We start from the raw sequence: 71,429 nt of genomic DNA on the forward strand, positions 1-71,429 counted from the left end.
TGACATACTCAAGCCCTCCCAACCACCTATATTCATTGATACATCCTATACACAAGATTTAGTCCACTACAACCAACACAAGTGCCACAAAAGAGAGAGCAAGCAATTGAGAGCTACTCAATTGAGTTTAGCCCTAGCGCCTTGTGAGATTCATTGAGAGATAGTGTGTGCTACATCTTTGTGTTCATTTGCGCGTGGAGTTTTTGACTCCCATTCGAACTTCCTCCAAAGTGTTGGAGGCTTGTAAAAGCTAGCAAGAGACACCAAAGATTGTGGTGGTCCTTGTGGGATCGAGAGTGATCCTTGAGAAGAAGAAGAGCTCGCCGATCCTTGTGTGATCGGGAGAGAGAGGGAAAGGGTTGAAAAAGACCCGTCCTTAAGTGGACTTCTCAACGGGGACTAGGCCTTCGAGGGCCGAACCTCGGTAAAACAAATCACTCGTGTTCATTGTGCTTTTGCTTGTGATTTGTTTCCTTTCCCTTACTCTAAGTTCTCTTGCACTATTCTTTGCTCATATCATTTGGTGTTGCTTCAAGTTAAACTCTCATTTAAGTGAAGCAACACTCCGCAAGAAAAGAACTTGAGTTAGTGCTCTTTTTCATCTAAGCTTTCTTGCTTGGTCATCATAGAATTATTAGTTATATTGATTTATCACTTCCGCATTATTTGAAAGTTATACTCTTTACTAGCAAGAACTTAGTTTTTATACTCCGATAATTGTTCATCTTGTTCTAACCACTAATCAAAGGATCTAGTTGGGGGATAAAGTTTTAATTTTCAGGTTTCGCCTATCCACCCCCCCTCTAGGCGACTATCACCCCGCTCGGAGACGATGAACCCCAAGAGCATGCCTCGGGGCACCCCGAAGACGCACTTCTTGGGATTGAGCTTGACGCCCTTCGCCTTGAGACACCGGAATGTCAGTTCGAGGTCGGAGAGAAGGTCGGAGGCTTTCCTCGTCTTGACTACGATGTCGTCGACGTAGGCCTCGACCGTGCGACCAATGTGTTCGCCGAACACATGGTTCATGCACCGCTGGTACGTTGCACCCGCGTTCCTCAAACCGAACGGCATTGTGACATAACAGTACATGCCGAAGGGCGTGATGAAAGAAGTCGCGAGCTGGTCGGACTCTTTCATCTTGATTTGATGATACCCTGAGTAAGCATCAAGGAAAGACAGGGTTTCGCACCCTGCGGTGGAGTCCACGATTTGATCGATGCGAGGTAGAGGGTAGGGGACCTTCGGACACGCTTTGTTGAGACCAGTGTAGTCTACACACATCCGCCACTTCCCCCCTTTTTTCCTCACAAGCACAGGGTTGGCAAGCCATTCGGGATGGAATACCTCTTTAATAAACCCTGCTGCCATCAGCTTGTGGACCTCCTCGCCTATCACTCTGCGCCTTTCCTCGTCGAATCGGCGCAGAGGTTGTCTGACCGGTCGGGCCCCGGCCCGAATATCCAGCGAGTGCCCGGCGACTTCCCTCGGTATGCCGGGCATGTCCGAGGGACTCCACGCGAAAACGTCGGCGTTTGCGCGGAGAAAGTCGACGAGCACTGCTTCCTATTTGGGGTCGAGCCCGGAACCGATCCGGATCTGCTTGGAGGTGTCGCCACTGGGGTCGAGAGGGACGGCCTTAACCGTCTCCGCTGGCTCGAAGTTGCCGGCATGCCGCTTCACGTCTGGCACCTCTCGGGAGAGGCTTTCCAGGTCGGCAATGAGGGCCTCGGACTCGGCGAGGGCCTCGGCGTACTCCACGCATTCCACATCGCATTCGAAGGCGTGCTTGTACGTGGGGCCGACAGTGATGACCCCATTGGGGCCCGGCATCTTGAGCTTTAGGTAGGTGTAGTTGGGGATGGCCATGAACTTCGCGTAGCATGGCCTTCCCAACACTGCGTGGTAGGTTCCTCGGAACCCGACCACCTCGAAGGTCAATGTCTCCCTTCGGAAGTTGGAGGGTGTTCCGAAGCAGACAGGGAGGTCGAGCCGTCCGAGGGGCTGGACGCGCTTCCCGGGGATGATCCCGTGGAAGGGCGCAGCGCCTGCTCGGACAGATGACAGGTCAACGCGCAGGAGCCGGAGGGTCTCGGCGTAGATGATGTTGAGGCAGCTGCCTCCATCCATCAGGACCTTGGTGAGCCTGACGTCGCCGATGACAGGATCGACGACGAGCGGGTACTTCCCCGGGCTCGGCACGTGGTCGGGGTGGTCGTCTCGGTCGAAGGTGATGGGCTTGTCGGACCAGTCTAGATAGACTGGCGCCGCCACCTTCACCGAGCAGACCTCCCGACGCTCTTGCTTACGATGCCGAGCCGAGGCGTTTGCCGCATGCCCTCCGTAGATCATGAAGCAATCGCGGACCTCTGGGAACTCTCCTGCTTGGCGATCCTCCCTTTTGTCGTCGTCGTGAGCCCTGCCACCCTCTGTGGGTGGCCCGGCCCGATGGAAGTGACGCCGAAGCATGACGCACTCTTCGAGAGTATGCTTGACGGCCCCCTGATGGTAGGGGCACGTCTCCTTGAGTGCCTTGTCGAAGAGGTTAGCACCTCCGGGGGGCTTCCGAGGGTTCTTGCGCTCGGCGGCGGCGACAAGGTCTGCATCGGGAACGTCGCGTTTCGCTTGCGACTTCCTCCTGCCTCTCTTCTTGGCGCCGCGCGGAGTAGACGCCTCGGGAGCATCTTCCGACGGGCGGCCCTGGGGCTGCTTGTCCTTTCGGAAGATGGCCTCTACCGCCTCCTGGCCGGAGGCGAACTTGGTGGCGATGTCCATCAGCTCGCTCGCCCTGGTGGGGGTCTTGCGACCCAGCTTGCTCACCAGGTCGCGGCAGGTGGTGCCGGCGAGGAACGCGCCGATGACATCGGAGTCGGTGATGTTGGGCAGCTCGGTGCGCTGCTTCGAGAACCGCCGGATGTAGTCCCGAAGGGACTCTCCCGGCAGTTGCCGACAGCTTCGGAGGTCCCAGGAATTCCCGGGGCGCACGTACGTGCCCTGGAAGTTCCCGGCGAAAGCCTGGACCAGATCCTCCCAGTTGGAAATCTGCCCCGGGGGCAGGTGCTCCAACCAGGCACGAGCGGTGTCGGAGAGAAACAGGGGGAGGTTTCGGATGATGAGGTTGTCATCGTCCGTCCCACCCAGCTGACAGGCCAGGCGGTAGTCCGCAAGCCACAATTCCGGTCTCGTTTCCCCCGAGTACTTCGTGATAGTGGTCGGGGGTCGGAATCGGGGCGGAAACGGCGCCCGCCGAATGGCTCGGCTAAAGACCTGCGGACCGGGTGGTTCGGGCGAGGGACTTCGATCCTCCCCGCTGTCGTAACGCCCCCCACGCCTGGGGTGGTAGCCTCGGCGCACCCTTTTGTCGAGGCGTGCCCGACGGTCGCGATGAGGGTGCTCGACGCCGAGGTGGCCCGGGGCCGCAGGCGCGGTGTTGCGCGTGCGCCCGGTGAAGGCCGAGGCTTCCCGCGTGAGTCGGGAAGTCGCGGCACGAGGTTCCGAGGGGTATCCCTGCCTGCGGGAGGCAGAGCTCTCGGCCCGCCGGGCCGCAGCGCCTTCCAGGAGATGCTTGAGTTCTCCCTGGATTCGCCGACCCTCGGTGGTTGATGACTCCGGCATCGCGCGGAGAAGCATTGCTGCAGCGACCAGGTCCTGGCCAGTCCCGCCGGATGCGGGTGGCGGTTTGTCCCTGGCATCGTTGGCGATGCGGTGCTGGAGACCTTGGGGCAGGTGACGTATTCCTCCGGCCGGGGGTTGGCTCGCCCATACCTGCCCGATGTTCTGGCGGATTGCCTCGAGCGCTCCTGCTCCTTCATCGAACCCGGCCTGCGCCCCGCGGACTTGCTCGAGCTGTGGGTCGTGACCCCCCGCCGGAACGGGGACCACAGCTAGCTCCCGCGGGATGTCGGCGCGAGGCGCTGGCCTAGGGGGATCACCATCCTCCGGCATGCCGAGACAGCCGCCTCCGGAGGGATCCCCTAGCTCGATGTGGAAACATTCGCGACTCGGGCCGCAGTCCTTGTCGCCAAGGCTGCGGCTGCCGTCGGAACAGTCGGAGAGGCAGTAGTCACATGCGGTCATAAAGTCCCGCATGGCACTAGGGTTGCCAGATCCGGAGAAATCCCAACAGATGCTGGGGTCGTCATCTTCCTCGGACCCAGAGGGTCCGTAGGTCGAGACACCCGTCAATCGGTCCCAAGGCGACCGCACACGAAACCCCAGAGAGGTTGCACTCGCCTCAATGTGAGCGCCCGCCAAAGCGAAGTCGCCAGGCGGGCTGAGGCCGAGTCGAAATAACGAAAGATGGGGAGCAGTCGGTACCTTTTTGTCGACGAGGAGCGATGAAGTCGTGTCGGGGGCTGACCGCGCCGTCGTCTTGGGTACGAGGGCGACGTCCTGCAGGCCCTCCGTGAGCGTGCTGGCGTCGTCCACTTGCTCGGGGTCGACGTGTTGCGGGGGGATGGCGCTCGCGTTTGCCTCGAACGCGAGGGCGACGCTTGGCGTGTCCTCCGCTGGGGCGCCGGGGATGTCGATTTGCTCGACAGCCGTCGGAGCGCGGCCTCCCGCTCGGCCCCGGTTGCCCCGCCTCCTTCTCCTCCGATGGCGAGGGAGAGGATGGGGCGAGCTCGAAAGTTGTCCTTCCCCAACGCGGGAAAGACGTCGTCGATTCCGCCGCCGGCGGGCGGGCTGTCCGCCACCAATGTCGTCGTCGCGCGGCGGTGGAAGGAGTATCATGTCGTAGTCGCCATCGAGAGACATGAACTCGAGGTTCCCGAAACGGAGCACCGTCCCGGGTTGAAGAGGTTGTTGGAGACTGCCCATCTGGAGCTTGACGGGAAATCGAACGTCAACACGCAGCGTGCCCCTACCTGGCGCGCCAACTGTCGGCGTTCCGAGACCGGGGGGTCCTCGAGCCGACGAGTGAGAGTGCCGCGTGCCCCAGCCCAGATGGGTCGAGCGCGTGGAGCGAGCGCGAAGGGGGGAACAGAGAGAGAGAGAGAGAGAGTCGGTGGCCGGAGCCGGGTCGTGAGGGAGTCGGAGAAATTCCCGCGGCCTTCGTGTTCGTCCCGCGCCCAGGTCGGGTGCGCTTGCAGTAGGGGGTTACAAGCGTCCGCACGAGGTGAAGGGAGAGAGCGGCCCCGAGAGAGCGCCTGCCCCTGCCTTTCGTCCCCGTGAGGCCAACCTTCTCTAAGAAGGCCCTGGCCCTTCCTTTTATAGTCGTAAGGAGAGGGTCCAGGTGTACAAGATGGGGGTGTAGCAAGGTGCTACGTGTCTAGCGAGGGAGAGCTAGCGCCCTATGTACATGCCCAGGTGGCAGCCGGAGAGATCGTGGCACCCTGTTGGTGTGGCGTCGTGGCTGTTGGAGGAGTAACGGAGCCGGACGGGAGGACAGCTGTCGAGGTGGCTGGGCCCTTGCTGACGTTCTCCTGCTTTCGTAAGGGAGCTGGGAGCCGCCGTCGTCATGATCTAGCGGGGCGCCATCATGGCCTATCTGGCATAGCTGGCCAGATGGGACGCCGGTCTTGTTCTCTGCGACCCAAGTCGGCTCAGGGCAGGGTGATGATGACGCTTCCTGTTGACGTGGCGGTCTCGTATCCTAGGTCGGGCGTCGTGGAGGCTCCTCCGAGGCCGAGGCCGAGTCCGTCCTGCAAGACAGAGACAGAGTCCGAGCCCTGGGTCGGGCGAGGCGGAGATTATTCGGCAGAGGCCGAGGCGGAGTCCGAGCCCTGGGTCAGGCGAGGCGGAGGTCGCCGTCTTCCGGGGCCTTAGCCCGAGTCCGAGCCCTGGGGTCGGGCGGAGCGGAGTTCGCCGTCTTCCGGGGCCTTAGCCTGAGTCCGAGCCCTGGGTCGGGCGGAGCGGAGTTCGCCGTCTTCCGGGGCCTTAGCCCGTGTCCGAGCCCTGGGTCGGGCGGAGTCTCCTATGGCACCACTGGCGAAGTCTGGTCGCCCGTCGGTCTTACTGAGAGCACCTAGGGGGGGGGGGTGAATAGGTGATCCTGTAAAAAACTTCAAACTAAAGCCACAAAAACTTGTTAAGTGTTAGCACGATTATTGCCAAGTGGCTAAGGTGAAGTCTCAACAATCTCAACAAAACACAGTACCACAAGAGAATCAAGCACAGAGTGACACAGTGGTTTTATCCCGTGGTTCGGCCAAGACCAACGCTTGCCTACTCCACGTTGTGGCGTCCCAACGGACGAGGGTTGCAATCAACCCCTCTCAAGCGGTCCAAAGACCCACTTGAATACCACGGTGTTTTGTTTTCCTTTCACTGTCCCGTTTGCAAGGAATCTCCACAAATTGGAGTCTCTTGCCCTTACAAGTATATGATCACAAATGAAACACAGAGTAAGGGAGGGAAGCAACACACACAAATCCACAGCAAAAGCGCACACACACGGCCAAGAATCGAGCTCACACGACTATCTCAGAGTTCTCACTTAGAACAGAGCTCGAATCACTTAGAAACACAAACGAATGCGCAGAGACTTAGTGTGGATGATCAAGAATGCTCAAAGGTTGCTTGTGTGTCTCCTCCATGCGCCTAGGGGCTCCTTTTATAGCCCCAAGGCAGCTAGGAGCCGTTGAGAGCAAATCCGGAAGGCCATCCTTGCCTTCTGTCGTCGGGGGCACCGGACAGTCCGGTGCACACCGGACACTGTCCGGTGCCCGATTTGTTTCCTTAAACGGCGAAGACGACCGTTGCAGACCGTTGGCAGATCTGGCGCTGTTGGCGCACCGGACATGTCCGGTGCACACCGGACAGTCCGGTGCCGTCTTCCAACCGTTGGCTCGGCCACGTGTCCCGCGCGGATTGCGCGGCCGACCGTTGGCCCTGGCCGACCGTTGGCTCACCGGACAGTCCGGTGCACACCGGACAGTCCGGTGAATTTTAGCCGTACGCCACCGGCCAATTTCCCGAGAGCGGCCAGTTCGAGTCGCGCCAGCCTGGCGCACCGGACACTGTCCGGTGCACACCGGACAGTCCGGTGCTCCTTGGCAGCACACAGCCAAGTCCCTTCTCCTTTTCTCTATTCTTCTTCTTTCTGTTTCTAACACTTAAACAAATATATTAGTACTTAAAACCAATGTACTAAGGCTTAGAAACATACCTTTACTTCATGATTTTCACCTTGTTCATCCATGTACATAAATTCCCAATTAAGCACATGTGTTGGCACTCAATCACCAAAATACATAGAAATGGCCCAAGGGCACATTTCCCTTTCAATCTCCCCCTTTTTGGTGATTTATGCCAACACAACATAAAGCAAGTGGAACAAGTGCAAAATCTCTTCAAATAAAAACTCAAATTGGTTTTGATTCAATTTTGGCATATATGGATCATCCTTTGCCACCACTTGGTTTGTTTTTGCAAATCAAACTCAAATCTCTATCTCTAAGTCAAACACACATATTGAAGCATAAAGAGAGTCATTTCAAAAGAATTTGACCACGGATTTCAAAAACTCCCCCTTTTTCCCATAATCAACACTTCTCCCCACAAGAAGCCAACTTTTGAAAATAGAGACAATAAGAGACAATAAAAGCTTTTGACAAACCAAAAACTCTATTCTACTATTTTCAAAATCTCTCAAGTGGTAGCTGATCCATTTATCACTTTGGCCTTTATTTTCTCCCCCTTTGGCATCAAGCACCAAAACGGGATCAATCGTGGCCCGTTAACCCCATTGCCTCACCAAAGTCTTCAATTAAGAGCAAATGGCAATAAGATTTCATGAGATGAACTTGGAATTAGTTACCCTCTTATCGGAGTGCAGTGGAAGTCTTTCATGGTCCAAGTTCACCTTTTCCCTTTCAATCCTCCTTAGAGACTAAATTATCAAACTCAAGCACAAGGTTAGTCTCAAAGGGTCAAGTTGTAACACATCTCCCCCTAAACATGTGCATCACTTTGCAACGGACTTGTGAGGTCCAGGGAGTGTTGGTACAACTTGAGCACCACAATAAGCAACAAAATGCAGAATGAACCTGATCAAATGCATAAACACATGTATGCTACAATTCAATCCAAGTTCCGCGAATCTAAGACATTTAGCTCACTACGCAGCCTGCAAAAGGTCTTCTCATCTAGAGGCTTGGTAAAGATATCGGCTAGCTGGTTCTCGGTGCTAACATGAAACACTTCGATATCTCCCTTTTGCTGGTGGTCTCTCAAAAAGTGATGCCGGATGTCTATGTGCTTTGTGCGGCTGTGTTCAACAGGATTCTCCGCCATGCGGATAGCACTCTCATTGTCACATAGGAGTGGGACTTTGCTCAGATTGTAGCCAAAGTCCCGGAGGGTTTGCCTCATCCAAAGTAGTTGCGCGCAACACTGTCCTGCGGCAACATACTCGGCCTCAGCGGTGGATAGGGCAACGGATGTTTGTTTCTTAGAGTTCCATGACACCAGGGACCTTCCTAAGAATTGGCACGTCCCCGATGTACTCTTCCTATCGACCTTACATCCAGCATAGTCGGAGTCTGAGTATCCAACTAAGTCAAAGGTAGACCCCTTTGGATACCAGAGCCCGAAGCAAGGCGTAGCAACCAAATATCTAAGAATTCGCTTCACCGCCACTAAGTGACACTCCTTAGGATCGGATTGAAATCTAGCACACATGCATACGCTAAGCATAATATCCGGTCTACTAGCACATAAGTAAAGCAAAGAACCTATCATTGACCGGTATGCTTTTTGATCAACGGACTTACCTCCTTTGTTGAGGTCGGTGTGTCCGTCGGTCCCCATTGGCGTCTTTGCGGGCTTGGCGTCCTTCATCCCAAACCGCTTTAGCAGATCTTGCGTGTACTTCGTTTGGGAGATGAAGGTGCCGTCCTTGAGTTGCTTCACTTGGAACCCAAGGAAGTAGTTCAACTCGCCCATCATCGACATCTCGAATTTCTGCGTCATCACCCTGCTAAACTCTTCACAAGACTTTTGGTTAGTAGAACCAAATATTATGTCATCGACATAAATTTGGCACACAAACAAATCACCATTACAAGTCTTAGTAAAAAGAGTTGGATCGGCTTTCCCAACCTTGAAAGCATTAGCGATTAAGAAATCTCTAAGGCATTCATACCATGCTCTTGGGGCTTGCTTAAGTCCATAGAGCGCCTTAGAGAGCTTACACACATGGTCGGGGTACCGTTCATCCTCGAAGCCAGGGGGTTGCTCCACGTACACCTCCTCCTTGATTGGCCCGTTGAGGAAAGCGCTCTTCACATCCATTTGAAACAACCTGAAAGAATGGTGAGCGGCATATGCTAGCAAGATACGAATTGATTCTAGCCTAGCCACAGGAGCAAAAGTCTCCTCGAAATCCAAACCTGCGACTTGGGCATAACCTTTTGCCACAAGTCGAGCCTTGTTTCTCGTCACCACCCCGTGCTCGTCCTGTTTGTTGCGGAACACCCACTTGGTTCCCACAACATTTTGCTTCGGACGAGGCACCAGTGTCCAAACTTCATTGCGCTTGAAATTGTTTAACTCCTCTTGCATGGCCAACACCCAGTCCGGATCTAGCAAGGCCTCTTCTACCCTGAAGGGCTCAATAGAAGAGACAAAGGAGTAATGCTCACAAAAATTAACTAATCGAGATCGAGTAGTTACTCCCTTGCTAATGTCACCCAGAATTTGGTCGACGGGATGATCCCTTTGAATCATCGCTCGAACTTGGGTTGGAGGTGCCGGTTGCGCTTCTTCCTCCACCACAAGATCATCTTGTGCTCCCCCTTGATCACACGCCTCCTGTTGATGAACCTGTTCATCGTCTTGAGTTGGGGGTTTCACCATAGTTGAGGAAGAAGGTTGATCTTGCTCTTCTTGTTCCTGTGGTCGCACATCACCAATCGCCATGGTTCGTATAGCGGCCGTCGGAACATCTTCTTCATCTACATCATCAAGATCAACAACTTGCTCTCTTGGAGAGCCATTAGTCTCATCAAATACAACGTCGCTAGAGACTTCAACCAAACCCGATGATTTGTTGAAGACTCTATACGCCTTTGTATTTGAGTCATAACCTAACAAAAACCCTTCTACAGCTTTGGGAGCAAACTTAGAATTTCTACCTTTCTTCACTAGAATGTAGCACTTGCTCCCAAATACACGAAAGTAAGATACATTGGGTTTGTTACCGGTTAGAAGCTCATACGACGTCTTCTTGAGGAGGCGATGAAGGTAGACCCTGTTGATGGCGTGGCAAGCCGTGTTCACGGCTTCCGTCCAAAAGCACTCGGGGGTCTTGAACTCTCCTAGCATCGTCCTCGCCATGTCGATGAGCGTCCTGTTCTTCCTCTCTACCACACCATTTTGCTGTGGTGTGTAGGGAGCGGAGAACTCGTGCTTGATTCCTTCCTCTTCAAGGAACTCCTCCACTTGAAGGTTCTTGAACTCGGACCCGTTGTCGCTTCTTATCTTTTTCACTTTGAGTTCAAACTCATTTTGAGCTCTCCTGAGGAAGCGTTTGAGAGTCCCTTGGGTTTCGGATTTTTCCTGCAAAAAGAACACCCAAGTGAAGCGGGAAAAGTCATCAACAATAACTAACCCATACTTACTTCCTCCTATGCTCAGATAGGCGACAGGTCCGAAGAGGTCCATATGCAGCAGCTCCAGGGGTCTTGACGTGGTCATCACATTCTTGCTGTGATGCGCTCCTCCCACCTGTTTACCTGCCTGACAAGCTGCACAAGGTCTATCTTTTTCGAAATGTACATTTGTTAGACCTATCACATGTTCTCCCTTTAGAAGCTTGTGGAGGTTCTTCATCCCCACATGTGCTAAGCGGCGATGCCATAGCCAGCCCATGCAAGTCTTAGCCATTAAGCATGCATCTAGACCGGCCTCTTCTTTTGCAAAATCAACTAAATAAAGTTTGCCGTCTAATACACCCTTAAAAGCTAGTGAACCATCACTTCTTCTAAAGACAGACACATCTACATTTGTAAATAAACAATTATATCCCATTTGACATAATTGACTGACAGATAGCAAATTATATCCAAGACTCTCCACTAAGAATACATTTGATATAGAATGCTCATTAGAAATTGCAATTTTACCTAGCCCTTTTACCTTGCCATGATTCCCATCACCGAATATAATTGAATCTTGGGAATCCTTATTCTTGACGTAGGAGGTGAACATCTTCTTCTCCCCCGTCATATGGTTTGTGCATCCGCTATCAATAATCCAGCTTGAACCCCCGGATGCATAAACCTGCAAGGCAAATTTAGGCTTGGGTCTTAGGTACCCAACTCATGTTGGGTCCTACAAGGTTAGTGCAAATATCCTTAGGGACCCAAATGCAAGTCCTGTCTCCCTTGCATTTTGCCCCTAACTTCCTAGCAACTATTTTCCTATCCTTTCTACAAATAGCAAAGGAAGTGTTTAAAGCACAATAAATTATAGAAGGTTCATTCACTACTTTCCTAGGAGCATGAATAACATTCTTTCTAGGCACATGAGCAATATTTCTCCTAGGCATATCCCTATCATGCTTATAAGAAGAACTAGAGGCAAACATGGCATGAGAATCATAAACATGTGAATCAAAATCATTATAAGCATTTCTAGCATTTCTCCTATCATAATACATAAAAGCATGGTTCTTTTTAGCATTACTAGCCATAGGGGCCTTCCCTTTCTCCTTGACGAAGATGGGAGCCTTATGGCTTGTTAAGTTCTTGGCCTCTCTCTTGAAGCCAAGACCATCCTTAATTGAGGGGTGTCTACCAACCGTATAGGCATCCCTTGCAAATTTTATTTTATCAACTTCATTCTTGCTAGTCTTAAGTTGGGCATTAAGACTAGCCACTTCCTTATTTAATTTGGAAATTAAAACTAGATGTTCACTACAGGCATCAACATCGAAATCCTTACACCTAGTGCAAATCTTAACATGTTCTACACAAGAATTAGATTTATTTGCTACTTCTAACTTAGCATTTAAATCATTGTTAACACCTTGTAAAGTAGAAATGGTTTCATGACAAGTAGATAGTTCATAAGAAAGCATTTCATTTCTTTTTACTTCTAAAGCATATGATTTTTGTGCCTCTACAAATTTATCATGTTCATCATACAATAAATCCTCCTGCTTTTCTAAAAGCCTATCCTTTTCATTCAATGCATCAATCAATTCATTGATTTTATCTATCTTAGATCTATCTAAGCCCTTGAACAAGTATGAATAATCTATGTCATTATCACTAGACTCACTATCACTAGAAGAAGCATAAGTGGAGTCTTGAGTACTTACCTTCTTCTCCCTTGCCATAAGACATGTGAGACGCTCGTTGGGGAAGAGAGCCGATTTGTTGAAGGCAGTGGCGGCGAGTCCTTCGTTGTCGGAGTCGGAGGAGGAGCAATCCGAGTCCCACTCCTTTCCTAGATGCGCCTCGCCCTTTGCCTTCTTGTATTGCTTCTTCTTTTCTCTTTTGTTCCCCTTTTCCTGGTCACTTTCATTATCGGGACAGTTAGCGATAAAATGACCAAGCTTACCGCATTTGAAGCATGAGTGCTTCCCCTTGGTCTTGGTCTTGCTTGGCTGCCCCTTGCGACCATTTAGCGCCGTCTTGAATCTCTTGATGATGAGAGCCATCTCTTCATCGTTGAGTCCGGCCGCCTCAATTTGTGCCACCTTGCTAGGTAGCGCCTCCTTGCTTCGTGTTGCCTTGAGAGCGAGAGGTTGCGGCTCGTTGATCGGACCATTCAAGGCGTCGTCCACATATCTCGCCTCCTTGATCATCATTCGCCCGCTAACAAATTTCCCAAGAACTTCTTCGGGCGACATCTTGGTGTACCTGGGATTTTCACGTATATTGTTCACCAAGTGAGGATCAAGAACGGTAAATGACCTTAGCATTAGGCGAACGACGTCGTGGTCCGTCCATCGCGTGCTCCCGTAGCTTCTTATCTTGTTGATAAGGGTCTTGAGCCGATTGTATGTTTGCGTTGGCTCCTCGCCCCTTATCATTGCGAACCGTCCAAGCTCGCCCTCCACCAACTCCATCTTGGTGAGTAAGGTGACGTCGTTCCCCTCATGAGAAATCTTGAGGGTGTCCCAGATTTGCTTGGCGTTATCCAAGCCGCTCACCTTATGGTATTCATTCCTGCACAAGGAAGCTAGAAGAACAGTAGTAGCTTGTGCATTCTTATGAATTTGTTCATTAATGAACATGGGACTATCCGAACTATCAAAATGCATTCCACTCTCTACAATCTCCCATATACTAGGATGGAGAGAGAATAGGTGACTACGCATTTTGTGGCTCCAAAATCCGTAGTCCTCTCCATCAAAGTGTGGGGGCTTGCCGAGTGGAATGGAGAGCAAATGAGAATGTGAACTTTGCGGAATACGAGAGTAATCAAAAGAAAAGTTCGAATTAACCGTTTTTCTTTGTTTGTCGCAGTCGTCGTCCTTTTGGGAAGAAGAGGACTCATCGCTGTCGTAGTAGACGATCTCCTTGATGCGTCTTGTCTTCTTCTTCTTCCCATCTCTTCGCTTGTGGCCCGAGCCCGAGTCATTAGACTTGTCATCCCTTGGCTCGTTGACGAAGGACTCCTTCTCCTTGTCGTTGATCACAATTCCCTTCCCCTTAGGATCCATCTCTTCGGGCGGTTAGTCCCTTTCTTGAAGAGAACGGCTCTGATACCAATTGAGAGCACCTAGAGGGGGGGTGAATAGGTGATCCTGTAAAAAACTTCAAACTAAAGCCACAAAAACTTGTTAAGTGTTAGCACGATTATTGCCAAGTGGCTAAGGTGAAGTCTCAACAATCTCAACAAAACACAGTACCACAAGAGAATCAAGCACAGAGTGACACAGTGGTTTTATCCCGTGGTTCGGCCAAGACCAACGCTTGCCTACTCCACGTTGTGGCGTCCCAACGGACGAGGGTTGCAATCAACCCCTCTCAAGCGGTCCAAAGACCCACTTGAATACCACGGTGTTTTGTTTTCCTTTCACTGTCCCGTTTGCAAGGAATCTCCACAAATTGGAGTCTCTTGCCCTTACAAGTATATGATCACAAATGAAACACAGAGTAAGGGAGGGAAGCAACACACACAAATCCACAGCAAAAGCGCACACACACGGCCAAGAATCGAGCTCACACGACTATCTCAGAGTTCTCACTTAGAACAGAGCTCGAATCACTTAGAAACACAAACGAATGCGCAGAGACTTAGTGTGGATGATCAAGAATGCTCAAAGGTTGCTTGTGTGTCTCCTCCATGCGCCTAGGGGCTCCTTTTATAGCCCCAAGGCAGCTAGGAGCCGTTGAGAGCAAATCCGGAAGGCCATCCTTGCCTTCTGTCGTCGGGGGCACCGGACAGTCCGGTGCACACCGGACACTGTCCGGTGCCCGATTTGTTTCCTTAAACGGCGAAGACGACCGTTGCAGACCGTTGGCAGATCTGGCGCTGTTGGCGCACCGGACATGTCCGGTGCACACCGGACAGTCCGGTGCCGTCTTCCAACCGTTGGCTCGGCCACGTGTCCCGCGCGGATTGCGCGGCCGACCGTTGGCTCACCGGACAGTCCGGTGCACACCGGACAGTCCGGTGAATTTTAGCCGTACGCCACCGGCCAATTTCCCGAGAGCGGCCAGTTCGAGTCGCGCCAGCCTGGCGCACCGGACACTGTCCGGTGCACACCGGACAGTCCGGTGCTCCTTGGCAGCACACAGCCAAGTCCCTTCTCCTTTTCTCTATTCTTCTTCTTTCTGTTTCTAACACTTAAACAAATATATTAGTACTTAAAACCAATGTACTAAGGCTTAGAAACATACCTTTACTTCATGATTTTCACCTTGTTCATCCATGTACATAAATTCCCAATTAAGCACATGTGTTGGCACTCAATCACCAAAATACATAGAAATGGCCCAAGGGCACATTTCCCTTTCACTTACCTTTTGCGTTAAACGCCCTGGTGACTCGGTCGGTTGGTGCGGTGATTTAGTCAGGGTTTCTCCTTATCGGAGGCGGGGCCTAGGGCGAGCCGGAGATGCGTCTGCCGTGAAAGAGGAGACCTCAGGCGAGACGGAGTCATCTTAGGGTCGGCTGCCCTCGCCCGAGGCTAGGCTCGGGCGTGGCGTGGTCAAGTCACTCGTATGGACTGATCCCTGACTTAATCAAACCCATCAGGCCTTTGCAGCTTTATGCTGATGGGGGTTACCAGCTGAGAATTAGGCGTCTTGAGGGTACCTCTAATTATGGTCCCCGACAAAAACCATGGCTCCGGCAGGTCCTCTTCTGTTCACGTTGTTCTGCGATGGTAGCTTGAGTCGTTTTTTAGCTAGCTACAATGTTCAACAGTCCATTGACATTAGAATTAGATGGTTCTTAATCTTTTCTTCATTTTTTTTAAAAAAAATGTTTGATGATGTTCATTAACAAGAGCATGAATATCTCTTGAGCCTAATCATCATGTATTATTATAATCTAACTTATTTCTACTAAACATATCATAATGATCTTACGCTATCATTAATTACTGAAACCAAACTAATTTCTATATATTAAACGCGGGAGGAAAGGCTGCATCCCGTTCGTCCACGTCACCGCTTGGTGATTGGTCTCCCATTCATGCACGTCGCCATCTAGCCTCGCGTCGTGCCCGCGTGACTTCGCTGTGCGCCTACAGCAGCCACGCCACGACGTAAACAACACAGTCTCGCCCTGCTCCACCTCTAGCTTCCAGTCTCGTATGGCACCCGCCTACCAAGAGAGCATCACCCTCGTGTCCTCGCCCGGGTCGATCGACTTTCTCCTCTGCTCGCGTCGTGCCACGGCCATCGCATCGCCCTTTACATCACATATATTTTCTGCATCTCCAAACGCTTCTTCAGACCTCGCTATACCTCGCCGGAGCTTGGTTCTGATCCGTGGACAAAGGGGAAGGCAGTGAATAAGGGAAAGATAGCGAAGGAGAAGCTCACGGGCGGCGATGCCCACGACGAGAAGCTAGCTTACGTGATGTGCGGGTTAGACGGGTTCAGACTTCAGACCACCGATAGCCACAACCTTGCTGAGCATGTGAGTTCACCGGGTCGCTAATCGTACGCTTGCTGGGCTTAAGCCAAGCTGATGGGAGGCTACTCACTTGAATATTCACTTCCATTGTTCTATTCTATTATGACAGAAAACTTGATTATATTTTCAATATGTTTTGAACTGCTGGTGTGACGATAAAGGTGCCCAGTAATCTCTGGGTATCAGTCTGCCCCATGTCCGTTTTATTTTTGGCTCATCTCATACTATACACACCATGTGTTTGTTCAAATGCCTATGACGAAATCATGTTGCAATACATGGTAATAGAGTAATAGTTATTTTTTCAAATGTTGTTTTGTCACAGCCTTAAACTTACTACGTCATTGATATTCGTGGTGGCTTAGATCTTGAATGTTTTCAAAATCAACGTGCATACCAAGCAATTCGCAAGGGCAAGTAAGCCAAGTTTAATCTCTACTCGAAAGGATAGTAGTAAAATTGTTGGTTCCACAACATTGCTAATGCAGTTTGGTTCTTTGTGTTTTTTTTTTCAATGTACACATTTTTGTTCGGATCTCTTTCTATAAACCACCAGTTGTATAATACCTTTTCCAATTTGATATTTCCTTTGATAAAACACTATTCTATAATCAAGCCACTGTATGTTGTCCAAACTCCAGAGAACATGAACTCTGAATATAGAGACTAAAATTTATTCAAAAACTAAACTTTTATACTTATACATATCCTAATACAAATGATAAACTATGAATCTAGCACCATGGCGGCAGCGCGCGACAGCTACTAGTCTTACACTACCATCGATCTCCAAAACAAAACTAGGACCTAGATGCTTTCTCAAAACATCGGCCCATCTTTCCGTTCCACCAAATTACAGAAGTATTTCATTCTAAAAGAAGAAAAATAAGAACCATCATTTGCAAACGGGGAATCGTCCATTGGCAGTGGGTGTAATGGTGTTGGCTAAGAATCATCCATTGGCGGTGTGTGTAGTAGTGTTGGCTAGAGGAAACACGCCCAGCGGCTTCACTAAGAAGTACAATACTAAGAAGTATAATAAGGTAACGTAGACATACTATAAGAAATGTCATATCAAATTTATGATAGCGTGAAAAAAATAGAGAGAAAGAAAGCAGACTATTCACTAATAACCAGTTAAATTTGAACTACGCACAGACTTCAAAGCACTTTATGAAAGGAAAAAAATGAATCAAATATTAAATGTATAGTTTATATCTAAGAGAGTTATTATATGAATGGGTTTCTAGTCAGTTATGTGACATAGCAACATCATAAAGCCTGCTTAAACTTGCTCGAATGTATCACACCCATCTCAACTTCAGCTAATCACATTGGCACGGTTGAATTGAATTTTACATAGATTTTCATGGCAACCAGAATGTACAAACTTTACAACATGCCGTGGAAAACCCCGCTCGCCTGTCAGGTGACGGTGATGGGCGCCGTTTTACCTCTTTGTCATGAATGAATATCTAGTATATGTACAATTATAGAGCACACTGAGATTTCACTCGCTTCTCTACAAACTATACGAAACACACACCCTTTTATCTGATTCAAACCACTATGGCTACAGGCCTCGGCGTAGCTTTCTCAGTCGTTCGAGGCGCATGTGAGCACGCTCAAGGCTGGGCTCATGGTGCCCCAAGCCGTGCCAGGTCTCTGCCTTCCTTCCACTCAGCATTTGGAGCCTCGCCAGCTCATCGTGGAGGGATGCGATGTTCAAGATGGGGACAGTGGTTGGGCGACCATGAGCACACTGCAAGAGCAAAGACGGTAAAGCTTATCTCCATCTCTGTAACACAGAGTAACAGCAGAGGCAAGGACCAACGATTCAACAATCTTCTTACCTGGAAGCATAGAGATGTTGCTTTCAGTTCTTCAATAATCAGACAGCACTCAGATGGTAGCAAGGGGTCGCCAAACATGATCGCTCCTACAGTAAGCCACCAAGAAGCATCATAAAGCAATGTTTTATCGAAGCGAAAATATACAGAAATGCTTGCACCATGGACAATTAGAGAGAGAGAGAGAGAGAGGGGGGGGGGGGGGTGATAAGTAGTAACCTCTGCATGCTTTGAAGTTCAGAATACGGAGAACTGCTGGGGGCATATCTGACGATCCATCAGTCTCGTCAAGCTGGAAGAAACAGTAACAGGTACCATGACTAGAGGTAAATGAACTCTAACAAAATCTTCAAATACAACCTTTTTAATCGAAGGAGAGCTGTGTATCATTATATTATATAACTAGAAAAGATAAAGAACCCTGAATAAACCACACATATAGGAATGTACAGTACATGCTCGCCCGTGACAATTATAGAAACAAACACCACAAAAACTGCTAACTGCTAACCACTACCCATCGGAGACTAGGGCTGTCAAGAGGTAAAGCCCCGGAGTCCCAGCATATTCAGAGGTACAGCTCAACAGCAGATAGCAGCAAGGCTCCGGTGTCGCTAAGCTAGGTGCCAAGCCATTAAAGACACACTAGTCAGTTGCTCGTTCATTACCATGATTTTTATATATTATATGAGTAGGATCTGTTTTTTTCTCTCGAATCATGATCGAGAACTGTGTGTCATTTCATGAAGAGGAAAAAACCGAGTACAGCTCGAGGAAAGTATCCTCAAATACCATGCAGACTCAGAAATAAAAAATAAAATAACAACAGAACAACCCAATACAGACTCAGAAAATAAATAAAATAAAATAACAACAGAACAACCCAGATACAAGTCTAGCTGAGGGGACACCTAGGGGGCAAGACTACTAAGGAGCTCCTGCAGCCCCGAGGCCCCAGCTAAACACCACATATATCTGACCGAGGTCCAAGCCAAACACGATATAAATCCGGAGTCTAACTGTTGCCCCAAGTCTAGCCGAGTAGCCTTTGTTTTAATAAGGCATAAAAATATGGGTGGGTGTGAATGTGGAGCCAATAACAAAGGTTCAAATCCAGATTTATGCACAATTTTACTCTATTTATGCATTAAATGGGAAGTGTGACGCGGGACAACAGTTAAAACTTGTGCTTTATATTGCAGAGAAATTATTAGTATACACATAATTACAATATCAATCCTTTATACAATACAAATGAGTACAAGGTGCATTTGTTAGCAGATGGTAGCTTTGTGCGTAACAAACTAGATCACTAGGGTCCAAATCTCCATCCCACATATTTTTTTGCACGGGAATTTTTCTTGGTGCGTGAGGCAGAATGGGGACGATTTTTCTGGGCAGACGCCTCGCGCGCGCGAGGTGGGATGGGCCAGAGCACGCAGGGGAGAGTTTCGGAGGCGGGCAAACGCGCACAACGAAACTCACACTTAAATATAGTAGAGATTGGTTCCAATGTTTCCAAAGAGTACATACTCCACATAGCATTTTCATTCCAGAAGTATTGAGATTCTCGTAGAACTTTTTGTGCAAGTGGACGTGAATATTCTAGTAAAAAGTATAAGTTGTATATCATAAGATGGTGGCAGTTACCTGCCAAATAAACTCCATGAGATCTTTCCCAGTCAATTTGACACCGAAAATACATGGAACCTGTGTAGCATAGAAGCACATCACAGTTTTTATCTCTGCAAATATTTGGCATATTACAGATCAGGGTTAACCTTTTCAACTCGTTCTTGCCAGTAGTCTATGCATAATTTATGGATACTAAATAAGTTGCAGTGGGTTTTATAGTCTATTTGTCACTATAAAACATACAAAGATAATAAATAGAAATACAAATCTATAGACCATCATGTTGAGCAGATTAGGGAAAATCATGCACATAAACTGATAATAGACAGAAAAGTCACCATGTCCAGCAGATTAAGCAAAATATATACAATCAGCAATTTCAAACATGTTGAATGGTAGAGACAGAAGGGTGTTCCTTACAGCAACAAGAGTGACAAGACGGACTTGTCTCTTCAGAATGTTCATGTTCCTAAAACATACAAAATAAATGATCAAATGATAGTAGTATATTTGATCTATATAGATGAGGTGAATGACTTCCGCACTTAAAGAATAGTCAGAGAATGATGAAGCAATCCATAATAATGAAAAAAGAGAAACAAGTTAAACAATAAAGGAGGAAATAGTTTTTTTGGATCAATGGGAAGACAGAAACTTAAGTTTAAGGTAGAGACTAGAGAGGACACCAATCAGTGTACAACCACACCTTTCACCAACCGAGCTAAGCTAAATTCCTTCCACTAACAAGACAAACTTAACACTTCATTCAAGAAATTCTTCAGGCAAGTTATATACCATGTGAACAAATCATTCTCAGGTACTGTTAACATTGATGGACTAGCAAAACTTAAAAGAACAGGAAGTCCTAGATTTTTTTTAGAAAAAAGGATTTGGAATGTCTTAATAAAGGACACAGCTTGCCTTCAAAGAGAAAAAAGGACAATCATAACACATGCAAAACCTCATTAATAGAGCCCCCAAAGAAAATAAAAAAAGTCCCCCAAAAACCACTTGTTATGTTAGGCCCCGTTTCAATCTCACGGGATAAACTTTAGCTTCCGGCTAAACTTTAGCTATATAAATTGAAGTGCTAAAGTTTAGTTTCAATTATCACCATTAGCTCTCATGTTTAGATTATAAATGGCTAAAAGTGGCTAAAAAAAAGCTGCTAAAGTTTATCTCACGGGATTGAAACAGGGCCTTAGTCAAGCACGGAAGCACCTACTTTTTGAATGATTCAGATGAATTGCTCCCGCCGCTGATGATCCAGCCCCATTTCTGAATCTGCTCAGCATACTTCTGGAACAGTTGAAACCCAGTCTCAGGGAGAGACTGAAAAAAAATTGGGGTGAATAAAATATTGAGTGCCACATATTAGTATTGAAATAAGTTCATGAATGTTATACCACATACCAATTCCTCCTCAGAGTCCAAGTAACTAACTCCATGTCCTTCTGATAAAACCTGCAGATCACATCAGTGCATGAGTATGAAAAGGGTAAACAATGTTGAATAGCTGTTCTGGTCAATGTACTATCAACAACCTTGCTACGGAGCTCCTCTAAACGTATCCTTTCATCAGCTGCATGCTGTACACAACAGTAAAAAGGACATAACTTGTTAAATCTTTTTTGAAAATAAAACTATTTCATCAGAATTTCATATTTAGAAACTATTGTGCACTTAAAGATATCAAAATGCTAAGTATTTCCCTATAAATAGTTAAAACTGTTGAGAATTGCACTATATTTAATATGAGGGCACTAAGTCCAAATATATACACCAATACAAGATAGTTTAGAGCAAAGACTATATATATGAGACCGAATATAGAAAGGACACATGCCTAGCATAGACGTCTAACAAGGGCTCTATATATGAGATCAAATATAATAAGGACACATGCATTGACATCTAACACCCCCTCAAACTCAAGATTTGTGCATTCGTGAAGAAATCGGCCAACAAAAGCTCTAAAGACACATAGCAAAAATCAATCATATCATCTTGAATATGTGCACGCGTGTAAGATCATACTTGACTAGATCACGAACAATACTAATAGCACATGTACTGTCAGATAAAAGAGGAGTTGGCTTAAACAGAAACACCAAAATACTCAAGCAATCACCATAAGTAACCTACGTAGCCACAAGAGCCATAGCATGCAACTCAGCCTCTACACTCGAATGAGAAAATGTGACCCACTTCTTAGTCTTTCAAGCAATGAGAGAACCACCAAGAAAACGCCATTAGACAGAAAGGGATCGATGATCAGAGGAATCACTAGCCCAGATAGCATTACAATAAACCAGAAGTTGTAAAGAGTGAAAAGAAAAAGTGTCTAGATATAGTCTGTAACACCCCAAAACTCTATTTTGGGATTTAGAAAAAAAAATTCTCCATTTTTTTTTAATTAAAATGTCTGTTGACAAGGATTGTCTTACCTTTAAAACTATTTTCCTAAAATAGTTAACCGGTCATATTAAATTTTGGATAGTTCAAATTTAGGTTTGAATTTTAAACTGAAGATAAAATTTGAAACTCAAAAATGGAAAACAGAAAATAAATAGAAAGATCCTCCAAAATTTATTTGAAATAATTATTCTTTTCTGAATCATATATTTAGAAGCATTTATCTAAATGAATAGAATAATAAATAAATAAAGTGAAAACCTGCATGGCATGCTAGATTTTTGATTGTTGCATTTAGCAGAGTTTGAAATTTAGCAGAGTTTGAAATCTGAATCTGGTTTGAATTGAGTTTGACATTTGAAATTGAAATGGAAAAGAAAACAACAACACAATATCTCTCAGCCCCTTTCTTTTCCTTGCCCAGTCCTACTCCATTCCCTGGTCGTGGCCCATCCCTTCTCTCCTCGCACGGCCCACGCTTCTTGTTTCACTGACTCACGGGGCTGCGCCTCAGCTGCTCGTTCACCACCCGCGAGTTAGCCACACCCGCGCTCACCGTAGAGGCAGGCACTGATGAGTGGGACCGCTGAGACAAATGTGTCTTCCTTCTCGCGACCGACAGAAGCGGGCCCAGACATTTGAGATTGGGTATTCAAAAGTTTAAAAGATTAAAGAAATTAGTGCTTTAACGCTATTTTGTGTAATACATTATTGATAAATTACTACAGATCACCAAAAACTTGGGTATTCAATGAATACCCATGAAATCCCCCTGGGCCCGCCCCTGGCGACCGAGACAGATGCGTTCACCTAGGACTCGGCTGAACCCTCCCCGCACAAGACTCTACCCCGCTCGCGCCTCACACGGCTCTGTCGATCTCGCCTGCGCCTCGCGCGGCTCCATCGACCTCGCTTGCCACGCACGACCCCACGCCGTCCACCGAGGCGACCTCGTCACGCTTCGCAGATCCCGTTCACGTCTACCAACGGCGTGGTCAGGCCAATGCATCGACTGCCTCTAGCATCGATCCACCGGTGTATAACCCTATTGCCCTCCACCGGCACCCCGAACACGTCCACCCGATGGTTACCCAGCGAACCGATGGTGTCCTTTAGCATGTCGACCGCCACGCGCCATGGAGTACGAGGCCTTACAGGCAAACCACACCTAGGACCTAGTGCCACACCCTTCTGGGGCCAATGTGGTCATACGGAAATGTATCTTCAAGCAGAAGCTGAAGGCGGATGGCTCCTCGGACCGATACAAGACTCGTTGGGTCCTGCGGGGCTTCACCCAACGTCCCAGGGTGGACTATAACGAGACCTTTAGCCCCGTGGTGAAGCCTACTACCATCCGGACTGTTCTAACTCTAGCTCTCTCATGAGCCTGGACAGTACATCAACTTGACTTCAAGAACGCTTTCATCCATGGCACTCTAATGAAGACAATGTATTGCACTCAGTCGGTCGATTTTGTGGAGTCGGCTCACCCCGACATGGTCTACAACCTCAACCAGTCCCTCTACGGCCTCAAGTAGACTACCCGAGCTTGGTACTATCGCTTCCGTCATGGCCTAGATACGGCGTACCTCCTCCTCTACCTCGACATCGTCCTCACGACCTCCTCCTTTGAACTCCTGAGGCGCATCATCTCCTCGCTCTAGCAGGAGTTTGTGATGAAGGACCTAGGTGAGCTGTACCACAACCACTTCCTAAGGATCATCGTGGAGCGCCGGTCCCAGGGCTTGTTTCTCCACCAGCACCAGTACATTGTTGACATCCTCGAGCGTGCTGACATGGCCGACTCTAAACCTTGCACGACTCCGGTAGACACTCAGGGCAAGGCCTCCTTCGATGACAGCCCCCCAGTGGTCGATCCCACCGGCTACTGGAGTCTTGTCGGGGCCCTGCAGTACCTCATCTTCACCCGGCCCGACATCGCCTACGTCGTCCAGCACATGTGCCTCCATATACATGCCCCGTGAGAACCACATCTCACCGCTATGAAGCGGATCGTGCGGTATCTCCAGGGCACCATCGACTTCGACCTCCTTTGACGATTTGCGACCACCAACCTCGTCTACACCGACGTCGACTAGGTCGACTGCCCTGACATGCACCGATCCACCTCAGGCTACACTGTGTTCCTCGGCGACAGCCTTGTCTCGTGGTCCTCGAAGCGGCAGCAGGTCGTTTACCACTCCAGCGTCGAGGCCAAGTACCGCGTTGTGGCTAACGGCGTAGCCGAGGCGGCGTGGCTTCGTCAGCTGCTTCAGGAGCTCCACAGTATGCTGACACAACGCACTCTTGTCTATTGCGACAACATCAGCGTCGTGTACCTCTCCACCAACCCCGTCCAGCACCAGCGCACGAAACATGTCGAGCTTGACCTCCACTTCGTCCGCGAGCGTGTCGCCATTGGAGATGTGAGAGTTCTTCATGTCACGACTACTTCTCAGTTCGCAGACGTATTCACCAAGGGCCTCCCTATGATGGTGTTTGAGGAGTTTCGGTCCAGTCTCAACACCTTCGTGGCTAGAGTTTCGACTGGGGGAGGGTAGATGTGCCAAGTACAATATGCGGGTGTTGTCTTTGTAACGGGCCTAGGCCCAACTACCTCTATTAGTAATTCATCTCCCAATCCTGGTTAGGTTTAGGGTTTCTCTCATTCTAACAGTCCAAATACATCCAAGATCTTCTTGATCGTTCTGGAGTTATTGATATACGCACCGCTGTGACACCGATGGATATTCCCTTGCAACTTCGTTCGACTGATGGGGCACCTCTAGAGGATTCATCTCACTATCGACGTATTGTGGGCAGTCTTGTTCACCTAACAATCACCAGACCTGATATTGCTCATGGTGTTCATATTTTGAGTCAGTTGTATCTGCCCCGACCTCAGTTCATTATGGTCATTTACTTAGTGTGATGCGATATTTACGAAGGACAAGATCAAGATGTTTACTTTATGTTGATAGCCCTCTACAGCTTCATGCTTACTCTAATGCCACTTGGGCTAGTGATCCCGCTGAACGACGTTCTATTACTGGTTAGTGTATTCTTCTTGGATCTTCTCCTATTGCATGGAAATCCAAGAAGCAAAGAACCATCTGTCGATCTAGTAATGAAGCAGAAATTATTTGGCTGTGATGGCTATTGGCAGATCTTGGTGTCTCTTGTGACACTCCACCTCTTTTATGTGATAACATGGGTGCTATATAGATTTCCCAGAATCCTGTCAAGCATGAACTTACTAAACATATTGGTGTTGATGCATCATCCACTCGGTCTCATTGTCATCAAAAGACTATTGATCTTCAATATGTGCCTTCAGAATCTCAATTAGCTGATTTCTTCACCAAAGCCCAAAGCAAAGCACAACATCACTTTCACTTGATCAAACTCAACGCTTCAGATCTCCCACTTCCACCTTGAGTTTGAGGGGGTGTTAAGGCCCATTAAGCCCATCCTATTACTAAGGACTGCTGGCCTCTATATATACTATAGTCCCTACGACCAAATGATATTCATCTCTTAGTTTAAGGTTAGTAACACCCTGCAAATATGGAGAGGCTGCAACATGATGACTAAGTGAGACAGCTGTCACCATTGCACTAGACCTGCCTTATTCCAAAAAATAACAGGAATATATAATATGCTAGACAATGTTTTCAAAGCCCTAAAAAATTACGGTATCAATTATGAACCTGGTCCCTTGCTAAATGAGAAAACTTGAACCTGATCGACAAGGAGGATAGTTTCCCCAGATATGACGGGAATAAATTTCTTGTCCAGCTGCAACAAAACCCTTGCCTCCTCAAAGCAGTTCTTGTCAACACATTCAGGAATTAGCGAGCTACAAGAGAGATGTAAGGCCCCAGAAGAAATGCTAAGTATATCATCATAGCATCCAAAAGGACCATGTGGCAAGTTCAAAGCCTACAAAGGGAGGTAAACCACTAAGAAGATAACAAGACGCATAGTAACAAGGACGTATGGAATTTCTCTATGTTAGTATCCCAAACTCAAATGCATGCTTAACTGTATGCTGGACAGGGTCATCTTGCCATTTAGTTATTTGAGCAGTGGAGTCCTCGATCTCATCAGAACATGCAACTTCAGACATTTTCACAGAACTGTTCAAGTATTGAAGGTAACGGGCTTACAAAGATATTTTCCCAAATGAGTGTATAGTAACGAGCTTAGAAAGATATGTTCAAGTATTGAATGTATATCCAGGAAACTAGGCAAGATGAGTATACCTAAAATTTAGGTCTGGAAATTCACTGCTATCAGTCTCAGGAATAGGCTGGGTTGAACTAATACATGGGATATCCACAGGTCCAGGTGCATTGTCTGAATTTGATTAGAAATGTGTAATGTTAGTTCTTATAAAAAAGCAATTCAAAAAGGGCCAAAGTTTGGATATACCTTCCGGGTTATTGACGCAGATATCTTTATCGCTATCTGTGCTTGGTTTGCTCAGTGGCACATTTAATCTAGAGAATTTCAGTTTCCCTCTATAAAATGGTGGAGCAGAATGACTTCTAAATCTACTACACTTCGAAGTCCTGAGTCTCTGATTTAGTCCAGAGTTGTGTTGATTCAACAGATCTTGAGTAAACAGGTTGTCATTTGCAATATTCAAAGAAGGAACATTCAAATGACAACCATTATCACCTGCTGTCTCAGGAGAAATATTGACTGACAACCTCATGTCAAATTTTGATTTCCAAGTTGTCAGGTCTTCTTCAAAACCAAGCTGGTCGGTTGAACCACACTTATCATTGAAGTAATTAAGCGACTGTATTTCATTGTTAAAGTTATCAAAATTTTTAGTTCCTTCAAATATAATAGATGAATCATTGCTAAATCTAACATTGCTGTCAATGTTTTCATAGTTCCAAGAACGAAAGCATTTATCTGATGTCCTGTTAAGGGTGTGCAAGGTCCTTGGATGACTGCAAGGTGTATCAGCCAACAAGGATGGGTGAGAAAAATGATTTAAAGTATCCTTGAAGGACGACCTATCTATCAAGTCACTGTTCCATAGAGCATGAATATCAGGGAAATTCATCTGGTTAATAGCATCAGCCTCTAGCCCTTCAACACATCCAGCTGCAGTCCCCAACTTCTTACTGGTGCTGGACTTTCTCAAAACTCGACAGGTGCCCTTGGAAGTGCTACCACCATCATGATAAAATCCATTATCGAGTAAGCAATCCCCATTTAACTTTTCAAACTTGTCATATAATCCATCCCAGCCTGAGGTTTGTGCCTTCAAGTTGGTTTTATTTTGCACAAAATCGGGCGTCATTCCATTTGGCTTATTGAGAGCCCTGAAGCAAGATTCTGGTATTTCAACTTCTGGACCAATCAGCTCAGTCTCTTGTTCGTGAGCAAAATAACCTTCAGTTGGCACATCTTCCAGCATTACAAGATTACCAGAATATGCATACTCATGGAATATACCTTCAGTCCTTTGCCTTTTCCAACAAGTTGGGTTAACACTTGAGATATCATCATTTAAATGGGAAGGGCCATCGTCTAACCACTTATAACTGCCATTTTCAGGATAATGCATTTGCTTATACCCTAACTTGTAATCAATACTGGCAACATTGTCATCCGGGCGGCATGAATTAGTGATCCTTCCAGAGAAACAGACATTCTGAATGGATGGCTCCATAACAAAAGAAAAGCAGTGTGAATTTCTTGTTGCTCTTGTGGAACTCATATCACTGTTGGTGTCTTTGACTGCATTCGTCTGCTGAGTGCTTTCGAAGTGAGCATACTCTTTTTCGTTCTGCACATTATGATCCTTCAGGAGGCCCTTATTCAATTTCACTGCAATAGCACCGTATGAGAAAAGCTAACAGATAAAAAGATACAAAACTGAAGTCTGTTCAACAAATCACCAACCATGATTTTTCTGAGGCACATGGGTACAATCAGCACAAACTCCATTTGCCAAGAAAAGGTTATAATGCATTCACACCAATAAATGTTCGTTTCACAAGACATAAGCAAAGAACATTGAGGTCACATTATCTAACCTTTTGGTGATTGCAGTTGATGCTTCTTCCAGTAGTTTGTGACAGATTGCTCAAAGAAAAGCAAGACAGTTCGCCAATCCTAGAAGTGGAAAAAACAACAGAGAATAATTAGCCAGCTACAGGGAGTAAACCATTAAGAGAAGAAACATTGTAATGCCATGTTTCCAAATGGGCACAAAGAAATTTTGCCTAAGACACAGTCCTACCCAAACAGGAACATTAGCTACATTTTTTAACAACAAAAAAATAGAAACCGACAAGAGAACCACCTATTTTAATAATTAGGAGAAGCTCTGGGTTGTAGAAGAGGTGGCTAAACTAAGCATTAGATACAAATGAAGCTTACTATAAACAAGGAAAGTCAAAATCATAGAACTTTAGTGAATCACCTTGAATTCCACAATGGTTTTTGTAGGCTCAAAATGTAGATCGTAGGTGGATCTAGGGCAGTAAAAGTTTAGTATAAAAGCAGGGTAGATATCAGCCTTCTGCCTCTTCCTGCTCTGAACATCAATTTCTGCATACCCCCTTGTAATGGGAGATCGAAAACTAGATGCCAGATTATTAAGCATATTATGAATTGGGTTCCTATTCACAAATCTTGAGTTGATATCTTTGAAAAGTCAAGGATGTCTCCAAGAATTTGAAGATAGCAAATAGCAAGTATATAACAGTGGGTTGGCGAGGAGGATACACAAGTATTGGGCATCCTGAAAAGGAGAATTGAACTAGCTGAAAACACATCATCAAACTTTAGCTTCAACAGGAAATAGCTTAAACAACGATTTTACCTTCGTACAAAACACATCTGCAGGCCCAGATATGTGACCTGAAAGAGTCCAGACCTGGTCAGAGGCAGTTATCTCATGGAGACATCTGGAGATATCATCCCCAAAAGTTTTTGATATAAGAGGCAAAGGGGATGAAGAAATTTCTGTGTATAGCAGCTCATCTTCGCTGCGTTAATGAAACAGGCATGTCAATATGTGACATAAAAGTAAATTTGTAATAAATGTAGAAATTAATACATCAAGCGTAGCACAGTAGATAACCTGTCATTATCAAGCAGTCTGAGTGAAATCTGTGGATGAATAAGCGCAATTTGAAGGACACACTTCTTCACATGATGTAGTTCTCTTTTCTCACTAAAAAGATATTATACAGCTACATATCAATCAAATAATATATTGAGCAAAGCTGTGAATACAAAGACATCTCTACACACAAACAGTAGCAACAATTATCACATACCTAGATTGCATTTGTTTCCTCCGTACTGGTTGATTGTAAAAAAGCTCCCGAACAACGACTGCAAAATTGAAAGGCCCGATAACTAGCCCTCATAACATCATAAATATATAACTAACAGTCACAACCAGGGAATTGAATAGACTGTTACCATCTAACACTATGTACTATTACGAATATACAGGCACTACTCTGTTTCAAGGAGAAAATAGAACATTCACCAGTGGTGCCGACAACTTCCCTCTTGTCATCTATCCCCAGATGTAAGCATTTAGATCCCTATGCAATTGTCAAAAGAACTCAGATGCACTAACCATGAATAAATCGAGATTAAAGAAGCTCAGTGCTAAGATCAAGCCTTTATTATCTTGCAATATGAATTTGGTCTCCCACGAGCTTTCGTCCTGACTTCAACCACAGAGATATCGGAAAGTGATGCGAGTGCTTCACCATTTAGTCCAAAACTTCTAAAACTGAGCTCCTCGTCGACCATCACATGAAATTTGGATGTTGCTGTTATACAGTTATAGTAAAAGCAAAGTATGTACCATTAGCACAGTTGAACCACATGATGCCATTGGGTATTTTTAGTCTTTCAGAACCTACACACATATCAGGTAATGAGCCTATACTTACGAAAAACAAATAATGAAATAACATAATCAGTTTTAACACTGATGGCAGGGCTCCCATCTTGTTAAATGAAAAAAAATACTAATGTTTTTTAACAAACAGAATCGATGCCGTTTTTGTTGTTACTCCCTCCGTCACAAAATAGTATTCGCTTTAGTTTTTGGTTTTTATGTCTATATTCAAATGGATGATGATGAATCTAGACACATATATAAAACACATACATTAAGTATTATATGAATCCAATAATAATCTAAAACAAAATTTAATTTGGGACAGAGGGAGTACATCCTAAGCAAATCAGGAATCCCCTACTCTACATCTGATATATGTGGAAAAAATGAACATACAGAAAACCATTTTTGCTCATGTTGTATCATTTACTGCATAGAATTTAACATGAGAAACAGTCTCATGAAATGAAGGAAAACTGAGAAAGATAGCAAATAAATAATAATAAGTTCTGGCTTACTATATTTTTCTCCCAAGAGAACCAGTTCATCTCGTGTAATACCACAACCTGAAATTCGTACGATGTATGGCAATAATGTTTTTGAAAGATAACATCTATAATATTTTTTTACACAAAAAGAAAAAGGATAGGTACGTACCATCATCTTCCACTTTTACATAACAAGCTCTGATGTTTACTGCAATGTCAATCTGAAATTCAAATAGAATAAATGTATGTTGATGATAATTGATGGCATAGAAGACATTATACGCTGCTTTTTCCCTTTTTCCACACGTAAAGCAATACCTTACTCGCATTTGCATCAATGCTATTATATATCAACTCCTCAATAACCCTTGGCAGGTCAGACAGAATAACACCTGAGCGCAAGGAACTATGGACACTCTTTGGCAAGCGCTTTATGGTCTGCATTTCCTCAAAACGTGCTGAAACAAGAAAAGAGTTGATAATAAAAGACATATGCTAGCAAAATAAATGGGTAAAGTACAATTTCTGTTCAGTAAGTATGATGAAACCAAAGTTATAAACAATATTTGTAGTGGCGTCCAGTGAGAACAAAATATGGGTATTGCCATTCCCAAGCCAAAATAAAATGTCCAATCCAACCTTTAAAAAAATGTCCAATCCAAAAGTATCTTGCCCACTAAGTCTTCAAATTAATCGACTTCTAGTTCATTTGCATAGCTCTACTCTCTACGGTAGTACATGCACACTGATTAGCTAAACGACAATATCAATTATGCTAGAACCAGACAAAAAGTTGAAATTAGAAATTCTCTCGGCAGCTCAGTAAATCGGTCCTCACCCGTGGCTACCAGGCGCGGATCCAATAAAGGCATGGGTGTACACATGTACACCCGATAATTTTTGGGGAAAATAATCAAGTTAGTAGGCATACTATATGTAACATGTATGCGCTTTAGATCTGATTTGAATACAGATGACCAAATAGCTTAGATGAGGGTTCGGGTGCTCAGTTTTGCACAGGACAGGAGAAATAGAAGATAAGGGGCAGGCATACCCCATGGCGGATCCCGGAATGGAGTTAGGGCGTGCTGCCAAGCAATGGAATATTTAGGAACTAAGTTTAAGCTGGCTTAAAAGTACTCAAGGGGTGGGCAATCGGTTTTAACCGACAGTTCGGTTCGGTTCTTCGGTGCAGTAGAACTTCGGTTTGGGAAGAAATAGGAACCGATCGGTGGAAACAAATATGAACAACCGACGATTTCGGCTTCGGTTTGATCGGGGTGTTCGGTTTGTACCGAAGTTTTGAGTCTTCGTACCTCTGCTGCTTGTTGTCTTCGTTGTTGTTGGTTCTGCGTCTTGCTCGGGTTCTCAATACAGGGACAAACATGGAAGGGATAAGGTTGGCTTCGTGCCATGAGCTTGTCGTGAGGGCATAAGGCCTGAGAATTTGTGACTTGGAATTGTTTAATGGGCCTGTAAGCTATATGGGCTGCTCAGAAGTTAAACGCGCACAACAGACAATAGTCCTAATCGGTTCCTCGGTATATCGGTTTTCAGCACATATAAACCGAAGTCAAGCTGAACCCTTCGGTTCGTAAAATTTGAGAACCGACACCGAACCGAACAACTAAAAAAACCGATATTTCGGTTCGGTTCGGTTCAGTTCAGTTCGGTGATCGGTTTTCGGTCTAAAAGTGCCCAGCCCTATAAAAGCATGACCGAACTTGGACACTTCAACTTGTAAATTGATGATGACACTATATTCAAAAACCAAAAAAGTACTAGTTGAGTATTATGTATTTCTGTCAAATAATATGGAGTATTTCTGTCAAAAAACAACAATTAATTGAGTATTTCTATCAAATTGAGCAATACTTACAAGGCATTCATGTTTTTTAAGTAGCAAATTGACTTTCGTACCTTTTCTTATATGAATTGATTAAAATTAACAAACAACGATTAAAATGGGGTGAAATAATTAATCAAAACTTCAATCATAAGCTTACAGTTTGGCAGAGCCAGAATCTATCTAAGTGTAGGGCCAAATACCTGGATATAAAAACTAAAAAATATTTATACCAACTAAAAAAGTTTAAATCATGCAAATACAAAGATAATGACACATATGAACTTTATATAAACACAATAATTACAACGTAAAATTGACTTAAAGAAGTGGATACCTAATTCAAAAAATAAAAGATCTTCACCTCAATAATCAATTCAACAATGGTTTGAGTTGCTTTCGTCAATAATAGGAAGACTTCTTGAAATTGAATGATATTACATTATTACATATATAATCAAAGAAAGTAAACTATAAAGTATAGAAATGTAAGAACTAAATGTACCACTCTTATTCCTTTACTGTTATATTTGGCTCTTAAGTCTTATTCATTTTGATTGAAAATTTAGAATAGAATATTTTTCTATACTGAAATTTGCTTGCTGAAATTTGTACGTTGAAGGCTGAAGCTTTGATTTCTCACCAATTGGTTGGAGCTTGGCCTGGGCTCGCGCGCTCCTGCGTGGTTGCGTCGCTGACTCGTTGTTGTCCAGCGGCCGGCGGCCGGGCCTCGCGCTTTGCCGGTTCGTCCGCGCGGCCGCGCCCGCCTGCAGCGAGCACGTGGAGGAGACGAGGAGGTCACCCGTCACCCGCGCCCGCCTGCCGTGAACTTGTGGAGGAGCCGAGGAGGTCGACCGCGGCACCGCGCCCGCCGCGCCTGGTCGAGGGAGTGGCCACCGGGCCACAGGCTCGCGCTCGCCTGCTCTGCTTTGCCGCTGCCCGACGCCCCGACCTCGCGCCGTGGCGCGCTCGCCTGTGCTTGCCCAGGTGCGCCTGCTGCCAGCTCCTGAAGGAGATCGACTGATCGAGGGAGCAGACACGGAGGGACTCGATGAGGGTTGGACCGTTGGAGCCTGGAGGCAGCCGGTGCCTGCAGCGTGTTCATGGGCTGAGGCCTGAGGCCGCCGGTGCCCATTCATGGGCTGATACCTATAGCGGTTATTTGGCCCAAAAGTAGGGCCTGGGCCCTAGGCCTGATTCCGCCACTGGTTTCCATAAGCTCCTAAGCAAAACACTGCAGTCTACAGCAGTGGTCAGTGGATAGAGAAGGGATAGACAGTTGGCGACTTGCCGTGCGGCAGTGGCCTGGATGCCGGGAGCGTCGTCGTGCTCCGAGAAGCCGGCAGGCAGCAAAGGAAGGCGGCCTAGGCGCCTGGCTAGGGACAGATTTGAGGGAGGGGAGCAGGAAGCGCCGAGGGGGCGGATTTGGGCCTTTTGGGGCCGGGCGGGAAGCGCCGAGGAGGACGGGACGAGAACGGGACTGGCGGAGGACGCTGGAAAGCGACGAACTCGGAAATTCTTGGAATATTTACCGGACCGATTAGTTTGGAACCTTATGATTTTCATTTTTCCAAGGAAAACTAGTTTATTTTCTCCGTTTGAATCCCTTCATTTTATAAGAATTGAAATTCACTCAATAAAGTAACTTATTTAGCTTGGAATTTGACATTCCATAACTTTCCAAAGTTTAGATATAAACTTATCTCAAATTCATGGAGTAGGGATAGGAAATGATTTTATGCATTATTATAATTTGTTTCTACTCTGTAACTTACATGACACTTTTCGTCTCACACCTTTATATTAAAAATGTAGCACATAAATATCTCCGATATCTTGCTAATAATAGTATACAAATATATTTTACTTAAATTAATTGATATATGCCAAAATTACTATTATTAAAATGGAATTCAATTCTAATGATCCAAACGGGGCATCAGGAAAATATAAATCCCTTAAGAAAACGTAGTTTCCAAACAAGCCCTTACTGGTAAATCGCTCGCGCTCTGCGCGAGTATTTGACCAATGTAATTTTGTAGTACTGAAAATATATTTTGAGCATTGACTTATTAAAAATATATAATCACATCGGGTCATTATAACAAACCTTAACTCTTTTTATCATTGTGTCTATGGTGATAGTAGGACGGAGTTGAGCTTGTATCTAGACTGAGTTATGGTTACGACAACATTTACCAAGCAAAATATAGTACCTATTCAGTCGTAAATATAGTTGCATAGAACAGATAATTGTGCCTTGATATTGCTAAGAAACCTGGTTTTGTTTTCAATTCGAGATTCGATTTGGTTCAACATTATCGATTGATAGATGTACTCCCTGACTCCCTCTGTTCCAAATAGTAGTCGTTTTAGCTCTCGTTTTTTATGTCTATATACAGATAGATGATGATAAATCTAGACGCAAATATAAAATACATACATACATCAACGATTGTATGAATCTATTAATTATCTAAAATGAATTTTAATTTAGGATGTAGAGAGTATAATGAAAATATGGTGGGCGTGTTCCTTACTTGGTTGCACTCTTGGTAATTGTGTTGAATGTAAATTGAATCATCACCATCTATGGGTTTGAATGTTGTTTTTCTCGAGCAACTCTGAAAACGGTTCATGTCATTGATCTCATTTCCTTTGATGATTGCTCCCGAGATTTGCTGATATTTTAGCGTAAATAGCATTACAATAACGGTTTGTTTAATTGCCAGAAAAGTATGCAAAATATTTGACTGTATTCATATAGAGAGAGAAGTCTTAAAAGGATCTAAGATTGTTTTTATGCACTGGCTTATTGGCAGCGCTGGCTGATTTGTCTTTGCATTGGAGCTGTGGCGGTCCCCTATCGATCGGTGAAGAACTCGCTAACGCTAAGGGACGGGGACGGGTGCATGCTTGGCATCTCATTGCTAGATCTACCAGATCGGGCTGAAATGACCTAACATCACATTGCCGTTGGAGCGGCTCGAGAGCTCACTGCCCATTGTCGTGGAAGGCGGCGGCGGCCTCGCCGCGGGAGTTGCTACACGATCACGGTGCGCTGCTGACCTTCATCACGAGCGGCCATGACCATGACCTTGAGGTGCCGGACCCGCTGCTGGTCGAGTGGCTCGTGAGAATGGCCAGATATTGATGTTCAGATCGGAGTTTGCGCCGCTAGAGTGACGCCCCACGGAGAAGTTTTATGAGGATAGGCACAAAACGGGCTAGGGGCAGAAACAGGCCAACCTATTTTGGTGAAGTACAGAAGAGTGTGGCACGAGGGATGAAAGTGGTAGAACAAAATGATAAATTTAATATTTTAAAATAGATACATATAAAATTTGATATTGATCTTTTCTTATGTTATCAAGCACATTAGTATAAATATAAATAAAATATTACATAAATTGTTTAATGTATTATTTGCTCTCTATAACACAAAAATTTGAAAAAATTACCGAATTTGTTCTCGAATCCATACCGAAGTTTATATCTATTATTTAAGAAAATATAAGATAAATTTGAGGTTCACCTTTTATGAATCTTAACAAGCTGGATATTAAAAACAAGAATACAAATTTGTATTGTATATTCTATATTCTATTTATTCACAATTAAAGAAAAATGATTAAAAAACTGATTACCGAATGAATATCGTTTTCGACCGTTTTTATTCAGTGCCTTGTGGTGAGAGCCACAAAGAAAGATGGGTCTATCTAATTCGGAGAGAATGTTGGTTCCAAATAGTTTGAGTTCTTTATTTTTTCTTTTTTGAAAAACATTTTAAACTGACAGTGTTCAACCGAATACTAAATCAAATGGCGCCATGTGTTGCTGATCAACTCGCTTCCTCTGCACTCCTGCTCTCACCGGTCAAAAGGTATACTTCCTCCTGCGGCGTAGCATCGAAAAGCTCCTGCGCGTGGACCAAGTAATTGGCAACTAGGGCAGCTACTCTTCCAGGCGCCGCACTGGCCTCAGGAAAATGGGGGAGGAGCAACAGGACATGGCGCGCGAAGCGGCGTAGCGTGTCCATGCACGCGTCGGCCAGCGGTGGCATACTTCGTGGCGGCGAGCCGGCGACAGCGAATGCAGGGACGCGCCGTCGGTGAAGAAGCAAAAGGAGAATAAAAAAAACGCAGAACCTAGTCTGAACTGGGATGCAGCACCGACGCCGAATGGAGAAAAAAACGAAACGCAACGGTGGGCATTGACAACGCAGAGAAGAAAGTACCTCTTCTTCGCCTCACCTCCTCCAGGCGAAGAAGGCAGACCTCGTGAAACCCGGCGGACGGAGACGGAGCAGCCGAGCAGGTTTACGACGCTTCGAGGACCGGGCCCACACAGGACGCAGCGTTTCGCAGGCGGAGGGAGGGAAGCAGCCGTTCGCTTCGACCATCGATGCGCGATCGTGGACGTTCTGGCATTCCAGCTTTGCTCTCGCGAAGTCGCGATTGATAAGGCAAGACAAGATATGCTCCCGCACGATCACCGTCAAAGAGGAATGCAATCCTACGGTTGACAGAAAAAAAAAAAAAAGATAGCGTGGCCATCTATGGACGCGACTTTGTGCAGCGCTTTTATATATAGAAAAAATAACTCTTGTTACTAATAATCATTTCCATTTTTACAGGTTTCAAGGATAAATTTCGACGTCGGTCTTTTCAAATTTTGTATTTAATTCATTTTTATAATATTTGTATTTAGCATAATTTTTATAGTATGATGTGTATATATGTTGTATATGATATGTCGTGAAATATTATAAGATAACATATTGTATATCTATACCACTATATAATTTATTATTTTAAACTTTGCAAACCCACTAAACCAAATCAATGTCATCCACACATAGGGCTAATAACGGCTCGTTAAGCTAATGAGCCGTAGAGTTAGCTCGGCTCGTTTTAGCTGGCGGACCAGAGCAGAAAAAATAATATATATAATAATCAATTTCTAGTTAATTTTAAACTAATTTAACAATAAAAATAGTAATTATACTCATAGTTTCACATAACACATCAATGTAACACTAAATCAACACAACTTGACACTCATCTATTCATTATTCACACACATGTTCATCAGTTTAACTCATACTTATGTTCGCATAGACCAATTTAACACATAGACACAGTTCATCAATCACTAGTTTAACTTATAGTTCATAGATATCACACATACATATAACATGTTCATCAATTGTTACGCAAAATAATATGTATATAGTTTTGTTTTACTAAAATGTGATAGCTCGTTTAGCTCATGAGTTGGCTCGTTAACAAACCAAGCTAGGATGTCAGCTCAGCCCGTGAAAAAATTCAAACAAGTCGATCCGAGCCGACCACGAACCGAGCTCTGATGTTAGCTCGGCCTGTGAAAAAATTCAAATAGCCGATCCGAGCCGACCACGAACCAAGCGAACCATTGAGCCACGAGCATTTCAACCAGTACTATCCACACACATAACCTCTCCAAATTTCAACAAAAAAATACACCTAGACTTAACCCTCGCACTATTAGTTTTTATGGTGTGTTAAGTCTGAGTGAAATTTATTTGATGAATTTAATAGAGATTATAGATGTGTGGATGATTTGATTAGATGGTTTTTGTAAAATTTGAACTGATGGATAAGATTATAGTGACTGGTTTGGTGAGTTTTACAAAAGTTTAAATTAATGAATTATATAGTGCTATAGATTATAGAGGAAGCAACGTAAGACCTAAAGCCTAACTCCTTATTTCCTTAAGGCCTGTTTGGTTGCTGCCCTGGCCTGGATATGGCAGCATAGGAAATCGGACGGCTGGAGTGCAAGCCTGGTCCAAGCAAAATTTTCATACCACCTACCAAACACGGCCAGAAACTGAAATTTAATCCAAACCACCTAAGGACTTGTTCGTTTGTGTCGGATTGCACCCGAAATAGTTCTAGCTAATCAAAGTTTATATAAATTAAAAAAACAATCCGGTTAGAAATCGTTCCGACCCACCAATCCGGCACAAACGAACAAGCCCTAAATCCACAACAACCCAGATGAGTTGGTTGCTCAGAGATCAATGTCTTCAAGCTCGTGATGGGCATGACATTGGATCCACGAGTGTCATACGTGTTTCACAAACATAAAAGTAGTAACAGAAGGAACGGCATATCTGAATAAAGTGCCAATGCAGCGAAACATTCAAAGCAAAAATCAGATTCTGAGAATCAATGCACGCCCCCAGATACTAACACAAGACCACGGGTTCCATGGCTACAAAAAGTGGCAAATGCGATGTAAGAACAGAAAGCCCTGTCATTTCTCTCTTCACCTGTGGCGCCGGTCACGCTCCCTACTTCTCTCATACTCATGGTCTCTTCTCTCCCTCCCCTTTTCCCTTTCGCGGTCTTGGCTCCGGCGCTGGTCCCTTCCATGATCACCTCTATCTATGCTCCTGGTTTCCTTTTCATCATAGTCGTCCCTACCACGATCCCTGCTCCTCTCCCTGCCTTCCCTTTCACTAGAACCTACAGCAGTGAATTAACACCAGGTCATGTGCAGCAATGCCAAAGTAAATTCATAACAGACCCCCCCCCCCCCCCCCCCTCTCTCCTTTATTCCCCAAATGCAACAGATGTTCAAATGGCAATCACCAAAAAGGCAGAAACTAGACGATAAATCCCAAAACAGTCTAAATCATGGAGTTCAAATCCAATGTGTCAGACAAATACCACGATGCTCAACTTCCCATCCAGCACGTCCAGACCCAGGAAGTGTCTGCGCACTTCCAGTATGCAGAGCTTTAGAGCGAAATTTCTTTTTCAGGTTGCCAAATTCATCATAGATCTCTCCATCATCCTTGAATACAAGTCAAATTTAGACATGGAAACAAATGGCCACTGCATATACAAAAATATAATGTTCAGCAAGCACCCTACCTCCTCAGCCTCTTTCCGGCGTTTTTTAACTTCCTCTAGTTCTTCTTCATCGAGCTCTTTGTACCCACCACCACGGCCACCCCTAAAATGAAGAAAAATGGCAATGCAAACCTTGATATTTGAATAAACACCTTTTGTTACATATAGTTAAATGCATGGTTGCTCACTTAATGGACATATCATATAAACACCCAGTGTGCCCGTTGTTTACATTATGTTTCACACAACATGCACAGCATGGTTCACAACTAACCACTCACAACAATTGGCAATGGGCCAAAGTGGCACTGCACCTCCTTTGAGCCAGTTTCTGAGCCCAAAAGCCAAAAAAAAGATCACATGAAAGGCACAATATCACTGCAATTAAGCTGCAGTTTTCTAAGGAGCATCCTACTGTTGCTGTGCGGCAAAAATCATCCTGGCTGCGAGTGCATCATGTGTAAAAGCATGATGTTTAGCTATTAACGAACAACCCTTATTAATTCTTTACCACACAAATGAGGAATGGCATTCTTTTTACAAGAATTGCCATTATAATTTACAGTATGTTTGATATTCCTGAATTGGTATTATAATTTACAATATGTTTACCTGCTAGAGTACAATTTATATTATCGGCTTAAATAATATGTTTCAAACCAACCACATGCAAATAGTGCCATTGTACTTGCCTCACACCACCTTCATTGGTACCAGGCTTGGAGGTGTTACATATATTACATTTGGTACGCTTAGCCCAGTTGATGTTGCCGCACCTGGAACACAAATGAAGCTAGGTTTCATATCATCATATCAGACAGCAAGTTTTGACTAATGAAGTATAAAAATTGCTGCAGGCATAGAGGGTGGCAGTCAAATTTGAGATACAAAAAAGCACACAATAAAATGGTGTTGAAAGCACTGTCTTATTGATTACACGGGGCAGCAATTATATGATGCATACAGATAAATGTGAAGAAATGGAAGATCGGAATCAATAGACGTATCGAATATTCAGATCTATGAAACAGAAAAACTTAAGTCTTAGCCTCTTACATTGGACATGGCCAATCATTTGGGCCAAATAATCCAGGTGGACCACCACCAGTAGCAGCACCAGCACCCGCACGACTGCTTCCTCTTGCATCAGAGTTACCACGGCCTCTACCCCTACCGCCACCTCCACCACCAGTTCCACCAGCACCGGCAGGGCGTGCAGCTCCACAGCGATTACAAACACCACGGAAGGCAAAATTTACATTGCCACAACTGAGAGAAGAAATCATCTCAGATAATCAGAAAGAATGATAGCACTGTGAAGACCATACTAGTCAACTAGTGAACTGAAGTGATAGAGAAGTCGCTCACCAATCATAACAGACCTTGTATTTGGACACATCCAGTCCCCATCTTGCTGCCAAGCCTTGCCGGGACCATCACCACGCCCTCTACCTCTGCCTGCTCCGTTATCCACTTCATCTTGTTCACTGACACCAGCAATGGTGTTCAAATTTGTGGGGTTATCGAAAGCATCTTTGCTTTTTGACTCAGCTATGTGAACCTGAATAGTGCTCCCGTGGAAATCCTTGTTATTGAACCATTCCACAGCAGCTGAAGCAGCATGTGGATCCTCATAAGTGACTGTAGCATCACCCTTTGGTTCATTGGAAACTTTGTCCCTATAGATCCAAATTTTTGGGCGCCCATTCCTTTTGTCCTTCTGTTCAATTTTACAGCAAACAAGGCTAAGTGTTCTTTAAATGTAATTGGGAATATATAAACAATCTTAAAGACTTTTGGTAGTGGCCAAAAAAATGTTACCTGGTAAGACCCATACCTTTAGCAACCCTATGGTGCCAAAATATTCAGCCAACATATTCTCGTCAGTTCCAGGAGGTAGATTGCAGACATACACAGAACCATTTTGGGGCCCTCTTGACATATACCCAGCCATCTGTAACAAACCACCAAGTTATGGAAGAGTAGTACCATCTATTCAATTTGACTTGCTTCTAAAAATACACGATAGCATCATGGCATAAAATGCAAAAAATAATGCTAAAAATGAGATACAGCCATACAGGACAATAGAAGCAGTAAAGCAGTGAGAATCTCTACTACACCTTAAGGCTGGAGCGAGGGCGTCCACCAGCCTCACCGTGCCCCCGCTCCAGCCTCGCGCCACGCCATCTTCCTTCCTGTAATCCCGCCCCCGCTCGCGTCGTCTTCCTACCCTGATCCCGCCCCCGCCCGCGACTCCTAGCGTGTGTCCTGATCTGCCTCGACCCGACATCATCGCGCGCGCCCACAATCCTCGCCAGCCTCGCTCCCGATCCGCCTCGAGCCAACATCATGGCGTACCCCGTCCCCTCGCGTCCACTCCACCGCGATGCTAGCCCAAGCTCCAAGGAAGGCGCGCCCGCAATCCCTGCATCCTGCGTCGACCCCGCGCTCCCATCCCATCCCATCCCCGCTCTCCAAGGTCCTAGCGTCCTGGTGCTCCTACACGGCTTCGGCCCCCAGGCAAAGCGACAGTGGTGGTGCCAGGTCTGCTCAAGACCGACGCTGACGACCAAGCCTGGCTCCTCCGTGCCGAGCGCGTCGAGGACACATCATGCTTCTGCGCTTCCCTCGCTCTCGTGCCTCCCCCGCCGTAACAGCCACCTCTGCGTCCCTCGCCACGCCAAAACCCCCAAATCCCTACACCATCGTTTGCTCCCCACCCTTCTCGCCGCCGCGAACGCCCGGAGAGCCATCGACGACGGCTATCTTGGTCTGCGTCCCCACGTTTGTGGGCAGGCGGAGATCTGGATCTGCTCTCATCCGCTTCGCCACTCGGCGGGCTCGGCGCAGCAGAAGAAGAACAACCAGCTCGCCGTCGAGTAAGGCCACGTGTCCCGTCCGTGTCCGCACCACCTTTTCGCCCCCGCATCAGCGTTGCGTCTCCAAGGAGCGTGCGTGTCACCAGGGAGAGGCGAGGGCAGGCGGTGGTGGCGATGCCGATTGCGTCCGCCGACGCACGCTTGGTGGGGATTGCCTCCTCCATCTGCACAAACTTTCAAAGCATTTCGACCCACCTTCCTTCAATCAAGCGATCCCTTCCCTGTCGATCACTTCCTGGCCAGTAACATGGCATTGGGTCGAGCTCAGCTTCCTCCGTGCCGACCTACAACAGCAGCAGCAGGCCCCGGGTCTTAAGACCTGAAAAGGAGGCGGCGCGGATCTGCAGTCAGTAGTATCTTGTGCGACACCACTGCTTGTGGCCAGCGAGGCAACGATAAACACCAAGCCAAAGGTGTCCGCTCTCGAAGAAAGGTAGGCTGTAGTGCGACATCTGCTCTGCCACGTTTCTGTTGTGGTGGTGCCGTGGTGGTGTGACTAATCATCAGAGATAAGTAGCAAACCGTCAACCACCAGGGAGACGAGCCAGGCAAGTTTATTTTCATCTCGCTATCTCCCTGATATTGGTGTCCAGATTGAAGATTATGCATCAGCGACAAGTAGCATTTGTGATTTTTAATATTTGTTAGAAAACATTATGTATTATGATTGTAGACCAAAAAGCGTATTTATGTACACACATGGGTTCGAACTGAACCTTGACATGCTCAGGAATCTTTTGCAGGATATTCTGTGCAATGGGGATCAAATCCATGACAATCGAACAGTCTTGATTTACATCAAGTTGGAACAATGCTGAGGTATCGTGGTAGACTGGTAGTGACCCTGAAGCTTGTGGTCTCATCTTTCAGCTCTAGGTTTTATGCTCAATTTGTTTTTCAGGCATGCAACATCGAGGTTACTTTGTTTGTTGGATGAATTCAGTACGGTAAGGGCATTCTAACTTAAGGTGAGAGTAGGGCCACATGAAATCTAAGTCCTTTCTGTTTATCCTCAACATGGCTGAAGATTACATTCATGTTTTCTTCTTTCCTGATTATTTGTAGATGGCATTGGTCTGCTTGGAGGTACTTCCAGTCATTTTGCAAACTATGATCCCCCCATATGGTTAGATAGTTATTTTGGCAAATGCTATTTTAGAAATTTAATTTGATAGGTTTGCCAGTCTGGTCTTGTGGGCTTCCTTCAATCACTTTGAATTTGTGAACTTCATTGCATGATTTGCTTAGCTCAAAGTTTTTGTAGTCTAATTATTCTTATATTTTCCTCCTGATTCTTTTTAGTTCATTTAGTAAATTGATGTTGTTTTTTGCTTAAGTGGAGAATTGAGCCGTGATGTAAAAAAATAGCTTAGGCTAGAAAGGCACATTTTAGAAATTGATAGTACTGTCGGACTGTAATGTGTATGAATAGGAAAAATTTATCATGTTACTTTATCAAATCTTATCATTTTTCTCCTATTCCTTCATGTCTATGACGTTTGCCAAATTATGAATGGGGATTCTGGTCGAATTCGAAACAATAAACTAAGTCTTAGGACGTCCGTTTTTTTTCCTTCTGTTTTGTATGGTGGACTGGTAGATGGTCAAATTCTGCCAAATTTTCAACCTCAAAGCCTTTGAAACGGACATTTTTTCCTCCGAGTGCAACAGTCTAGATCAAAGATTGATAATTAGAACAACTTTTATCCTATACCATCTCGTCCACACCCTCATGCTGCTTGGGGCACCCATCACCAAGAGCCCCAATGTTGTGTAGCGTAAACTCTGTGCCCAGAGGCAACACACACCATACCCAAGCGACGATGGCGGTTATGACTGTATGACGAGGCTCACCCGCCACCATTCCATGGACCGGCAAGTGGAGGGTCCGTCTGATGCCATTCATCGCCGTCTTTGACCTCGTGAAGGCGTCTTAGCCACTTCAATTTGATTGGAAATATTGTTGTTTTAAGATACGGGTCCATGGTTAATGTTGTACGCTTCTCTGAGAAGACCTGTCATTCCAATAATTTGGTTCTGGAGCAACCTGGAGCTGTATACTGATCTAGCTTCTTTTAGTAACAAATGTAAGTTGCTCACATTTTCTTTAGATTGTCTATAGAACTTTGAACGACCAGCTCGTCCCTTCTAATTTTTATTTGGCCAGCAAACAAAGTTTTTACATAACAACAAATACTTCTCGCGATGATTGTGTCATTGCCACGCGCGGGCATAACTTCTTAATCTATTAAGAACCTAACGTGGGCATCTGGTGCTACCACGGTTTCACACTCTCTATGGCCAGCGTCCACACAGCGCACACAAAAAATAGTACAGAGCGAGCACTCAAACCCACGCCCCTTTGCTCTAGAAATTTGGAGCTAACCACCAGATCACACGTAACTTAATGTTTAGCGATAAACAATAATTATATTTGTAGTCTAGGTGTCGCTCCACCTGCTCCCCTACCTCGTGGCAACGCATGGGCATATACCTAGACCACCAGATCACACGTAACTTAGTGTTTAGCGATAAACAATAATTATATTTGTAGTCTAGGTGTCGCTCCACCTGCTCCCCCACCTCGTGACAACGCACGGGCATATACCTAGTAAATGAATAAAGTGAATAGGGTATTGTGGGTTCATAACAAAAGGCAAGCAGCAAACCTAAAATGTGTTGAAGTTGCGAGTATAAGCATTGAACAGCCTCCAGTTAATTTGTAAATCAAATTAATTTGTTTGCAACTGTTCAGACTTAAAATACTATGTCATTTTAGTTGACTATCACCCCTAGAAGATCTGCGATATTAGATGACTTGTGGCATGAAACCTTGAAGTTCAATTATTATTCAGAAAGAATGTGGGTTCTGGAGATAATAAGGAAAGGAAAGACAAAGAAACCAAACAAAACAAGTGAACAACTGTATTTTGTATGGTTATCAATTTATCATTACCATATAAGAAAGGAATGGCAGGTGTCAGCTCCCAAGAAATCTGCAAACTAATCGAGAATGATGTGTGACAATTTTTCTTTTACCATCCAACCATTTGCAAAAGAACTTTCAGCTAAAGGTACACATAAATTTTCACCAATAGCTCACAAGCTAAGTCCAGACAGTGGATAAAACTAACAGGAGAAAACCATGCAACAGATATGACGCATCAAAGCCCATAGGTTATCAGATTTTTTGGATCATACGAAGGCATAGGTTCAGCAGGCACACATGTAATCAAGAGCAGCATGACAAGAAGCGAAGGACACGATGAATCTCACCAACAGCTAGAATGTCAAAACAGCCTCGCAGACGCAGGTACCGCGACAGAGGGATCAAATCTACCCCAGGTACTAGGGAATGACGACCTACCGTCCTCCCCAATAGGGACGGACCCAGCAAGAATATGGATTTACAGTTTACACATGTTTACCCAATAACTTTTTTGCAAAAAAATAATAATAATCGAAGTTAGAATGCATAATACACGTATAAACTTCTAATTCGATCAGATCGGAATACAAATAGACAAATAGCTCATGTTGGGGTTCGGGTGTTCGGTTTCGCACAGCAGGAAGGGAAAAGAGAGGGTGGGCATGCCTGGTGCGTGGTCGTCGTCGGCAAAGCTCAATGAAAGCCTGGTCACCGGACGTAGGGCGGCGGCTGCGGCGGTAGCCCACGCCCGGATGAAGCGAACGCGGGGTGAACGGGACACGGCAGGTTTATCGAATGCGGATTCGGTGACTTCCTTGGGAAAGTGAGTTTCTCCCTGCTAGACTTGATCATGGACCGTTCGATTCGACCGATATAACCTGTGCAAAAACAATCCAACCCGACCTAATTCTACTCCCTAGTCCCTACCATACACCCTCCAATCAAAATCCAGTCCGCATTTTGATCCTAGGAAATTTCTCCGTTCTCTGTGTTTTTTCCTGTGAAAATAAACTATTTTTTGTTAATTATTTTATGATTCTTGTAAATTCCTGCGTTTCAAAGGATATCCTAAGGGTGAGATCGATTTGAGGCATGTGACTTTATTATACCACAAGTCCACAACGCCAACCTCGTCAATTCATATATCGTCTCCAATCGTGCATATCATTATATGGTCTTATAAAACACCATTTTGTATTATAGAGTACATTATTTACATAACAGAATTTAAAATAAAAGACGTCATAGAAGATGGGATAGAAAAGAAGTTGGAGACCGCTTTAGGGCAAGTTTGGTAATATAGCTTATAGTGAGCTTTATAATATTGTCATGTCACATATAATCAACAAAAGTCTTCTCATGTAATAAGTTTCGCATGACACAACCTATACACTTAATATTTGGTTCACCTCTTTCTCTCATAAAGAGTTTTGAAGTTCGTGAGTAGTCCACTTTCAGCAGGCTACTAGTGAGTAGCCCGCCTCTTATCTTTCCAATTCTCCTTTTTCTACGTCAGCGTAAATATGATGTATCATCTTAAAGTTCCTTTGTCCAGAAACAGGATCTAGACGTCGTCTAAAGGGGTGAATCGGCGAATAAAAAATATCACTTTAAAACTAGAAATTCTTACTCTACTCGAAGACTGGATCGCAGTGAAATAAAAGACCCTTCGACTAGGTCACAACGAAAATGAAGTTCCTGTCTCAAAGTACCCTACATTTCAAAGACAGCTTATTCCACAAATAAGTATTGAAGTGCAAGTATAAAAACAATAAAGACAAAGAGACAGAACACAGTACAGAGCAGAGCACACATAAAATAGGGATTTATCCCGAGGTTCGGCCAAGCCTGAAATGCTTGCATAGTCCTCGTTTGAGTTAGCCACACCTTAGCTTAGAGTTTATTTCAACTCCTTCATCCATTTGCTTAGATCTATCAGTACAAATAGAGCCTTCCACTATGTTGATGATGGTTACAACGATGTCGCGGCTGCTTACAGTCTACTTATCAGCACTCCGGTAGAGTAACAACGCAAGATCTTGCTCTTGCTCTCATCACCACTTCCTCTTTCTCTAAAATCTTATAACTTCGCCTCTACATAAACTAGAGAGGTACACAACAGATGGAGAGAAGAATTTGATCACTTGATGTATGAACTTGTCATCTGCACTTCATCACTTCTAATGGGTGCCTAGGGGGTCCGTTTATAGCCCAAAACGATCCCCTAGTCGTTGCCCCTTTCCTTGTGAAGAAGATCTCGATCCGGATAAAAACTACCACTTTCTACGGGGCACCGGACTGTGAGCAGTCTCCAATTGCTTTCCTTAAATAGTTGTGCCAACCATTGAGCCGTCGGTTGAAGCCTTCGACCACCTGGCACATCGGATAGGCACGGGGGACCTAAGTCACGATTCGCCCGAGGCCAACCGCTCGACGCAATCACGACTCGTCCGAGGCAAACCATCTGATGCAGTCATGACTCGCCCGAGGCCAACTGTCCGAACACAGTCACGGCTTGTCTAAGGCCAACCTCGAGCAGTAGACACGATTGAGAGCACCTAGAGGGGGGTGAATAGGTGATCCTGTAAAACTTCAAAAACTTATAGCCACAAAAACTTGGTTAATTGTTAGCACAATAATTGCCAAGTGGCTAAAGAGGAATCCTCAACAAAACACAATAACCAACAAGGATCAATCACAGAGATGGCACGGTGGTTATCCCGTGGTTCGGCCAAGACCAACGCTTGCCTACTCCACGTTGTGGCGTCCCAACGGACGAGGGTTGCAATCAACCCCTCTCAAGCGGTCCAAAGACCTACTTGAATACCACGGTGTTTTGTTTGCTTTTTCTCAATCTCGTTTGCGAGGAATCTCCACAACTTGGAGCCTCTCGCCCTTACACTTGAAATTCACAAAGAACACGGAGCAAGGGAGGGATTAGCAACGCACACAAGACACAAGAATCAGAGTGTCAACACGCACACAAATCGCAACAAGAGCTCGCAACACGACTCAATGAGTTCACAACTCCACAAGAGCTCTATATGCTATCACAATGAAACGAATGCGCGAAATCGATGTCTTGGTGCTTAGAAATGTTGTCGAGATTCTTGGTGTACTCCTCCATGCGCCTAGGGGTCCCTTTTATAGCCCCAAGGCAGCTAGGAGCCGTTTGGAGCAATCTTGGAAGGCTGATCTTGCCTTCTGTCGACTGCCGCACCGGACAGTCCGGTGCACACCGGACACTGTCCGGTGCCCGATTTCCTTCCTTAAATAGCGAAGCCGACCGTTGGCAGCCTGAGAGCCGTTGGCGCACCGGACATGTCCGGTGCACACCGGACAGTCCGGTGCCATCTTCTAGCCGTTGGCTCGGCCACGTGTCCCGCGCAGATTGCGCGGCCGACCGTTGGCCCGACCGACCGTTGGTTCACCGGACAGTCCGGTGCACACCGGACAGTCCGGTGAATTATAGCCGTACATCGCTGGTGAATTCCCGAGAGCGGCCAGTTCGCTCGAACCAGCCTGGCGCACCGGACACTGTCCGGTGCACCACCGGACAGTCCGGTGCTCCCAGACTCAGGAGAGTCTTGGCTGCTCGAGCCAAGACATTTCCAATTGGATTTTTCCTGTTTCCAGCACTTAGACACAATACATTAGTCCATAAAACAATGTACTAAGTCTGAGAAACATACCTTTATCCTTGATTTGTACTTTGTCCACCTCTTTACGCTTAGGCACTTGTGTTGGACACTAAATCACCAAAACACTTAGAAATGGCCCAAGGGCACATTTCCCTTTCAATCTCCCCCTTTTTGGTGATTTATGCCAACACAACATAAAGCAAGTAGAACAAGTACAAAAACAATTCAAATTAGAACTCAAAATTGTTTTGATTCAATTTGACATATATGGATCACTCTATGCCACCACTTGGTTTGTTTTTGCAAATCAAACTCAAATTCCTATCTTTAAGTCAAAACCACTTGTAGAGACATAAAGAGAGGTTTTCCAAAGAAATTTGATCAAGGATTTCAAAAACTCCCCCTTTTTCCCATAATCAACACTTCTCCCCACAAGAGGCCAACTTTTGACATAAAAGACAATAAAAGAGTTTTGACAAACCAAAAGCTCTAATCTACTATTTTCAAAATTTCTCAAGTGGTAGCTGATCCATTTATTGCTTTGGCCTTTATTTTCTCCCCCTTTGGCATCAAACACCAAAACGGGATCAATCTTGGCCCTTTAACCCCATTGCCTCACCAAAATTTTCAAATAAGAACACAAAGGCAATAGGAGTATAAAGATGAACTTGGAAAAGTTACTCTTTCTCATCGGAGTGCAGTGGAAGTCTTGCATGGTCCAAGTCCACCTTTTCCCTTTCAATTCTCCTTGGAGACTAAAACAACCAAACTCAAGTACATGGTTAGTCTTAAAGGGTCAAGTTGTAGCACAGCTCCCCCTAAATATGTGCATCACTTGCAAAAAGGACTTGTGAGGTCCAGGGAGTGTTTGTACAACTTGAGCACTACAATAAGCAACAAAATGCAGAATGAACATGATCAAAGGCATAAACACATGTATGCTATAATTCAATCCAAGTTCCGCGAATCTAAGATATTGAGCTCACTACGCAGCCTGCAAAAGGTCTTCTCATCTAGAGGCTTGGTAAAGATATCGGCTAGCTGGTTCTCAGTGCTAACATGAAACACTTCGATATCTCCCTTTTGCTGGTGGTCTCTCAAAAAGTGATGTCAGATGTCAATGTGCTTTGTGCGGCTGTGCTCAACAGGATTTTTCGCTATTCGAATAGCACTCTCATTGTCACATAGGAGTGGGACTTTGCTCAGATTGTAGCCAAAGTCCCGGAGGGTTTGCCTCATCCAAAGTAGTTGCGCGCAACACTGTCCTGCGGCAACGTACTCGGCCTCAGCGGTGGATAGGGCAACGGAGGTTTGTTTCTTAGAGTTCCATGACACCAGGGACCTTCCTAAGAATTGGCACGTCCCCGATGTACTCTTCCTATCGACCTTACATCCAGCATAGTCGGAATCTGAGTACCCAATCAAGTCAAAGTTAGACCCCTTTGGATACCAGATCCCGAAGCAAGGCGTAGCGACTAAATATCGAAGAATTCGCTTCACAGCCACTAAGTGACACTCCTTAGGATTGGATTGAAATCTAGCACACATGCATACGCTAAGCATAATATCCGGTCTACTAGCACATAGATAAAGCAAAGAACCTATCATGGACCGGTATGCTTTTTGATCAACGGACTTACCACCTTTGTTGAGGTCGGTGTGTCCGTCAGTTCCCATCGGCGTCTTTGCGGGCTTGGCGTCCTTCATCCCAAACCGCTTTAGCAAGTCTTGTGTGTACTTCGTTTGGGAGATGAAAGTGCCGTCCTTGAGTTGCTTCACTTGGAACCCAAGGAAGTAGTTCAACTCGCCCATCATCGACATCTCGAATTTCTGCGTCATCACCCTGCTAAACTCTTCACAAGACTTTTGATTAGTAGAACCAAATATTATGTCATCGACATAAATTTGGCATACAAAAAGATCACCATCGCAAGTCTTAGTAAAAAGAGTTGGATCGGCTTTCCCAACCTTGAAAGCATTAGCAATTAAAAAGTCTCTAAGGCATTCATACCATGCTCTTGGGGCTTGCTTAAGTCCATAGAGCGCCTTAGAGAGCTTACACACGTGGTCAGGGTACCGTTCATCCTCAAAGCCAGGGGGTTGCTCCACGTACACCTCCTCTTTGATCGGCCCGTTGAGGAAAGCGCTCTTCACATCCATTTGGTACAACCTGAAAGAATGGTGAGCGGCATATGCTAGCAAGATACGAATTGATTCTAGCCTAGCCACAGGAGCGAATGTCTCCTCAAAGTCCAAACCTGCGACTTGGGCATAACCTTTTGCCACAAGCCGAGCCTTGTTCCTTGTCACCACCCCGTGCTCGTCCTGTTTGTTGCGGAACACCCACTTGGTTCCCACAACATTTTGCTTGGGGCGAGGCACCAGTGTCCAAACTTCATTGCGCTTGAAATTGTTGAGTTCCTCCTGCATGGCCAACACCCAGTCCGGATCTAGCAAGGCCTCTTCTACCCTGAAAGGCTCAATAGAAGAGACAAAAGAGTAATGCTCACAAAAAGTAACTAATCTTGAACGAGTAGTTACTCCCTTGCTAATATCACCCAATATCTGGTCGACGGGATGATCCCTTTGAATCGTCGCTCGAACTTGGGTTAGAGGTGCCTGAGGTGCTTCTTCCTCTTCAACTTGAACATCCCGTGCTCCCCCTTGATCATGCGCCTCCACTTGAGGTACCTGTTCGTCATCTTGGGTTGGGGGATGCACCATAGTTGAGGAAGACGGTTGATCTTGCTCCAAATGTTCCTGAGGCCGTACATCTCCAATTGCCATGGTGCGTATCGCGGCCGTTGGAACGTCTTCTTCATCTACATCATCAAGATCAACAACTTGCTCTCTTGGAGAGCCATTAGTCTCATCAAATACAACGTCGCTAGAGACTTCAATCAAACCCGATGATTTGTTGAAGACCCTATACGCCTTTGTATTTGAATCATAACCTAATAAAAACCCTTCTACGGCTTTGGGAGCAAATTTGGAATTCCTACCCTTCTTCACTAGAATGTAGCATTTACTCCCAAATACACGAAAGTACGATACATTGGGTTTGTTACCAGTTAGCAGCTCGTATGAGGTCTTCTTGAGGAGGCGGTGAAGGTAGACCCTGTTGATGGCGTGGCAAGCCGTGTTCACGGCTTCCGACCAAAAGCACTCGGGGGTCTTGAACTCTCCAAGCATAGTCCTCGCCATATCTATGAGCGTCCTGTTCTTTCTCTCTACCACACCATTTTGCTGAGGTGTGTAGGGAGCGGAGAACTCGTGCTTGATCCCCTCCTCCTCAAGGAACTCCTCCACTTGAAGATTCTTGAATTCGGACCCGTTGTCGCTCCTTATCTTCTTCACCTTGAGCTCAAACTCATTTTGAGCTCTCCTTAGGAAGCGCTTGAGGGTCCCTTGTGTTTCAGACTTATCCTGCAAAAAGAACACCCAAGTGAAGCGGGAAAAGTCATCAACAATAACTAGAACATACTTACTTCCTCTTATGCTTAGATAGGCGACGGGTCCGAAGAGGTCCATATGCAGCAGCTCCAGAGGTCTTGACGTGGTCATCACATTCTTACTGTGATGCGCTCCTCCTACTTGTTTACCTGCTTGACAAGCTGCACAAGGTCTATCTTTTTCGAAATGAACATTGGTTAGACCTATCACGTGTTCTCCCTTTAGAAGCTTGTGGAGGTTCTTCATCCCCACATGTGCTAAGCGGCGATGCCACAACCAGCCCATGCAAGTCTTAGCCATTAAGCATGCATCTAGGCCGGCCTCTTCTTTTGCAAAATCAACTAAGTAAAGTTTGTCGTCTAGTACACCCTTAAAAGCTAGTGAACCATCACATCTTCTAAAGACAGACAGATCTACATTTGTAAATAAACAATTATATCCCATATTACATAATTGACTAACAGATAGTAAATTATATCCAAGAGACTCTACTAAAAACACATTAGAGATAGAGTGCTCATTGGAGATTGCAATTTTACCTAACCCTTTTACCTTGCCTTGATTCCCATCACCGAATATTATTGAATCTTGGGAATCCTTATTCTTGACGTAGGAGGTGAACATCTTCTTCTCCCCCGTCATATGGTTTGTGCATCCGCTGTCGATAATCCAGCTTGAACCCCCGGATGCATAAACCTGCAAGGCAAATTTAGGCTTGGGTCTTAGGTACCCAACTCATGTTGGGTCCTACAAGGTTAGTGCAAATATCCTTAGGGACCCAAATGCAAGTTTTGTCTCCCTTGCATTTTGCCCCTAACTTTCTAGCAACAATCTTCCTATCCTTTCTACAAATAGCAAAAGAAGCATTTAAAGCATGATATATTGTAGAAGGTTCATTTACTTTCCTAGGAACATTAACAACATTTCTCCTAGGCATATTATGAACAACATTTCTCCTACCAACATTTCTATCATGCACATAAGAAGAACTAGAAGCAAACATGGCATGAGAATCAAAGGCATTATATGCATTACAACTCCTATAAGCATTTCTAGATTGTCTCCTATCATGGTACATAAAGGCATGGTTCTTTTGCACACTACTAGCCATAGGGGCCTTCCCTTTCTCCTTGGCGGAGATGGGAGCCTTGTGGCTTGTCAAGTTCTTGGCTTCCCTCTTGTAGCCAAGTCCATCCTTAATTGAGGGGTGTCTACCAGTCGTGTAGGCATCCCTTGCAAATTTTAGCTTGTCAAGTTCATTCTTGCTAGTCTTAAGTTGGGCATTAAGACTAGCTAATTCCTCATTTAATTTGGAAATTGAAACTAAATGATCACTACAAGCATCAATGTCAAAATCTTTACACCTATTACAAGTTTCAACAATTTCTACACAAGAATTAGATTTACTAGCTACTTCTAGTTTAGCATTTAAATCATCATTAAAACCTTTTAACGTAGCAATAGTTTCATGACAAGAAGATAATTCACTAGAGAGCATTTCATTCCTTTTAATTTCTAGAGCAAGAGACTTTTGTGCTTCTACAAATTTATCATGTTCTTCATACAACAAATCCTCTTGCTTTTCTAAAAGAATATTCTTATCATTCAAGGCATCAATCAATTCATTAATTTTGTCTACCTTGGTTCTATCTAGGCCCTTAAATAAGCATGAGTAATCTATCTCATCATCATCACTAGACTCATCCTCACTTGAAGAAGCATAAGTACTAGTATCATGAGTGCTTACTTTCTTCTCTCTTGCCATGAGGCAAGTGTGACGCTCGTTTGGGAAGAGAGATGACTTGTTGAAGGCGGTGGCGGCGAGTCCTTCATTGTCGGAGTCGGAGGAGGAGCAATCCGAATCCCACTCCTTGCCTAGATGTGCCTCGCCCTTTGCCTTCTTGTATGCCTTCTTCTTCTCCCTCTTGCTCCCTTGGTCCTGTTCACTATCATTGTCGGGACAGTTAGCAATAAAATGACCAAGCTTACCGCATTTGAAGCATGAGCGCTTCCCCTTGGCTTTGGTCTTGCTTGGCTGTCCCTTGCGACCCTTAAGCACCGTCTTGAATCTTTTGATGATGAGGGCCATCTCTTCATCATTAAGTCCGGCCGCCTCAATCTGTGCCACCTTGCTAGGTAGCGCCTCCTTGCTTCTTGTTGCCTTGAGAGCAAGGGGTTGCGGCTCGTTGATCGGACCATTCAAGGCGTCGTCCACGTACCTCGCCTCCTTGATCATCATTCGCCCGCTAACGAATTTTCCGAGGACTTCTTCGGGCGACATTTTGGTGTACCTAGGATTCTCACGAATATTATTCACCAAATGAGGATCAAGAACGGTAAAGGACCTTAGCATCAGTCGAACGACGTCGTGGTTCGTCCATCGCGTGCTTCCGTAGCTCCTTATTTTGTTGATAAGGGTCTTGAGCCGGTTGTATGTTTGAGTTGGCTCCTCGCCCCTTATCATCGCGAACCTTCCAAGCTCGCCCTCCACCAACTCCATTTTGGTGAGCAAGGTGACGTCGTTCCCCTCATGAGAGATCTTGAGGGTGTCCCAGATCTGCTTGGCATTGTCCAAGCCACTCACCTTGTGATACTCGTCCCTGCACAAAGAGGCTAGCAACACAGTAGTAGCTTGTGCATTTTTATGAATCTGTTCATTAATAAACACAGGGCTATCCGAGCTATCAAATTTCATTCCACTTTCCACAATCTCCCAAATGCTTAGATGGAGAGAAAACAAGTGAGTACGCATTTTGTGGCTCCAAAATCCGTAGTCCTCTCCATCAAAGTGAGGGGGCTTGCCAAGTGGAATGGGGAGCAATTGAGCATTTGAGCTATGCGGAATGCGCGAATAATCGAAAGAAAAGTTTGAGTTAACCGTCTTTCGTCTGTCGTAGTCGTCGTTGTCCTTTTGGGAGGAGGAAGATTCGTCGCTGTCGTAGTAGACAATTTCCTTGATGCGCCTTGTCTTCTTCTTCCTCCCGTCTTTTCTTTTGTGGCCCGAGCCTGAGTCGGTGGGCCTGTCATCATTGGGCTCGTTGACAAAGGACTCCTTTTCCTTGTCGTTGATCACCATCCCCTTGCCCTTAGGATCCATCTCTTCGGGCGGTTAGTCCCTTTCTTGAAGAGAACGGCTCTGATACCAATTGAGAGCACCTAGAGGGGGGGGTGAATAGGTGATCCTGTAAAACTTCAAAAACTTATAGCCACAAAAACTTGGTTAATTGTTAGCACAATAATTGCCAAGTGGCTAAAGAGGAATCCTCAACAAAACACAATAACCAACAAGGATCAATCATAGAGATGGCACGGTGGTTATCCCGTGGTTCGGCCAAGACCAACGCTTGCCTACTCCACGTTGTGGCGTCCCAACGGACGAGGGTTGCAATCAACCCCTCTCAAGCGGTCCAAAGACCTACTTGAATACCATGGTGTTTTGTTTGCTTTTTCTCAATCCCGTTTGCGAGGAATCTCCACAACTTGGAGCCTCTCGCCCTTACACTTGAAATTCACAAAGAACACGGAGCAAGGGAGGGATTAGCAACGCACACAAGACACAAGAATCAGAGTGTCAACACGCACACAAATCGCAACAAGAGCTCGCAACACGACTCAATGAGTTCACAACTCCACAAGAGCTCTATATGCTATCACAATGAAACGAATGCGCGAAATCAATGTCTTAGTGCTTAGAAATGTTGTCGAGATTCTTGGTGTACTCCTCCATGCGCCTAGGGGTCCCTTTTATAGCCCCAAGGCAGCTAGGAGCCGTTTGGAGCAATCTTGGAAGGCTGATCTTGCCTTCTGTCGACTGCCGCACCGGACAGTCCGGTGCACACCGGACACTGTCCGGTGCCCGATTTCCTTCCTTAAATAGCAAAGCCGACCGTTGGTAGCCTGAGAGCCGTTGGCGCACTGGACATGTCCGGTGCACACCGGACAGTCCGGTGCCATCTTCTAGCTGTTGGCTCGGCCACGTGTCCCGCGCAGATTGCACGGCCGACCGTTGGTTCACCGGACAGTCCGGTGCACACCGGACAGTCCGGTGAATTATAGCCGTACGTCGCCGGTGAATTCCCGAGAGTGGCTAGTTCGCTCGAACCAGCCTGGCGCACCGGACACTGTCCGGTGCACCACCGGACAGTCAGGTGCTCCCAGACTCAGCAGAGTCTTGGCTGCTCGAGCCAAGACATTTCCAATTGGATTTTTCCTGTTTCCAGCACTTAGACACAATACATTAGTCCATAAAACAATGTACTAAGTCTGAGAAACATACCTTTATCCTTGATTTGTACTTTGTCCACCTCTTTACGCTTAGGCACTTGTGTTGGACACTAAATCACCAAAACACTTAGAAATGGCCCAAGAGCACATTTCCCTTTCAGCGATCACGGCCCCACCCGAGGCCAACCTCAAGCGAAAGACGTAGTCACAGCTCGCCTGAGACCTCCCTCAATTATGACTCGTCCGAGACCAACCTTAGGCAGGAGACGCAGTTCCGACTCGCCCAAGACTAACCTCGGACGGGAGAGGCAGTTCTGACTCGGCCGAGGCTAACCGCCCGACACATTCACGACTCGCCCAAGCGCAATCATGATTTGCCCGAGCGCAGTCACAATTTGCCCGAGAGAAATGACGACTCGCCCGAGCGCTTCTTTGACTCGCTTGAGGGCGTCTCGGCCAACTATCCGGTGAGGCCCAAACAGCAACCTGAACTTGCTTTTTCCTCCTTTTCTTCTCCACTTGACTTCAACTATTGGGAGGATATTCATTTCACTTAGACAAACACATTTAGAGTATAATTCAATTGATTAAGTCCATGAAGATTACCTCTTTTCATATTTTCTCCCATCTTTTTCTGTTTCACCTCAAACAGAGCTCCAAATGACATGTTTTCTACAAACATGGTTAGAGAGCAAAACCAAAGTGCCATATGTGTAGTAGAAGGTGTATGCAACATATTTGAATACTCAAACCTGCATACTTAACCTTCATCACAGTTTTGCTCCTCTTGGCTTGTTTGGGGTCGTTGTTGGTCTCCAAAACTCCAAGTCTTCATGACTTGATCTAGATTGCCATCTATGAGCTCCAACACCTTGCATAGGTCACACAAAACATATCCAAACACAGGAACAACCCAAACTTAGGGTCAAAGTAAACTTAGCTCTTTTAGGCTGCTTCTAGGTTCTGGCTTTGACACTACTACTCCTTCTAGAGACCTTGTTCACTTTTTGAGCTTCATCTTGAGCCTTGTGACTTACACCACATGACCATAGTATTACCTTTATCAACTCGATCAACCCTGACTTTGCAAGTCTTCTTCTTCACCCTGGCTTTAGGTTCCTCAGCATCCATGACCTTCTCCCGTGTACTCGGTACCTCAAAGCTCTTCTTGACTCCATCCTTAGCTTGATCAGTTGTCTTCGAAGTACGCACACCGAGTCTCGTTTAACCAATGTTCTTCTTCACATGTGATGTCCATAACCATAATCAACTCATCCTTTGGACCATCACTCTTGAACATTTGTGTTGAACTTTACAAGCTTTACACTAAGCACCTGTCCAACACTTAACACATCTATCAGCCCTTTTTAATTGGGTTGTCATCTAAACCACCAAAAACCACAAGAGAGCTTTCGACATCTCTTGTAGCATGTTTACATCATCTTATTATACTTGCTCTTAGTCAGGAGATGTTTAGGAGAGCTATGTTATATAGACCCTTCTGTGACAGGAATAGTACTGTTTAGTTGAAACTATAGTTGCACATAAGATAATTTGGTTTTACTGTATAGTTTTGACTAAGATAAAATTAGAGGCTACAGTCTAGAGAGAATTTTAGATTGCCTAATCTGCTCTCCCTCTTAGACATGATTGCTCATTTTAATTGTTAAGTACATATTGTTGTGCGTCGTATACCAACTACACCTTACTTAATGTCACAGCTACTGACATAACATACTTGTCCTGCAATAAGTATGACAGCTACTGAAGAGAGACATATTCGGACTGAAGACTTGCCTCTTCACACGACTCCATGACTAAAATAAGATCGACATTGTTGGGTCCTGGCTGGCCCATGTCATGATCTGGCTAACATGTAAACTCTATTCTTTCTTGTTGTATATAAGGAGGAACATGGTAATTGTCGATACCCTATAACAGGGGTACCCCATGCTACAATATGAAGGCACGGTACCCACGTGTCTATCCGTAGACGCATGATAAACAACGCCCGATCCCACCACATGGACGACTCCGGGGCCGCCATGTGTTCAGAGAAAGTAACATATGCCACGATATCACCAGTGGATCTGGACCCCCATGGAAAGTGTTGGACCCCAACATACATAGCCCGAACCCCTGGGTACGACCCAGGACCTCCACGATATCTCGTATGGGACCCTGGACCCCACTAAGTGAGGTCCGAGCCACCTATGGCAAGATCCCGGGACGATGCATACCCTGACCTAGGTCAGGGACGTACAGGGGTCCAGCGCTTACGCTTGTCAGGACTTTGACCAGAGCGCTTCCGCTCCCCGCTCAGGCGAAGACCCGATGCTGTCACGTGGCCTAGTGCCCGTGACGTAAGCCAGCGGGCAGAGCATGACGTAAGGCCTCTAGGCCACGTGATCTTTACATTTATTGTGGAAAAGACGCGCCGCCTATCTACCCTTCTGACAGGTGATGTGCCATCTCGGCATTTAATGTGCCCCGTCCACTCCGCTGGCAGGCGACGACTAGGCCACCCTACAGGCGGCGTGCCTGTCCAATCAGACAGCGTGCGTATGCCTATACCACCGCGCGCGCCATGGTCATCATGACTTGTACGTTGCTAGGGAAACTTCTGCTGCAAGCCAATTCTATGGAGATCGCAGATATCAGGGCACGAGGAGATTGCACTGGATTAATGGCTCCAAGTACTACACCCGTTATGTTCCTGGGCCCAAATGTCGGGGCTAAACATTCTTGTATGTGCCCCCTTGAGCTATAAAAGGGGAGGCATGCAACGTTACAACACAGACCCAAGTCATCCAAGACACAACACAAGCTCACGAGCAATACAACACACAGTGGAGTAGGGTATTACACTCTGCGGCCTAAACCACTCTAAACTCTTGCGTGTTCTTGTGTTCATCCCCAAGTCTCACAACAAGCAGAACGCTTAGGCCCCTCCTCATCTTAGGATTTAGGGTGGTTGCACTCCGCCACCCGGCCGGAGATTTCCTCTCCGACATTTGGCGTGCCAGGTAGGGGGGGCAATATTAGGTTTTTGCTTGTTTTCCTGCTCGGTGCCATGGTTCACATCGTTGAGCACCGCGACGTAGTCGCGGGGGACTTCCTCATGGAGGAAGAGGCTGCATCTTCTGCGCCGTTGAGCTCCAGCCGCACGGCACTTGGAGCAGCTACTGTGCGCTCCGCACGGCAGCACACGCCTACATAGGCTTCCCGAACTCCATCGAGGGTTGCTCCCGCCAGGGCGCTTTCTGCAGCCAGGGAGTTGTTGCGTCACCCACCAAGCCCCACGGCCTCACCAGGGGCTATGAAGCAGTGGCGCGACGACGTAGATTGCCTCCTTGGCATGGCGCACTCTGGCCCGGCTAAGTCCAGGCCTCGACCATCCCGACGCCAGCACGGGGCATCGACCTCGGTGCGTTCACCCTCGGTGAGGGTTGTGCCGACCAGAGATCTACGAGCGGAGCTCAACCGCAGGCGTGCAGTAGAAGACGCTCAAGCCTCTCTGGAAAGGCCAGAGGACCTGCGGAGCAAGCTCAACCACATGCGAGCGAGCGAGAATGCCCGTATCTCACTAGAGAGGGCGCGTGAGCGTTGCCAAAACCCCGAGGGTCGCAACCTCGAACAAGACTTTGCTGCGGTCACACCGCAGACCCTAGGGGGTGCCCGATCCCAGACAGGTGTCCCGTTGGCTGGTGTGGGCTGCGTCGCCCTAGTGGACCATCTCCACGCAGTAACGTGGCCATCCAAGTTCTGGCCACACCTGCCAGAGAAGTATGACGGTACAACAAACCCGTCAGAATTCCTGCAGGTCTACGTCACCGCCATTACGACAGCAGGTGGAGACACCGCCGTGATGGCGACCTACTTCCATGTAGCTTTGTTTGGGCCAGCCCGGACTTGGCTCATGAACCTAGCCCCAGGGTCCATCTGCTCCTGGGAAGAGCTCTGCGCACAGTTCGTGGCGAACTTCGCCAGCGCTTACCAGCAGCATGGTGTGGAGGCTCACCTCCATGCAGTGAGGCAGGAACCCGGGGAGACCCTCTGGGCGTTCATTTCCCGCTTCACCAAGGTACGTGGGACAATCCCTCGTATCTCAGATGCTTCCATCATCATAGCTTTCCGCCAGAGAGTGCGTGATGAAAAGATGTTGGAGAAGTTGGCCACGCACGACGTGGAAACTGTCTCCACTCTCTTCGCTTTGGCCGATAAGTGCGCCAGGGCTGCTGAGGGCCGTGCGTGGCACTTGGCGCCACAGACCGGGGCAGCCCCGACGGGTGGCTCGGGTGCCATCGTTTAGGATGGCAAAAAGAAGAAGAACTGTGGCCATGAGAAACCGCAGTCAGCCGCCCCGGTTGTCGTAGCCACGACAGGGGGCCGGGGCGAGCGCAATAAGCGCCCCCGGCCACAGGAAGGCAACAGCGGCTCGTGTCTAGTGCATCCCAATGCTCGCCACAACGCCTCAGAATGTTGCGAGATCATCAAGCTTGCAAAACGCGTCAGCGAGCGACGTGGGCAATCGTCCAAGGACGGCTCCCCGCCCCGTCGCCGGCCTGGTAAGGAGAGGGTCGACGATGATGAAGTGGCTGCGGAAGAGCGAGAACTCAGGTATCAATCACCCGAGGGGGACCTCAAGGACGTCTTCACTGGAGATTCCGACTCCGGAGATGACAGCGACCGCCGCAAGAAGCTGTACGTCATGTATGGTGGGAGCTGGGAGCTCACCTCCCGTAGGAACGTTAAGTCCCTGCGCCGTGAGGTCCTGTTGGCAACTCCAGGGGTCCCGAAGGCCGCCCCACATCAACGATGGAGAAGCACCACCATCTCCTTCGGGGCATCCGACTGCCCCGACAACATGGCAGGGGCCGGCATACTACCACTCATCACCGCCCCTGTCATCGCCAACATGCGGCTACACCATGTGTTGATTGACGGTGGGGCAGGCCTCAACGTCATCAGCCATGCTGCGTTCAAGCAACTGCAAATCCCAGGGTCCCTTCTAGGACCCTCACGCCCATTCTCCGAAGTGGGCCCACAACCGGTGTATCCCCTTGGGAGCATCGCTCTCCCGATGACGTTCAGGACTGAGGAGAACTTTCGTACGGAAAACATCATGTTCGACGTCGCGGAGGTCAACCTCCCCTTTAACGCCATCATTGGCAGGCCGGCCCTATACCGGTTCATGGCCATTGCCCATTATGGGTATTTGGTCCTTAAGATGCCATCCCCGACTGGGATCCTCACCATGCGGGGTGACCGTGTCGCCGCACTTGCGGCCGTAGAGAAGCTGCACGCCCTGACGGCAGAGACTGCTCGCCCGGACGACGAAAGGAGGAACCCCTCAACCTCTGGTACTAAGGCGCTTCCCAAGGTGCCAAAAGTACAACCATCCGGAGCGGATGGTGTCCCTGTCAAAGCCATCCGGCTCGCTGCGGATTCCACCCAGACCACTTGCATTGCGGGTGATCTGGACGAGAAATAGGAACTCACGCTCGTCGCCTTCCTCCAGGCAAATATCGATGTGTTCGCATGGGAGCTGTCGTAGATGCCTGAGATCCCTAGGGAGGTGATCGAGCACCATCTGAAGATCAACCCCGATGCCAAGCCAGTGAGACAGAAGCCTTGCAGACAGTCTATAGAACGGCAGGACTTCATCCAGAAGGAGGTCCAGAAACTGCTAGACGCTGGCTTCATCGAGGATGTTCATCACCCAATATGGCTGGCCAACCCAGTCGTTGTCCCCAAGGCGAATGGGAAGCTTCGGATGTGCATCGACTACACCAACCTGAATAAGGCCTATCCCAAGGACCCGTATCCACTGCCACGAATAGACCAAATCGTGGATTCTACCTCCGGGCGCGACCTATTGTCATTCTTAGACGCCTACTCTGGTTTCCATCAAATCCAGATGTCTAGGGAAGATAGGAAACATACCGCTTTTGTAACAGTGGACGAGCTTTACTGCTACGTTGTTATGCCATACGGACTGAAAAACGCCTTGCCTACATTTGTGCGGGCGATGAGTAAGACTTTCGGGGACCTGGTTAGGGACAAGGTGGAAGTCTACGTCGATGACATCGTGGTCAAGACTAAGAGAGGGACAACCCTAGTGGAAGACTTAACCCTGGTCTTCGACAAGCTGCGGGCAACCCGCACGAAGCTGAACCCGGACAAATGCGTTTTTGGTGTCTCCGCTGGGAAGTTGCTGGGATTCCTGGTTTCATACCAAGGCATCGAAGCAAACCCAGAGAAGATCAAAGCGATCGAGGCAATGAGGCCCCCAGCCTGAGTCAAGGACGTCTAGAAGCTTACGGGGTCGTTAGCCGCCCTTAGTCGCTTCATTTCGAAGCTGGCTGAGAGAGTGCTCCCCTTCTTCAAGCTGCTGCGGAAGTCCGGACCCTTCTCTTGGACCGAAGAGGCAGAACAAGCCTTTCAGGAGTTGAAGCAGCACTCGGTGTCCCTACCAATATTGGTAGCTCCGGAACCAAAGGAACCGCTGTATTTATACATCGCGGCGGACGTGGAAGCAGTGAGCATGGTGCTGGTCGTCGAAAGACCGGGACCAGAAAGCCAGGAACCTGAGGACTCGGGACCGGCTGCAGGGGTCCGAACCATTCAAAGGCTGGTCTACTACGTCAGCGAGGTCCTTCATGAGGCGAAAACTAGGTACCTTAAGACGCACAAACTCCTCTATGTTGTGCTTGTCGCGTCCAGGAAGCTGCGCCATTATTTCCAAGCGCACAGGGTTGTGGTGGTGACCTCCTTCCCATTAAGGGCCATCCTCCACAACTCTAACGCCACATGCAACATCGCCAAGTGGGCCGCGAAGCTCACTGAGTTCCAGCTGGACTTTCGACCTCGCCACGCCATCAAGAGTCAGATCATGGCTGACTTCATCGTAGAATGGACACCTCCCCCAAGCGTCCCTGGGGGTCTGGATCCCAATTCGGACCCCACACCCACAGAGCCCAAGGGTCCGGTCTTCACTGAGCCCCACTGGATGCTCTACTTTGATGGATCTGCCCACCAACAGGTTGGCGGGGCCGGGGTGATCCTCATCGACCCAAGCGGAGATCAAGTGAAGTACATGGTGCACCTTGAGTTCAAGGCCACCAACAACATGGCAGAGTATGAGGCGCTGATCTTCGGCTTATCGGCAGCCCTATCCCTGGGGATCCGCCAACTCCTAGTGACGGGATACTCCCAACTGATCATCAAGCAAGTCCACGAGGAGTGTAGCTGCAATGAGCCCAGGCTCGCAGCCTACCTTCTTCACGTGAGGAAGCTGGAGAAGGACTTCACAGCCCTAGAACTGCAACATGTTCCTCGGGCCGACAACTCGGCGACAGATGACCTCTCCGTGAAGGCATCAACTTGGGCACCCGTGCCCAAGGGTGTCTTCGAAAGACGACTGCTGAGACCCACCGCCCAGCCTGTCGAACTGGGCGAAGGGGGCGAGACTAGCACCTCGAAGCTAGCGGTCCTGGTGGCATCCCAGAACCCACCAAAGGCTGTGTGTGCTACAGGGGGGCCTGCCAGCCCCCTAGCGCCGTAGCCAATATCTCAGAGTGGTCCCAATGCATGGATCTCTGAGATCCGAGACTACCTGAAGGAGAATATCCTTCCTAAAGACCATGTGTCCGCAGAACGCGTAGTGCGGTTGGCTAAACGCTACGCGGTGGTGAAAGGGGATCTCTATTGCCGTGGCGCCAACGGCATTCACATGCGATGCATTACCCAGGAGGAGGGTCGTGAGTTGCTCACAGAGATTCATGTAGGGGAGTGCGGAAGTCATTCATCATCCCGCACACTGGTTGGTAAGGCCTTCCGGCATGGCTTCTACTGGCCAACCGCTCTCTAGGATGTAGCTGAGATGGTAAAGTCCTGCAAGGCGTGTCAATTCCATGCAAAGCAGATACACACACTAGCTCAGGCTCTGTAGATGATTCCACCCTCCTGGCCATTCGCCGTATGGGGGTGGATATCCTGGGACCATTTCCCAGGGCCGTTGGTGGGTACCGGTACCTCTTCGTCACCATCGACAAATTCACCAAGTGGCTAGAGGCCACCCCTGTGGTCAACATCACCCAGGGTGCCGCTGTCGCCTTCCTCAAGTCCATCGTCTATAGATTTGGGGTCCCAAACCGTATCATTACGGACAACGGAACCCAGTTTACAAGTCGAATCTTTCAGGAGTATTGCGAGGGCATCGACACCCAGCTCTGCTTCGCATCCGTAGCCCACCCTAGGAGTAATGGCCAAGTGGAAAGGGCAAATGCAGAGATCCTCAGGGGACTCAAGACGTGCACCTATGATTGCTTAAAGAAGCATGGTGTGAATTGGGTCAGTGAACTCCCATCCGTGCTATAGGGGAACCGAACAACACCCAGCCAAGCCACCGGGGAGACCCTGTTCTTCCTGGTCTACGGGGCCGAAGCCTGTCTTCCCCCGGAAATCATCATGGGCTCCCCACGGGTCCAGGCTTTCGATGACTCTATGCAGGAACAGCTGCGGCGTGAAGACATGGACTTCATCGATGAATGTAGATGGCAAGCGGCCATCCGAAATGCACGGTACAACCAAGCGCTCAGGCGCTACCAACAATGGTTCGCGCATAGTAGGGAGCTCAGGGTCGGGGACCTAGTCCTAAGGTGAATACTGAACCGAGAAGGGCTCCATAAACTCTCCCCCAGCTGGGAAGGACCCTACAAGGTGACGGAAGTATGCCGACCCGGGTGTGTCCGCCTCGCCACGGCTGAAGGAGAGCCTCTGCCCAATCCCTAGAACATAGAGCTTCTCCATAAGTTCTTCCCGTAAAAGCAAAGCTGGGGAATTCAATTTTCTTTCTTTGTAACTAGGTAAGCACATATATGTACGCCAGCCCGGCGAGGTCCGCCCTCATAAACCCGGCCTGATGGATTATGCTCATGAGCGTCAAGTTATGAAGAGAAGATTCCCGCCCTAAATTTGCTTTATGGTGGTTTTATTCTGCTTAAGATTACAACCATTTTTTATCTAACCCACCCATACGGTTAATGGGTCCTATGAGGGCACTATTGAAACTCCCTAGCTAAGGCTATGTGTAGGTCCAGGTCCCAGTCGAGATTACCTCCTAGGGACTAGGTCACCAATTCTTTCATAACTATACTGGCATCCAGCCTCGACAAGTCGAGCCCACATCCCAGGGGGCCAAGTACAAGTACCAGGAAAGGAGTTGACAACGATGCACACAACAAAAGGAAAGTAGCATGCAGATAAGTTGTAATGTTGCTTGACAAGTAGCACTTAAAAGTATCTTACAAAATCAAAATATAATAATCCGCTTCCGAGCAGAACCCTTGCCTTCTCCCCGTAGATCCGACTACTCATCATCAGCGGGATCCCGCTGGAAGCGCTTGGCCACTGCATCTACAACGTCTTGTACGCTCCCCTGGGCGGCGTCTTCGGTATCGGCCACCGGACCGACGATCATCGGCCCCAAGGAAATGGCTGGGTCATGGCTCCGGAAGCACGTCAGGATGTACTCTATTACTGCCCGGCAAAGCCTGCTGCCCTCAGCCTCCAAGCGGGCGCCAAGGATCTGGTCCAGGTGTCGGAGGCGGTCGGCAGCGGAATCCAGCACCGGGAGCGCATCGGAGATGGACACCGACTGCTTCGACGCTGGGATGGGGCTCACCCCCAGCGGCACTAGAGCCGAGCTCGCCTCATCGGCCCATGCGGCGATACGCTGGACCCCAGTGCAATGTTCTGCCCGGAGATCTTCAAGCATCCTCTTCATCGCCTCTAGTCCTCCATCTCCTGGGAGCCCGGAGCCGCCTGCGCTGCCTGCGTCGCCTGGAACCGGTGGACCCGCTCCTCCAGTGCCCGCTCCTTCTCCTCCAGTTTCTTCTCCTTCTCTTCCACCTCGAGCTCGTGTTCGGCCAGCAACTTTTCCCGCCTTTCCCGCATTTCCTCCCTCCAGGCGAGGTCCTTCTCCTGCCAGACGAGATCCGTCGCCCGCTCCTCCAGGGAGGCATCCTTCGCCTTGAGGTTCTCCTCAGCGAGCAAAATGTTGCTAGCCCTGTCATCGAGCTCCTGCCGCAGCTTTTGCAGAGCTGCCTCAGTCGCGGTCTGCTCATCCCGCTGCTTCTCCAGCATCGCATTATAGGCTTTCAGCTTCTCATGGAATTCCGTGATGACCGCCTCCCTCTGGTCCAAGTGCTCTGCTTTCTTGACCAGACCCTTCTCCTTTCGGGTCACCTCCCGCTCCTGGTCAAATACCTTCCCCAGGTCCTCCTTGAGGTCCTCGCGCTCCTGATCAAGCTTGGACCGCTCCGAGGCAAATTGGCAGGACGCGGCCTTGGTACGCTCCTCCAGCTGGGTGCGCCAATCACAGAGGCGCTGGTGCTCATTCTCAAGCGCCTCCCACTCCCGTAGGATCGCCGCCTCGGTCTCCCAGAGAGCCTGATGAGCGCGAGACAGCACCCGAGGGAGGGGAGTCGGTGCCGCCTCTAGCCCGGCGCTGGTCTGGAGCTGCCGCTCAAGAATAACCTCTAGCTCCTCCAGAATGGGCGGTGGGATGGAGCTAGGCGCGCCCCCCGCGTCCTCCGCCGTTGCCGGCGGAGTACTCGATGACATCGCTGCCGCCATTGGGTCTGCAGTAGCCGTCGACAGCGCTGCTGCTTCCGGACCCCCGACTAGAGCCTGTGGCCCCAGCGGCGTCGCCTCGATAGTGGCAGCCAGAACTTGGGGGCCCGACGGTGCCGCCTCGGTAGTGGCAGGCGGGACCTAGGGGCTCGACGGTGCCGCCTCGGTAGTGGCAGCCAGAACCTGGGGGCCCGACAACGCTGCCTCGGTAGTAGCACTCAGAACCTGGGGTCCCGATGTGCCGCCTCGACAGTGGCAGGTGGAAGCAAGACGCTAGCATAAAGGCCAGCAGATGCCTACTGCTGGGAGCCAGATTCACCGGTGAGGACGACTTTGGAAGCAGAGGAAGAAAAGGCCCTGATAAGCAAAGGATGGGTTAATGCCCATCAACATAGTAACTAGACCAGTGGAAAAAAATAAAAAAAGGTTACACTTACTTGGGGCCCCGAACCTTCCAGCAACCCTGGAAGCGGGACGTCCGTTGCCCTTGCTGCTGTTGTTGCTGTTGGTGTTGCAGCCCCTGAGGCGGCGGTAAGCTAGATGGTGATGGCGGCGGCGGGTCTGATAGTGGTGCTGGTGGAGGACTGACATGCCTCTACGAGCCCTAGGCCTGGGAGCCGGCCTCCTCGGCCCCGCTAGTGGTCCTCTGATGCTTCTGGGGGAGGTCCGAATCAAGGGGCGGGTCCATGACGAAAGACCCGTCGGCGCGGCGCAGTCGGTGCCGCCTCTCTCCCTCTGACCTCCCAGAACCTCCTGGGGCGGAAGAACTGCTCGCGGCCCCCTTGCCCTTGTCCGAGGGGCTGAGGGCCGCGGGGTGAGCCCTAGAGTAGGCATCGGTGGGTCGGGAACCCCTGGCCGGTACACTGGGGATCTGAACCCCGCGGTGGGGGTCCCGACTGCTGGTCTGGCGAACCGCCATGCCACTCTCGTCGAGGGTCGGCAGCCAATCCAAGATCGCTGCCCTCAACCCTTGGTCGTCATAGAGCGGAGAAATTCCCTCGGGAGGGATTAGGGTCTCAGGGACGAAGGACTCACTGATAATCCCCTTCACCAGGAGCTCAGTCCCTCCCAGGACAGGTCGATGCCTGGCCCACAATGGATCCAGCAGGGGTCGTTCGGGCCAGTGAACCAGCAGCTCAGGCGTGCCCTCGCCTGTAGCAGCGCGATCCGGCGTTCAAGAAGTCGCCGACCACGTGCATCGACGTCAGACCGCTGGTCGCTAGGGACTTGATCCTGTCCAGTACGAGCTCGAACTCCGATGTCAGCGGCAGCTTGGCCCTCCATTGCTTCTTGTCGAGCCTCGGCCCGTCACTCGATAGTACGAGGCGGTCGATGGCCTCGGTACTAGCGATCACCCATTCGGCACGCCAGTTTTCCCACCTCGCGCCGCTGAGGGAGGAGATATAGGTGCCGGCCGAATCTGCCCTTGTTTGGAAGTAGTACGCTCCGAGATGGTCCTTGGCCTTCTCGGACTTCACCAGCACGAAAAAATGGCGGAAGAGAGAGGTACACGACATCACCCCCACGAACACCTCGCACAGGTGAGCGAAGATAGCTGCCTGAAGGATGGAGTGGGGAGTGAGGTGCTGGAGCTGGAGACCGAGATCCTCCAGAAGTAACATGAAGAAGGGCGAGATCGGCAACACCAACCCGCACGAAAGGTAGGAGACAAAGAGCATAAACTCCCCGGCGGTGAGGTCGCCAAGGGGAGTAGTGCCGACCTGGATCTTCCAGGCGTGCACCGGCACGCTCCATCCGAGCAGGCGGCGCACCGTGCCGAGTGCCCTCTTGGTCTAGAAACGCTCGGGATGAACTAGCAAAGCCATGGCGACTACGGCGACGAAAAGTAGAATGCGAGTGCAGCAGAGGCGCAGATGACCCGGAGGTGAAAGGACGCAACAGTTGGAGAAAGTGCGGAAGCGTAACTGCTGGTCACGGGATGAATCCCCTTCTCAAAGAGGGCTCTCCTGCTCGCACCCCGGGAAATCACATCTGACGCGCACCTAGCGCTCACAGTGACCTAGGCCCTGACATGGGGGCCCGGGTCCACATGTCACGCACCTGGAGTACCGGTTTCCGAGCACGGAGAAGGCAAACCGTCATCCCGGGAGCAAACCGTCGTGCATGACCGCACGTCGCCTAGGGGCCGCTGAGGAATATTTTTAACTTAGGCGGCAGCAGCAAGACGCCCCGCGCACGGCCCGACAAAACCGCTAGGCGTGGGGGCCACGTACCTGTCAGTTGCGGGGACAGATGTGGCAGACGGCATGACTGAAGGCGGGTTGGCGGTGACTACGTCAGAAAGTGCCCGAAAATGGCACGCAAGCTTTGGCCCCACCTGCAGGCTTGTAACCTCCCCTGAGGTGGGCCCAGGGGCCACTGTCGGTACCCTATAACAGGGGTACCCTATGCTATAGTATGAAGGCACGGTACCCATGTGTCTATCCCTAGACGCGTGATAAACAACGCCCGATCCCACCACATGGACGACTCCAGGGCCGCCATGTGTCAAAAGAAAGTAACATATGCCACGATATCACCAGTGGATCCGGACCCCAGCATACATAGCCTAGACCCCCAGGTACGACCCAGGACCTCCACGATATCCCGTTGGGACCCGGACCCCACGACAAGATCCTAGGACGATGCATACCCTGACCTAGGTCAGGGACGTACAGGGGTCCGGCGCTTACGCTTGTCAGGACTTTGACCAAAGCGTTTCCGCTCCCCGCTTAGATAGAGACTCGATGCTGCCACGTGGCCTAGTACCCGTGACGTAAGCCAGCGGGCAGAGCATGACATAAGGCCTCTGGGCCACACAATCTTTACATTTATTGCGGAAAAGACGTGTCGCCTATCTGCCCTTCTGACAGGTGATGTGCCGCCTTGGCATTTAATGTGCCCCGTCCACTCCGCTGGCAGGCGACGACCAGGCCACCCTACAAGCGGTGTGCCTGTCCAATCAGACAGCGGGCGTACGCCTATACCACCGCACGCGCCATGGTCATCATGACTTGTACGTTGTCAGGGAAACTTCTGCTGCAAGCTAATACTATGGAGATCGTAGATATCAGGGCACGAGGAGATTGCACTGGATTAATGGCTCCAAGTACTACACCCGTTATGTTCCTGGGCCCAAATGTTGGGGCTCAACGTTCTTGTACGTGCCCCCCTTGAGCTATAAAAGGGGAGGCATGCAACGTTACAACACAGTCCCAAGTCATCCAAGACACAACACAAGCTCACGAGCAATACAACACACAGTGGAGTAGGGTATTACGCTCCGGCGGCCCGAACCACTATAAACTCTTGCGTGTTTTTGTGTTCATCGCCAAGTCTCACAACAAGCAGAACGCTTAGGCCCCTCCTCATCTTAGGATTTAGGGCGGGTGCACTCCGCCACCCGGCCGGAGATTTCCTCTCCGATAGTAATAATGATTAGTGAAGATTACACACTCCCATATACAGGATTCAGTTTCATTAAAAAACAAATATTGTATCTAAGGACATACATAAAAGGTAATTCAGGGGTGTATAGGCTAGAACTCTCATCAGAACCAAAAGATACGAGGAATAGTATTTAGTTGAATTGTGAGTGTAGGAAACGGGTGACGCCTAAGAGGGGGTGAATTAGGACTTCTAAAACTTTTACTAAACTAGGCCATAATTAAATCCCTAGAGCAAAACCTATGCAAATAATCAAACTAGAATGTGCAAACTAGGTTTTGTCTGAGTGTCGCTATCTCTACCGCAAAGGCTAAGTTTCAATCTACACTAAATAAGTACGAATACAAGATTGAAACTTAAATGCTTAATATAAATGCGGAAACTTAAAGAGCAAAGTAGAGAAGCAAACTCTCATGGATGACGCCGGTATTTTTACCGATGTATCCAGAACCACGCAAAGTCCCAACTAATCCTCGTTGGTGCCCCTACGCAAAGGGAAGCCCACGCGAGGGCCAAGCACCACGGTCGAGTAACTCCGTAGAGAGCCGCGGGCCTTCTCCACGTGCAAGTGTTGCTCCGCTTCCGACTCCTCTCGGACGCTCCCCACCGTCTCCACTATCGAGCTTCCGGCTGAAACGCCGCGGGCCTCGTTCCCTCCGGTACACGGTGGCGGTCGTGACACAAACGCGGTTGTCACGGTCTCGCAAGACTCTCGCCCCCACTCGGTACAATTACAACGACTCGCACAAGAGCCGAGGGGTTGTGTGGTTTGTCTAAACTCACTCAACTAACTAGGATTCACCTAGAGCAAGCGCTGATGCGGTCTAACTAACCTAAGCACTTCGCAAAGCACCTACGCTAATCACCGAGTGATTCTATTAAGCACTTGGGTGTTTGAGCTCTTGGAAATGTGCACTATATGCCTTGGTATGTTGCTTGGGCTCCCACACCTTCAAATGGCCGGTTGGGTGAAGTATATATAGGCCCCAACTCCAAAATACCCGTTGGAGAAAAGCTGCAGTTCTCTGCGGCACACCGGACAGTCCGGTGGTGCACCGGACAACGCACTATAGCCTGTCCGGTGCGCCTAGCCGTTGCCCTATCAGAGCAAGTGACCGTTGGTGCCGCAGGCTTTCCACAT

The 71,429-nt window shown here is 47.6% G+C and overlaps 2 protein-coding genes across 13 annotated transcripts; both read right to left on the reverse strand.

The window, feature by feature from the left end:
* Window positions 1-17,382: 17,382 nt before the first annotated feature.
* LOC103647640 (DNA mismatch repair protein MLH3) lies at window positions 17,383-36,714 on the reverse strand. 9 transcript variants are annotated; one of them, XR_004856410.1, is made up of 24 exons: window positions 36,410-36,714; window positions 30,645-30,784; window positions 30,496-30,547; window positions 30,357-30,404; window positions 29,610-29,764; window positions 29,473-29,530; window positions 29,255-29,312; window positions 29,056-29,148; window positions 28,795-28,960; window positions 28,698-28,713; window positions 28,393-28,616; window positions 28,004-28,082; window positions 26,379-27,794; window positions 26,210-26,303; window positions 25,990-26,083; window positions 25,686-25,886; window positions 21,074-21,118; window positions 20,943-20,993; window positions 20,755-20,861; window positions 19,950-19,998; window positions 19,545-19,639; window positions 18,114-18,186; window positions 17,898-17,983; window positions 17,383-17,806 (listed from the first exon to the last, which is right to left on the reverse strand). XR_004856410.1 is itself a non-coding variant. In XM_023301687.2 (24 exons), the coding sequence occupies exons 2-24, from the start codon at window positions 30,659-30,661 to the stop codon at window positions 17,618-17,620; spliced, it is 3,426 nt and encodes a 1,141-aa protein (XP_023157455.1). In that variant the 5' UTR covers window positions 30,662-30,784; window positions 36,426-36,714; the 3' UTR covers window positions 17,383-17,617. The 9 variants fall into 9 exon arrangements, 8 of the variants coding, with proteins under 8 accessions (XP_023157455.1, XP_023157454.1, XP_035821337.1 ...); XM_023301687.2 differs by having other exon boundaries at window positions 19,545-19,604; window positions 30,650-30,784; window positions 36,426-36,714; XM_023301686.2 differs by having other exon boundaries at window positions 19,545-19,604; window positions 36,426-36,714.
* Window positions 36,715-38,239: 1,525 nt separating this feature from the next.
* Window positions 38,240-45,741, reverse strand: LOC103647642 (transcription initiation factor TFIID subunit 15). Of its 4 annotated transcripts, none has more exons than XM_008672147.4 (8): window positions 45,552-45,741; window positions 40,912-41,028; window positions 40,457-40,794; window positions 40,131-40,343; window positions 39,767-39,850; window positions 39,096-39,177; window positions 38,889-39,015; window positions 38,240-38,684 (listed from the first exon to the last, which is right to left on the reverse strand). In XM_008672147.4, the coding sequence occupies exons 2-8, from the start codon at window positions 41,026-41,028 to the stop codon at window positions 38,485-38,487; spliced, it is 1,161 nt and encodes a 386-aa protein (XP_008670369.1). In that variant the 5' UTR covers window positions 45,552-45,741; the 3' UTR covers window positions 38,240-38,484. The 4 variants fall into 4 exon arrangements, with proteins under 4 accessions (XP_008670369.1, XP_020404139.1, XP_020404140.1 ...); XM_020548550.3 differs by lacking the exon at window positions 45,552-45,741 and adding an exon at window positions 44,913-45,508; XM_020548551.1 differs by lacking the exon at window positions 45,552-45,741 and adding an exon at window positions 42,152-42,273.
* Window positions 45,742-71,429: the final 25,688 nt, after the last annotated feature.

Source organism: Zea mays, chromosome 2 (genome assembly GCF_902167145.1).
Source record: "Zea mays cultivar B73 chromosome 2, Zm-B73-REFERENCE-NAM-5.0, whole genome shotgun sequence".
NCBI lineage: Eukaryota > Viridiplantae > Streptophyta > Magnoliopsida > Poales > Poaceae > Zea > Zea mays.

Coding starts and splice junctions, on each gene's coding strand:
- LOC103647640 (XM_023301686.2), bottom strand. CDS start 30,770: ATGCAGACCATAAAGCGCTTGCCAAAGAGTGTCCATAGTTCCTTGCGC. Junction 29,765..30,356: donor TCTCTTGGGAGAAAAATATA/GTAAGCCAGAAC, acceptor ACTGTATAACAG/CAACATCCAAATTTCATGTG. Junction 21,119..25,685: donor CTATCCTCCTTGTCGATCAG/GTTCAAGTTTTC, acceptor TGTTGTGTACAG/CATGCAGCTGATGAAAGGAT.
- LOC103647642 (XM_020548549.3), bottom strand. CDS start 41,542: ATGGGATGGGATGGGAGCGCGGGGTCGACGCAGGATGCAGGGATTGCG. Junction 39,178..39,766: donor ACCAATGAAGGTGGTGTGAG/GCAAGTACAATG, acceptor TCTTCATTTTAG/GGGTGGCCGTGGTGGTGGGT. Junction 38,685..38,888: donor ATGGGAAGTTGAGCATCGTG/GTATTTGTCTGA, acceptor TCACTGCTGTAG/GTTCTAGTGAAAGGGAAGGC.